Source organism: Cannabis sativa, chromosome 4, assembly GCF_029168945.1.
Source record: "Cannabis sativa cultivar Pink pepper isolate KNU-18-1 chromosome 4, ASM2916894v1, whole genome shotgun sequence".
In the NCBI taxonomy this organism is placed as follows: domain Eukaryota; kingdom Viridiplantae; phylum Streptophyta; class Magnoliopsida; order Rosales; family Cannabaceae; genus Cannabis; species Cannabis sativa.
Genome location: NC_083604.1, coordinates 70,734,271 through 70,804,724, shown reverse-complemented (window position 1 = coordinate 70,804,724; position 70,454 = coordinate 70,734,271). Strand labels below are relative to the sequence as shown.

The following is a 70,454-nucleotide window of genomic DNA, read 5'->3' as shown; positions in this document are numbered from 1 at the left end:
TCTTAGAAAGGAGACAACTAGGCTATAGTACAAATCAGCTAACAATTACTCTAGTACATCACAAAAAACAAAGTAAAAAAAGAATCTTTGAAACGATTATGCAGTTTGACTCCATGAGTATTTGTTTAATAAGTATGATATATTCCGGATAGTTTTTCAAATATTAAGATTATGAAAAGCTTCTCAAATTGTTATTAATTCTTACCAGAGGCTTCTGAGACCAAATTAGAAAATATAAGCACAGATACCTCTATGTACATTGCAATTGCAGCCCTGTCAGAACCCCTCAGCTCCCTCAAATTGGTAATAGCATCTAATATAAGCTTATCCAACCTGCAACCAACCAAAGAAAACCCAAACAAAGCTAGTCATTACGCTTCAAGCAAAATGAAACAGTACAGCCTCCAATATAAATTTCTGTCCATTAGAACCCTCAAATTTCCACCTCAACAAAGAAGAGTGCAATCTAGAATCTTCTAGGATTTAAGTAATTTTTAGAAGTTTATGCAAATTACCAAATTGGCCACACACACTAGTATAAGCAGACAAATTTTGGCCATAAACAAATGCAAATCACCACTTAAGCACTTCTAACAACTCAACAGGGATAAGCTAATCAAATGTCTATAGCTGAAAAATCCAAGCATCCAACCAAAAGCAAGGCTGTTTCTAGAATGATATCAAAGAATGAGAAGGACCAAGTAAGAATAGCTTTTCTTCAGAATGAGTTGTCTATACTAGGAAAAGAAAAGCTACAATCATTAGTGAAAAAAGCAAAATTGTTAAGTCAACTTAATCTACCTCGCATTTGGTTCTTTTGAATTGGTATTTCGCATTGTTCCACTAGCAATTGCAAGAGGCTTAGCATCAACAACTTCTTCAACATTCTGAACTACAGTAACCAAAGCCAAAGGGTTGTTATCAAGTTTAGGTGTTGGTAGGTTCTTTTTAAGCGCAAGCTTAGCTTTCTGCCTTGACCCCCATATTGCAGTCACATTAATATTTCTCCATTTATCCTGTCCGAACCAAATAAAATGTGATCTTGAAAGATGCAAAATGCATAATATAATTGGAAAAGAGTTAAAGGCCCAAGAAACATAAAACCATCCATCCAGACTGATGATATTCTGAAACTTACTTACTGTCACCGCAAGAAATTTACAGATGGATACCTTGAGATCAACATTTGAACGCAAATGCAATATAGAACTGAACTCTGGATCTGTGAGTATCGTGCGCCATTTTCCTGCCCCATGTTTGATTACCCCAGCTTTAAGGGCTGCTTCTTCTTCTGCTGTCCACTTCTGTTTAGGAGCACCCATCAACAGAAGTCCAAAAGCCTTCTAGTTCTAGGACAGTCAAACTCAGCACTACCACTGTCTATACATAGACCAAACATAACATAAATCTTCCATACAAAAGGAACTTAAAATAAACCAAAAAAGCACAAACAGAACCACAAGAGTTAGAATAGGTTGAGAAATGTACACCTTTAAGGGCCACAGTAGCGGAGAACATATGCAAAAGAAGGAATAAGAACAACTAAGAGAAAGACAATATACCAAAAAAGTCGAAAATGGTATAAATCACAACAAATACAAAATACTTTGTCCAATTCCAGACATTTGATCCTCTTACAAGAGACGTGTGGCTTGGACACGGGCCAACAAAATTAAAGCTACATGTAGCAAAACTAACATATGAACAGAATTATAGCAACCCTTTTAAGCTGAACTATCACGTTTAAGGTCTCCAATTTTATATAATTGACAAATAATAGTACGGGTCTTGACAATCTTTAAAGTTCAAACCATTATTACTAGTAAAAAATACACAGCGTAATTGGATTCCCTTGTTTTTACCATACCAAATTCAAAGAAGAAAAGAAATTGAAAAGACAGTAATGCAAGAGCAACAAACACCAACAGAATCGTTCATTTTTCGAAACAAGCGAGAATTGATATACAACAAATTCAAATCCAGCGATACAACATAGAGTGCGATCATCATTTATTGACCCCCCCCCCCCCCCCAAAAAAAATAAATAAATAAATAAATTGTAACAAAATTAGTAATGAAAATATAAATATGAATTATTTTTGCATAAAGAAACAAAAATGGGTGAGTGAAGAAGGGGGGATGGAAGTACCGGATCGAAGAACGGAGAAGAGAGTGGCTGAATCCTGATCGGGAATGCGGGAACAGACCCAATTTCACATTCTCATTTTTATTTTGGTTTTTGGGATTCGTCCCAATCCTTTTTAGTACAAATTAAACATTTAACACCAAAAATAAATAAGGAAGAAGAGGGAGACACAAAAAAAAAATGGATGTCTTTTTATTTTATTTTATTATTTATTTTTTGGGGGAATTATAATATTGCCCTAGTCAATAGACAATAATATTATCTATTTTATTCTTACATTTTTACAAATAATGCAATCTCCATTTACTAATAATTTAGTTGGAAAAAATGAGAGAATAATAAAGCATAATTTTTTTTCATTCAAAAAAAATTATATTAATGGGTTCATTAATATCGTGGTTTATAGATTGGTTAAGCATGCCCTTTCCATATTGTAACTTTATTTCAGTACAATTTTAACACTATCGTATTATTAACAAAAAATAAATAAAAAGTCATAATTTAGAAATTTATAGTGCGTTTGGAAGAGTTATCCATGATTTTGGATGAACGACACGTGGCGTATTAAGATTCGCGTGTTCAGTGGCCCAAGCCTTCCAACATGCGAATGCTAGTCCAAACTAAAGGCGGGCCCCAGCCCTTCACATTTCCATGAGCCTAGCCCCTGGAGGTAAGATCCCCCATCTCTTGGAAGGCTGAAAAGACTTCCGAGAGATGGAGTGAAGAATGCCTTCTGGAGAATTAAGGAGCCGCATCCAGACGGGAAAGTCCAAGGGATGCATCTAGAAGCCTTCATACGGTGACGTGGCTGCTCTCTAATGTCTGGGCCCACCCTGTCAGATGTTGCCCCCTCTACCAGAGCATGGTAGTGCACGTGCCGCAAGGAGATATGCCCTCTTTTTTGTCCAACGACGATCCACTGACATTCTGGTATACTATAGCAACGCCCATGCATGACACTTGTCCAGATCAAATGGGTCCCCTATTGTACGGATGCCTCTGCCTAAAAGGTAGTGCCTTGTGGTGGGCCTTAATGTCATTTATTTAATGTATTTACCCCAATAGTAGGTCCATTTTTGCACAAAAACCCTAGCGAGTCACGGGTATGCTCGTACCTAAGTCTAAGCGTACATAAACCCATTTAACCCTTCGTAAAAAGGGGGCAGTAAAAGAACACTTCGGTAAAATCCTCTCTAAGCTTCCTTCTTCACTACAGAGGAGAAAATACTATAGCAAGAACTAGGGTTCTTCAAGCTGTAAACAATCACTTGTAATACATTTAAAGCCTCCAAGGCCAATACATTGACTTGTGGATTAGGAATCATTAATGTCCGAACCACGTAAAAATTGTCTATGTTATTTACTTAATCACTATTTAATTTCTTAAGGCTCTTACTTATTTAGTTTTTGAAAAATCTCGATAAATATTTTGGAACTTTCATTGAGAATTGAAGAAAGAATTCAAGCTACCTAGCATCTGCAATGAAGGTGGCTATAAGGAAAATTGTTGTCGAAAAACCTCTTCCTGCTGGCCAGGACATCCTCATGGACGACATTAATCCACCCCATGTGAGGGATGGAGAAGCGTCTGAAATTGATGGATAGACGCCTAAAACGAACCAACGATGAGAGCAGTTCGTTGAGAAAAACCCTAAAGAAGAGGAAGGTGGAAAAGATTACGATTAAGAAGAAGATGATGGAGAAATCGAAGACGGCTAGTACAAAGATGGATACGACTACGAACAGGATCCAAACCTACTCCGAGTGTCCAATGAGCTACTTGAAGCTTAGCAAAAACTAGTTGAAAACTTTAGAAATATTTGAGATATGTTTGTTTTGTATTTTCTTGTCTTCATTACTTGATAAATGTTTACAAAATTTTAAATTGTGTATGAATTTATACTGAACCTATATTGTTTTCTGTTATTGATCATGTAGTTACAATTTTGAATTTCCATTGTTAGTATAACTTGATTTGTTATTTTTAATGGAACAATTCCTAATAGATTGTCATCTGTTAGACAACATAATAGTATTAGATTTCGACAAATAAGTATTTTGTAAATGCAAAATCTAGTTGACTCATTCTAACGATGACAACTTAGACTAGTATTTACAAAGCTGAAACAATAAAGAATTTATAAAATAAGAATAACCTTGACTCTCACCTACTGGGACATCATTATATTCTTATTTTAATAGATCTTTTTTTTAGTTTTTCTCTTAGCTTTTTCATTAAGAAATTGCTTAATATATATCATTGGACAAGAAGGTTTACAAATCATTTACTAATGATGTCACTCTACTTTCTTTTATAAAAATGAGTGGCGCAGATGACCAAATTCCAGATCTTCTATCTCGCAATGATATAAATCTTCGATCTTAGAAAAATATCATACTTATATATGCTTAGTAAAGGCAACTTTAACTTAGAGATGAACTAGTATTTTAATGGAGGTCCAAGCTAGAATAATTACTTATTAAATATTTGGTATAAATTTATGTCTCTGACTTTAAATTTTAGATTCTAAATAGAATTTAATTTCAGTTTCCATAATACATTGGACATTACAACTTTCACAAATTGTTAATATTCATTTTCTATCAATAGATCCAAACTGTATGTTAGATGTATGGATTATGAGTTTTATCTCTTGTGACCAGAATCTACTTGAACTATTCTAAGAATTCTTTGTTGTAACTAAACCTAGAAATCATCAAGAGATTATAACCACAATAATGCATCTATTACATTTGAATCTTGTTCATAGTGGTTTTAACAAGATCATTCTCTGCAAAGAAAAAATATGTCAATATCTACTTGAAAGTATGTTTATCTAAATTTAAACATATGGATGTACATTCAGGATTGGATATGAGTTATCATTAAGTTCTTAGATGACCTCTCTAGAATATACCTTATGCAAAGAAATTTGAAATGTTTGAGAAATTTCATGAATTTCTAGCAATGGTGAAAATCATTAAGGTAAGTGGTTAAAGATCTTGCAAACTGATAGCAGTGGAAAAATATTTGGTTATGCAGTTCAAAGATCATTAAGTTGGACTTCAAATTGTATCCAAGCTTACCTCCCCGGAACTTTAGAGTCGCATATTGATGAAAATGAAAGGTCTATAATTAGTTACTAGTAGTTGCCCGAGTCCTTCTAGGGAAATATCTTAGAGATAGCAAACGATATTCTACGTCATCCTATCTAAGTATGACCCCAAGAAAATCTCAGAATAATGGAATGGTCATATACTTAGTATACGCCATTACTAGATTTAGGGATGTCCTGATCATGAACTTAAGAAAAGCCAGAACGATTAACTAAAGTTTGTAAGTTTGATAGCTATTCTAAAGTGATTAGGGGTGGATCATCCTATGGTCATTAAGATAAGAAAGTGTTTGTTTCAACAAAAATTACTTTTTTAAGAACATGACTATATCTGAAAAACAAACTAGCAAAGTAGAGGAGATACTATTTGATTCAAACCCAAAATGTTCCATCATCTTATACTATATAAGATGGTCTCATTGCCTCTGTTGTATTGACACAACCGATGAGATCAATACCACTAATGTTCCTACACAGAAAGTCATGGTACCTCATCTTAGTGGGCGGGTTTAAAGGAACTCACCTTGTTATGACTTGGAAGACACCTATGATAAAAATTCATTATTAGTTTAAACAAGCAATGGATAGTCCTAATAAAGAACTAAGAATCAAAGCAAAGAGAACTATGGTTAAAACCATTCACATGGAGCAACCAAAAGTTTTCTATTACAAGGACAAGAAGGGAAATTTTTTATAATAAGTCTATTCATTGGACTTAACAAAACTTCTCGATCCTAGTATCATAGGTTTGAGATCATTTAAACCTATGGCTTGCGATATACTTGGTAATTTACTTACTCTGGTACAAGCAACTTATTTTAGTAAGATGCTGGAGCATTTTTCCAATAACTAACTCTAAAGGAAGTCTTTTGGCTCCTAGACATAGAGTTTATTTATTTAAGGAACACTTTTAACTATTCCAGAAAAGATAAAGGTCAAGAAAAAAATTCTTTAAGAATCAACAGTGACAGGTCTCATGTATGCTTTGACATGAATTAGACCACACAGCTACTGTTGAGTGAGAGTTATGAGTAGATATCATTTTAGTTTAGGAAAGGGACATTAGAAGACAATCAAATAAATCTTATGATTAAGGAGGACATGTATGTTAGTCTATAAGGGTGATGTTTATCGAAACCCTTTAGGCTACACTGACTCATATTTCTAGATTTGTGTTAATGCTAGAAAATATAAATTTGGGATGGTGATTACTCTGGGGATGGAGCAGTAATTTTAAAAAAGTGTTAAAACTTATCTAAAGTCTCTAACTCTACCAGTGAGACTGATGTTAAAGTGGCCCAAAAAGCTATTAGATAATTATTCAACCTATGGAAAGTTCTATACAGTTTTTGGCATTATTTTAGTCATGAATTAACTACTAGTGTTACTTCCTGATAACACAAATATAGTTACCAAACAGTAAAAAATTCAATACCCTAAGAGGAGTAAACATATAGAAAGGAATTTTACAATATTAAAGATTTTATGAATAAGGAGATGTAATGGTGGATAATGCTGAATTGAATACAACCTGTCAGATACTATTATAATGATAATACTACATACTACACTTGATTTGGACATCAAGATGATGAGATTAATTGAAATACACTTTTAGTTTTATGTTAGTGCAAGTGGGAGTTTGTTGAGATTTTATGTCGTAAATAAAACCCATTTTAATATACAGCTTTACTAATTAATATATAAATTCTACTAAATCCAGAGCATGTAGTTATTCACAATTACAGTGATGTCATCATGGTGGAAAGTAATTGTAATTGTATGCTTCAAATTCTTTAGATCTATAATTTATCAGTGTACTAGATTTACACTGAAATGATAATTAGCGATAAAGTTTACTTACACAATGACACGTCGAATATCTTTTTTAGGACATTAGCAAAGTCTACTAGTATGAGATGTATTGGGTATACATTGGACTGGACTGATATTGACAGTATAAAAGATATCATAAACTTACCGTTAGATCTTTTCTAAGTTAATATCACTTAGTTGATCTTAGGTCAATAGATCTTAATCTTAAGATGGTTAGATTCTAGCTTAAATGTATTATTTGTATTTTTTGACTTGTTTATTAACGCTGACCAATTGGATCGACCTAATACTTACATCTTAGGAACATGGTAGTATAATTGAGTGGGAGCGCTAATCATAGATATAGAATCTATAGCTTCTATAATTACATAGAACTGAAATGATGATTTCCTTTGAGCTTGGCTTAACAGACAAAAATGAAAGAGCTCTTATTTCAGTGATTATATTAGTTTACTAAAATATCATTGATAGGAAACTAAGTGTTTTAAGGATAAAATACATTGAGGGGTAGAACGATAAATTTATCCCTACTCGATATAAATCATCTATAGAGGATCTTTGATTATTTAGATTGAAACAATGGATAATTTATAGTGTATCTATATTTGGTATATATAGAGCATTCTATGTAATCAGAAGTGCAATTCCGAATCTAAAATAGAGTTAGGAAGAATTAATAAGTTACGAAATTTACTTGGTAAATTTCGGATCTACTTATTAGGAGCTTGGTTACATAGCCCCATGGTCTCCATATTGTCTGGGATAATATTGTCTTGTAGACTCAATTAATTCGTTTCAATTAATTAATTAGAATTCTAAATAAGACTATGTCTTGTATGTGAATTTTCACTAAGCAAGGGCTTATTTGAGAAAAAAATAAGATTTAGCGTTTGTTTATTAATTAAGAGATTTTGTATGGTTTAATCAAATGGAAATTTTATTTGATAATTAATTATAATTATTAAATAGATAGATTTGACATTTATAAAGTTAGAATTAAAATATGGTACTTGTGAAAAGAAAGATGAGTTTATATAAAATGGTAAAATTAAAATCCTGAAGGCCCATTAAGGATTCGACCAAGGAGATTAAATAAAGCCATGATTTTATTTTTTCAATTCTATTTTGATTCTAAACCAAACCCTAAAAGCTATCCTATAAATAAGATGACTTTTATTTTCAATTGATGATCAGACTCCTTTGTCAGACAAAAATAGAAAATAAAGAGAGCCACCATAATAGTTGAATCACTCTTCTTCTTCATCTATTATTTTTGAAGCCTATAGTAAATTGAAGAGTTGTCCACACAATTCAAGTCAATACTCAGGCCTTTGTGAAAGATTATATCGAATATTTAATAAGACTAATTTTAACAGTTAATTCAGATTGTGATGAACACAAAGATGAACACAAAGATGATGTAAAATTCAAATTGTTAATCTGATACTTGGAAGGCACCCAGATTGATAAATTGTCAACTTGGGCACTGGGTGCTCGGGCAACGAGTGCTCCAGGTGCTCAAAAATGAACTTGCTTCGAATTTGATTCTGATGCCTCAAATATGTCCTTGTTATGTCTAGTTGATGTCACAATGCAAAGTTTGATCCATTTGCACCAAGACGATCCCAGAAACTAAAACCTTAGTTCGGAATGTCAAACTGGGCATTGGGTGAAACCCTAGATGCCCAGGTTGGCTTTCGGGGTGTAGGTTCGTGTAATTTTAGCTCTCAGAGCTTGGATTTGATTGCTCTATGTCTTCATGGTACAAAATACTAAAAGTTAGTGAGTTGGAATCAAGTTATTGAAGTTTGAACTTCGATCCTGAAGCTCCCAAAGTCAACCTGGATGCAGGGCTAGGGACCCCTCCCAGGTCGACTACTAGAATTCAGGTCTACTTAACTCTGTGACGTGATCTTTCTTGTCACGTGTGAAACATTGATATCCACATCATCAAGAAAATTTTTTGAGTTAACAACTATAACGAACACCACCATAAAAAAATATTTCTGCAAATATGTACAAAGATTTATATTTTAAAAAATAAACAAAAAATAACCCGCCTTGTTTAGATTATCTCTAACATATCTTCCAAAAATATAATAATAATAATAATGTTATAAAATAATATAAAATAGATGAGAAGAAAGAAGAAGAAGATGAAGAGAGAAAGAGAAAGTGAATGAGAATTTCTGAGTTGTTTATTCCAATGGGGTGAACCCCTATTTATACAAATACAAGAGTGAGATATTAAGAAACTAAGAAAAAGGGAAACTAAGGAAAAGAGGAATGTTGATTACAATTCATGGTAATAAATAAAAGATTTGGACATCCACATAATTATTAATATTTATAACACTCCCCCTTGGATGTCCATAATAACTGCCTTATTAAAAATCTTGCTGAAAACTTGATCAAAGGAAAAAGAGTATATTGTAAACTAACTCCCCCTCATTTAGGCATTTGTGGAGATCTTCTAATCGACGAATTTCGATCTTGTCTGCCGTCTTCTCAAATGTTGATGTTGGTAATAACTTTGTGCATAAGTTTGTAAGATTGACACTTGATTGAATATGTTGAACACCAATATGCATTTTCTTGAAGCGTATAAAGAAGAATTTCGTGAAATGTGTTCTAACTCTATCTCCTTCAATGTACCTCCTTTTAGTTGAACGATGCAAGCAGTATTATCCATAGAGAATTGCTTGGGTTGATACTTCTTTATTGAGTGCAATCCATATGTTTCTCGAATATGCTATGTCAATGATCTCACTCACACACATTCTCTACTTGCTTCATAAAATGCAAGTATGTTAACATGATTTATAGTTGCCTCGTTAAAAACCTTGCCAGAAAAACCCAGTGGGACAAAATCTGAGCTAGGGAAAAGAGTACAATATATATTTCATATTCATAATTATTTGCAAGTTGCCTCGTTAAAAACCTTTCCAGGAAAACCCATTGGGACAAAACCTGAACTAAGGGAAAAAGAGTGCAACATGAATATGTCTCCCCCTCATGCACATATGATCCATAATTCTTTTGGTGATAATATATCTCATAAGATTATTGTTATCACTTTTAAAATATCACCATATATAATCTTTGATCATATATTTTCTATAACTCTTCCAGAGTATGTATGGACTTCTAAATTATAGATGAGGGGTTCGTGGAACATTAGTCTTTATCCAACTGATTGTATCATTCATGTGTGTACACAACTTTGTTCATACGAAAATTTAAAATTTCAAGTAGATATGAACATAACACATTAATGGTACTATAAATTTTCATTTGTGACAATGATGGTACTCCAAGACCATATATTTATTCCATCTTGTTTTATGATCTTAATTTCCATATCAAATGATCATATATCTATAATTCTTGATACATATGAAGTACTTCAGGACTTCAATACTAATGAACAAACTTTATACATTAATATTTCTCGAAATACAAAAGAAATAAAAGTTTGTTCTTCAATTAATCAAAAACTCTTCAAGAGTCTATCACAACGTATATTTTACGTATTTATATTGCATAGACTACCATAGGCATTTTTCAAATAATAATTTACTTACATGTCTTTATTTCATACAAAAATCTTTGTCATATAGTGCGCGCGACTTTGAATTTATATCACTTAAGACATGTATTAAATTCTTCTAGAATTTTTAGATAAGACTTATTTCAAATTCTCACTATATTAGGAGCTCCAAATAAATAACCTTTTGTTGCAACATTTATGTGACGCTTATAAATCCTCATAAAATATATTCCAGGCTATAATCAAATCATGATTATATTTTCTCAATATTTAAGCCTTACTTCAATCAATCTCATGTCTATGCAAACTTTGTACAACAATTCATTATGTACAAATACATATATGCAAATTTCTCATTAGAAATATTTATTTGCACACCCTACAGGTCTTACTTCACTTTATGTGAGTAAATTTGCCTGAATTGCGTCATAATATTTTGGCCAAAAATCAAAATGTAAGTCGATGATTCTCGACAAATCTAATACCATGATCCTTGCTATCTCATGTTAGTTTATTGCATATGCAAACATTCAATATTTATTGTCGACAAAAATTTCAATAAATGATAATTTCCTCCCATATTGACATAACTTATAGAGATCTCTTTAAATTACATATTTTTCAAATATGTTTATCATTTATAGGTACATATATAGAATCACTTCAGGGATTCAATTATGATCAAATGTGTTATGTCTAACTTCTCTTGGGAGTCTTTTCGAGTATCGTTTTCATCACGGTTATCATTTTAATACTTTATAACATTAAGGTATCTCCATGAGTACCTCTAGATTTAACAACTTCAGGGCAAATCAAATGAACATTTATTAATAATTTCTACATTGTTCATTTACGCTTCAGGCGTTTTCAACTCATTCTATCTCAACTTTGAATAATATTGATTTGCAGTTGGTATATATCATTTTGAACTATATTGTTCTTATATACTTTGTGCAAGGATCATTTTTCAAAAATTATCATCATCCCAACTGCTTCTCTCCCCCTGATCGAGAGAATTTTTAAAAATTGTGATATCTAATAATATTAATATACCTGTAGGGATTTCAGTATATCACAATGAATCAATATTTGTTTAAACTCATATATACTATATGACATTGAACTTTAGGTTCAATAAACTTCAGTTTCAAGTTCAATCCTTATGAACTTAATTCATTTCTAAGAATGAGTCATACGTGTATAATTAGAAATACATAAATTTACACATTTTGTAAATGCATGATTATATAATCTTATCACATTGATAAGAAACTATGCAATAAAAATCTAACAATAGCTCAAGATTGTTAAGGAAATATAATTTAAATATTTTCTATGTGCAAATATATGCACATTCTTCTTTTGAGCCTTATAAATTAACAATGAGAAGAATCTTCTGGCTCTTCAACAAAATTTAGTCAAATTCTTTGACAATTTATTGCATATGATTGATCATGTCAAAATAATTCAATTCATGAACTTCAGGTTCACTATAATTTGTATTTCAATGAAACTTTCAAAATGTAATGTAAATTCATTACAACATAATCATTACAAGTTTCATTTTTATATACACGAATAATATAATTATATTATTCTCCAAAACATATACACTCTTCAGGAATCACTATCATCAATTCAATGATGTGTATAATTTAAAAGATACATGACAACTTCATCATGTTATTGTAATGGTCAAATAGATATAACCATAACATATCATTCATTTTTCCTGATATCTTTTTAACAAGTCGTCTAATTTATTAATAGACTATTCATCAGTCTAATTATCATGACTTGATATATTATATATTTAAATGTACAACAAGTACATATAATAAGTTATTTATTATCACTTTCATAATTAGATAAAAGTTACACATCTAGGTACATACAAAGACATTTTACTGCTCAAAGTAGCAATTGTATGTAAGACTTCTTCAGGAAGCTTTTCAACTAATCATTTTGTGATTCTTTATCACTTTGATTATATTGGATCACTAACAAATATTAGTAAATTATATATCCACTTTTGGGAATATGCAAACTGAATTATATAGTAACTATATATTTACATAACAATAGTTTGAAACTATTGATTTCAAGAAATAATAAAATATGTATATATTAATTTGCTTCTAGCATTACCAATATATGTGAAATCTATATTCTTTGAAATAGAATTTCATGCCTATTCATTCTCTTTAGGTAATGATATTTAAATATTCTAAATGTACAATAAGTTTGTACAATTCACATTCTATTAAATAATCAAGTATACTTTTATCTTGATTATAAGTGTGTCTGTACTACAGGTACGCGACCACTATTATTTAATTCCACACATGATATATAGATTTCATGCACTTTGATTGTGTGTGGTATCTCATCTTTTGGTTGTTTCCACTTTTTTCTGGAAATATTTGAGTAGTAAATAATGTCATTGATTATTTAAAATCATTACATTCACTTCGGGGAATGACGTTGAACAAGTAGAACATTATTATAAATTTCTTAAAAATTTATTACTTGTTCATCCATAAAAATATAAGAAATTATTCAACAATTTCTTTTACGATATTTCAAAGAATATATGAATGCAATTTTTGCATAGTCTCCAAAATGTATGCAAAATTTAATCTTTAATATATGTCAGATTCAATAATTTCTAACATTGCAAGTAATAACAATGTATAATAACATGACTAATACGAGGAATCTTTAAAAGTAATTGACTTCAATTCGTATCATTCTCTGCAGGGAACGATGAACAATAAATACATGCCTCATGTATTTAAATAACATTAGTCATGCTCATTGTTATTCTTATACTTTGATGTTTCAATGCAATTTTCTTAACATTCTTTTTGGATATTCAAAACCCACTATAAAATTGCATCAATAAGAATCATTTTTAATGATTCTTTAGTTGTATTCACATAAATACAATCATTTTTTTGACAAATATAAAACATTTACTTCAGGATATGTTTGTCAAAATCTATATCGATATTAGATTACTTTTCATTGTCATCAAAGAATACAAGAACATATATATAAATATGTATCCATCTCTTTCATTATATATCCATCAACTATATAATGAATATTACGTTTGCATAATCTTCAGGATATATGCAAGATTTTATTGAGGACGCATAATCATCAGGATATATGCAATATTTTATCGAGGATGCATAATCTTCAGGATATATACAATTTTTTATCGATGATGCATAATCTTCAGGATATATGCAATATTTTATCGATGATGCATAATCTTTAGGATATATGCAATATTTTATCGATAATACATAATCTTTTGGATATATGTATAATTTATATAGATTTTCTCTATCATATCATATGCACACATATATTGTTAATATTATGAATGATAAGAACATAATATATATATGAAATTAATAATAAATATATAAAAAACATATACATACATATAATATATAGATATATAGATAAAAAGAAAAAAGAAACCAAATGATTCTTGAAATTGTTTCAATCAGATGAGTATATATATATAAATATATATTTAGTGTATCGTGACTTTGAAACAATTCAAGAACTTTAACAAAATACTTACATCGGGTCTTAGGCAGAGACTCATGCTTGAAGCTTGGGCAGAGACTCGTGCTGATAACGTGTTATAAAATAATATAAAATAGATGAGAAGAAAGAAGAAGATGAAGAGAGAAAGAGAAAGTGAATGAGAATTTCTGAGTTGTTTATTCCAATGGGTGAACCCCTATTTATACAAATACAAGAGTGAGATAAGAAACTAAAGAAAAGAGAAATGTTAATTACAATTCATGGTAATAAATAAAAGAGTTGGACATCCACATAATTATTAATATTTATAACAAATAATAATAATAATAATAATAATAATAATTTTACTTTTATTTGTCCACTCGTATTCTACAATCTATTAAGGATAGAAATAAGTTTGGGCGTTCTTATAATTTTCAAGAATAAAAGCATAATTTAAAATTTAAAGTAGGTTATATATTTTCTTAAAAGAAAATGACAAACTATATGAAACGACATGTCGTTTATAGTTGCTAGCGACCATTATTAGGCAGCGAGCTACAATCTCTCGTTAGAATTCATTGGTTACGCTTTCGGCAATGGCTTCCTCTCTGCGACGCATCTCGAGCCATGGTGGTGCTCTTCGAACCACATTCATCACTGCCTCAAGGCCTTTCTCTGCCGATGCTTTAGAGGTTTACAAGCCTGGTGAGATCGGTATGGTCTCTGGGGTCCCCGACGAACACCTTAGTAGGCGGGTACGACTCTCCATTTTCTTGTATTCTTCATTGAGCTTAGGGCGAAGACCTAATTTAGGGAATTTTACAGAATGAATTTTGGGTTTCCGGAATTATCTTTAGAAATATTATTATAGTTTAGTTTTTTTTCCCTTCCTTTTTTCTTGGGTAATTTCTGTGATTAACAGTAATTGGTCATGTATGGGTAGGTTGTGATTTACTCTCCTGCAAGAACAGCAACCCAACAAGGATCAGGAAAACTTGGGAGATGGAAAATCAACTTTGTGTCCACACAGAAGTATGAAGCTATTTACTTCATTAGTTTATTTATGCGTATGGGTTTTTCAATTTATGGTCTTTGTATACCAATTCACTTTTGGTCCATTAGATATATAGTCAAAGCTTTCAACTTGATTGTGCTTTATATGGAGAATTTGAATCCTCATTTAAATTATTATCATTTGCATAGAACTTTCCTCCCACCATTTACATTTGTCGAGTAATTACCATAACCGTTCTTGTTCCAGAATTTTATTGATTTTATAATTTTTCAGCAAATATCTGTGTTGGGAACGTTTTTCTTTGAATTCTGTTCAAAACAGTGCTAATGGTGTTTATGTTGTGCTAAGAAGACAACAAATTTCTTAATGCTCTATTAATTAACTATCATTTATCTTTACAAGATTGTAAATAGTTACTTTACATGATTGGTTTATAGGTGGGAGAATCCATTAATGGGCTGGACATCTACTGGGGATCCATATGCCAATGTTGGTGATTCTGCTCTCGGTTTTGATAGTGAAGAAGCTGCTAAGGCATTTGCAGAGAAACACGGTTGGGATTATGTGGTACGTTTTCATTATCATTCTTTTTTTTTTTAATTTGTGCTATTATTTTTATTGTTTCTTTCGCTTGAGATACCCTTGAAGCCACTTATGTACAAGTATATTCTTATATTTTTTAGTATGGATTCATACTAGTCTCGAGTGTGTAGGGGATAGGCTAGTAGCTATCAATATTTGTCCATTTTGAAATTTTCTTTGTTAGCTTGATAAATGTTTTCGTAAGCAGTGATTTCTTTTCATTTTTGTTTCACTTGTTGACTATGGATTTCAAACTTTGCAGGTTAAAAAACGCAATACTCCATTATTGAAGGTCTGATACTTTCTGCTCATAGACTTCCCTGATTTTTTTTATAACATGTTAGAATTATTTGGGTTGAGAATGCATTATTATGTTAATATTAAGCAGCTATAACTAATCATAACAGTGTGTACAGTATGGTTCATTTATACCCCAATTGTCTGCTAGTATAGGTGGTTATCTTTCTATGGTAATGAGCTCCTTTTATAACCTTTATCCAAATTCTTTTCTTTCCATTCCATAATATGATTCTATCTACGCAATAGGCATATTGAAAACTTTAGTGAACATTTATATTGAGAGCAATGGATGTGTACTTTCCAGGAACAGCTTGACTTTGTCACCAATTTCACAGTGTCATTTTGAGCTTGAATAGCTTTATCCAATTATAGGTACCGAATTGAATGCTAAATCGTGGGAGTGTATATTTAGCGATGGCCTGGGAACTGTGGGAAGAACTTTCACCTCACGAGTCTTTCTATTTTTTGAGCTTACCTGTGTCTTCTATAAAGTGGCTTAGGCCCTAGGGCATTCAATTTGTCATCCATGTTCTGCTTATCCATCCAAGTGTATATTCCATTCTGAGAAAAATGAGCTTTTGTTCATATTACATTCCTTTTGTTTTCTATTCCATAGCTGAAACACGTTTAAGAAGATATGTCCTTCCCATTTCCGAGTGACGATAATGATATTATTGATTGCCCTTGTTTCAGTTTTTTATCTGATAAATACTTAATCTTTCTTGTAGCTCTAACTACTTTTTACCATCTTTGCTGTCAGGTGAAGGCATATGCTGACAACTTCAAGTGGAAGGGTCCCCCTAAAACAGAGGAAAGCTAATTATACTTACTTGGCCATGTTTTTATTTCTTTTTTCTGTCCTAAGAGACACATTGCAATTTGCAACAAGGCTTGGGATCTTCGTTGTGGCACATTTTCTGATGAGAAATCAGTTATCCCAATTGAACTCCTTGAGTATAATAAATGGGTTTCGTGGCTTACATATTTTTTGTTCTTTCTTTCTTCGGTTCTTTAATAATTACAATACATTTGTAACGTGTTGTTCATTTATCATTTTTTTTTTCTTTCAGAAAAATGACAAATGCTCATTGAACAGAATGGGTTGATCATTTTATCTTTATCTTATATAAGAGTACTCACAATAACTCGTTGAATTCTTTAAAATTCTGAAGAGTAAAAGAGCAAATGCTTCTTCACATTCCTCTATATTATTTTTTCTTCAAATACTTTTCAAAGTACTATTCATTTTTTAAACATATTTTTATAATAGTTAAATTATATTTTTCACATAAAAATATTAATTGTTTTTCTTTAAACACATGTATAAATGTGTGGATTGGATTGGATTAGATCATATTGGATCAATTATTTTTACATGTCAATCAACATCTAATCTAGACGCACAAGTGTGTATTTTAGATTTTCCAATCAAATTCAATTTGCACTTTGCGAATTAGATTTGATTCGATCGTACGGATTGTATTGGATTAGATATTTTATAAACACCCATTATTAATTGCTTCTCGGCGCTTTTCACTCCCCATTATACCCTAAATCTAATTTAATTCGTTTGTTATGGTTGTTGTTAGGTTTTTTATCTCCAATCATTTCTCACCATCTTTTCTTGTTCCGAGATGCAAATTCTAGGTTTCTTGCTATCATTTAAGAGTAGGAGTGTCAATGGGTCAGGTCGGATCTGATCCGGCTATGATCCAACCTGATCCAGATCATGTAAGGATTTGTCCCGCCCCGCCTCGCTAGATCAGATATTCGGATCGGATCATATTCGATCTGAATAAGTCGGATCGGATCTGATTTGACCCGACTATTTTTTTTTAAGAATTTTAATATTAACTTATAATTATATATCCATTTTAATTTTGTATTATTATTAAATACAATACTATGTTTGGTATTGACATGTATTTATAGATTGTGTAAAGATCCGGGTCCCGGTCTGGGTCCGAGTGCGGGTTGGGTCCCGGTCCCGGTCTCGGTTCGGGTCTCGGTCCAAGTTCGGGTCTGAGTCCGGGTCCGCGTTCCGAGTCCGTGTCCGAATCCTGGTTTGGTTTCGAGTCCGGGTCCCAGGTTCGGGTCTGGTTAGGGTTAGGGTCCAGGTCCAGTTTCGGGTCCGGGTGTAACACCCAATTCATACCAAACCTTCCAGACCTGCTCTAAATACCCCAAAGAACATATCCAAGGCATCAAACCTACCCAGAAACCACAGATACAAAATTTGCCATTAAAGCTCAAGCTTTGAGTTCTAAACTCAAACTTGAGCAAATCCCACAAACATGCATTCAAACCTGGTTAATTCTACTTAAATATGCATGATTAAGCTTCTGAAAACAAACAAAAACAACGAAAACAACACAAGAATGATTACACAACATTTCTTCAAAATCACATATTTTACATAGAAAACTCAAAGCTTTGCACAACCTATCTAACATGCTTTCAAAACCACTTAAATAACCCTAATCTAACAAGCTTTAAACTACAGAAATCAAGACAAACTTACAGCAGCCACAGCAACTAACAATTAAGCATGCATCAACAATACTCATCATTTTTTTTCCAAGAAACAAAGAAATAAAGTTAGAGAGACCTACCACAACAAAGGATTACTTGAATATATGTTGAAACTAGCTGAAAATCAAAGCAAAAGTCCAGCTTCAAGCACCCATATGCCCAGCCGAAATAGAGAGAAAAAGAGAGAGAAGGCTTTTCCAATTTTTTCTTTACTTAGTATTTTTTTTTGTAAAAATGAAGGAAATTAAAACAAAGCCACTTATATCCTTTTACTTCAGCCAATAATTAACTAACATAAACAATTAAATCAAATAATCAAGTCACTAAAAGACAAAAGTCATTGGGGCAAAAAGACCATTTTGCCCCTCCACACTAAAATCACATAAATCATACTAAAGGGGTATTTTTGGGAAATTCTAAATTCCCGGCCATTCCCGACATTCCCAATGTCTAATAAACCGTCCCAAACTAATAACATGCTAAGTTGTGATTTCTACTGAGCCAAACGCCGAGTTCCAAAATACCGGGCACCGGAAATGCAAAATATGAAAACTACTGAATAACATAACCATGCATTTCTGAATTCCATAAATAACAGTATAATAAATTATTTAAATAGCTATAAATAATTTCATAATTAATCATAAACAACTGCTAATTTCCAAATTAACTAAGCGGGCTTTACAACTATCCCCCCCTTAAAAGGATTTTGTCCCCGAAATCTAACCTGAATAACTCTAGCTCTCAGGTGGCTTCCTCCACCTTGCTGTTTCTCCAGAGAACTTTGACCAAAGCTATAGTCTTATTCCGAAGGACTTTATCCTTTCTATCCAGGATCTGCACTGGCTGTTCCTCATAAGTCATGTCTGGCTGTATCTCAAGACTCTCATAACTGAGTATATGAGAGGGATCTGAAACGTATTTTCTCAACATCGAGACATGGAATACGTTGTGAAGCTGACGATAAAATTTGGAGGCAATGCTAACCGATATGCCACTTGACCTATCTTCTCGAGAATCTCGAAAGGTCCTGTAAATCTAGGGCATAACTTGCCTCTTTTCCCGAAACGTTTAATCCCCTTCATCGGAGATACCCGTAAAAACACATGGTCCCCTACTTGGAACTCAACATCTCTACGTTTCGGATCTGCGTAACTCTTCTGTCTGCTCTGTGAGGCAAGCATTCTAGCTTTTATCTTCTCTATTGCCTCATTCGTCCGCTGTACTGACTCTGGACCTAGGTATTTTCTCTCCCCTGTCTCATCCCAGTGGATAGGGGATCTACATTTCCTACCGTATAACAGTTCATAGGGAGCCATCCCTATCGTACTCTGATAACTGTTGTTGTAAGAAAATTCTATCAACGGTAGATATTTATTCCATGAGCCTTCAAAGTCCATAACACAGGCTCTCAGCATGTCCTCCAATATCTGAATTGTCCTTTCGGACTGACCATCTGTCTGAGGATGGAATGCTGTACTGAATTTCAGCTTTGTACCCATTGCCCGTTGCAAACTTTGCCAAAATTTGGAGGTGAATTTCGGATCCCTGTCCGAAACTATCGACTTCGGTACCCCGTGAAGTCTCACGATCTCTCTGACATACAACTCTGCCAACTGATCCACTGTAAATGTTGTTCTAACCGGCAAAAAATGAGCAGATTTCGTAAATCGGTCCACCACCACCCAGATGGAATCAAATAAACCCGTGGTCCTAGGCAACTCGACCACAAAATCCATCGTAATATCCGCCCATTTCCATTCTGGTAGGGTTAGAGGCTGCAACAACCCTGCTGGTCTCTGATGTTCAGCCTTAATCCTGGCCGACAAGTGAGGCATCTCGATACGAATTCTACCAAATTCTTCTTCATACCGTTCCACCAGAAGTACGGTTTCAAATCTTGGTACATCTTAGTGGTGCCGGGATGCAGAGAATACGAGGTAGAATGAGCCTCCTCAAAGATCTCATTACTAAGTTCCACACTATTCGGAACACAAACCCTGGCTTTATACAAAAGCATCCCACTATCTGACACTGAAAAGTCCTTGGCTTGACCAGCCAACACCTCATCTCGGATCTTCACTAACTCTGGATCCGTCATCTGAGCGACTTTTATTCTTTCCAACAGATCAGATTGCAGCGTTAAGTTGTGAACCTGACCTACCACAAACTCAATGTTGGATCTAACCATATCCTCTGCTAGCTGAGGTGAGATCTGAACCATACTAGCTATTTGCCCGGGACCCTTTCTGCTCAAGGCATCGGCCACTACATTGGCTTTTCCGGGATGATAGAGGATCTCACAATCGTAATCCTTCACTAATTCCAACCAACGCCTTTGTCTCATATTCAAATCCTTCTGAGTAAAGAAATACTTGAGACTTTTATGGTCGGTATAGATCTCACACTTTTCCCCGTAAAGGTAATGCCACCAAATCTTTAGTGCAAAAACCACTGCGGCCAACTCTAGATCATGAGTCGGGTATCGCTGTTCATAATCCTTTAACTGACGGGAGGCATAAGCGATGACCCGATCGGCTTGCATCAATACACACCCCAAACCCTGTTTGGATGCGTCGCAATATACTACGAACTTCTCCTTGTCCGAAGGCAAAGCTAGTACTGGAGCGGTAATCAACCTCTGCTTTAACTCCTGAAAACTAGCTTCGCACTTGTCTGACCAAATAAACCGCTGATTCTTCTTTGTAAGCTCGGTTAGGGGCATTGAAATTTTAGAGAACCCTTCCACGAACCTACGGTAGTACCCAGCTAAACCCAAGAAGCTTCTAATCTCTGTCACTGTCTTCGGTCTCGGCCAATCCCTGACAGATTCAATCTTCCCGGGATCCACCTTGATCCCATCTTTGCTCACAATGTGCCCTAAGAAGGACACCTGAGATAGCCAGAACTCACATTTCTTGAACTTGGTATAAAGCTTATGTTCTCGAAGCCGTTGCAGTACCATCTGAAGATGTAACTCATGCTCCTCTTCTGATTGAGAGTACACGAGGATGTCGTCGATAAACACAATCACACAGATATCGAGGAAATCCTTGAATACTCTATTCATCAGGTCCATGAATGCTGCAGGAGCATTGGTTAGTCTGAATGACATAACCAGAAACTCATAATGTCCATACCTAGTGCGGAAAGCCGTCTTTGGAATGTCCTCCTCTCGGATTCTCAACTGATGATAACCCGAACGGAGATCAATCTTAGAAAAGACCGTCTTCCCCTGAAGCTGATCGAACAAATCATCGATCCTAGGTAATGGATATTTATTCTTCACCGTCAGCTTGTTCAATTCCCTGTAGTCGATGCACATCCTCATAGATCCATCCTTCTTCTTGACGAATAAAACCGGGCTCCCCGTGGTGACACACGGGCCGAATGAACCCTATGTCAAGCAACCCTTGGAGCTGAATCTTTAATTCCTTAAGTTCAGCTGGAGCCATTCTGTACGGGGCTTTGGAAACCGGTTCCACCCCTGGTGCCAAGTCAATCACGAAATCAATCTCTCGCTGAGGTGGTAACCCTGGAAGTTCTTCGGGAAAAACGTCCAAAAATTCCCGAACCACCCTGATGTCTTTTGGCCGAATGGTATCTGGCCGTGTGGTGTCCACCACCACGGCCAGAAACCCTAAGCAACCGCCGTGCAACAATTCCCTAGCTGACATAGCCGAGATCACCGGGATCCGAGATCCCTGAACTGAACCAACAAATACAAATGGTTCCTCACTTTCCGGCTGGAAGACCACCATCTTCCTTTTACAATCAATGCTCGCCGAATATTTAGATAGGAAATCCATTCCTAAAATAATATCGAATTCGACTAAACTCATCTCTATCAGATCAGCACTTAACTCTCTACCATCTATCCTGATCGGCATAGACCTAATCCACCTATTGGAGATAACCAATTCTCCGCCAGGTAATAGGGTTCCAAACCCTGATTCATATCTATCATACAGTCTACCCAATTTACTAAAGACTCTAGCCGCCACATAAGAATGTGTAGCCCCAGAATCAAACAGCACTGAATATAGCGAGTCACTAATAGAAAGCTGACCTGTGACAACTGATGGGCTGGCATCTGCATCAGCCTGCGTGATAGCGAACACCCTGGCTGGAGTGGGTATCGCTGGAGCTCTCGGTGCCTCTGATCGGAGCTGGGGACAGTCCCTCTTAAAGTGTCCGGGCATGCCACAGTGAAAGCATCCCCGACCTTTGCACTCGCCCCGATGGTGCCTCTTTGCGGCTAGGGCACTCGGGATAGGAGAATCGGGTCTCGGTACCACCGGGACGACTCCTGCGTTCGGTTCCCCGGAACCTCTTGTTCTAACTCGAGCCACGGAAGCGATGGGTGCTCTCTTCCTCTGATCAATGGCCGAACCACTACTCCCCCTGCTAAAGCCTGATGCAGGAGGGGTAGGAGCCCCGCCACTCACCGGAGTACTGGCTGATTCTGACATACACCCAACTGCGCCCTCAGCTCGCAGTGCCTTCTCCACCATCTGAGCATAGGTGGTGCTGTCGTCCGTGGTAATCATCAGATCATGCCTAATCTTGGCATTCAACCCGTCCAGATACTTCTCCTTCTTGCTGAAGTCAGTCGGCACGATTCCCGAGGCTAACCTCGCCAACCGATCAAACTGAGTCGTATACTCAGTGACGCTCATGTTCTCACGCTGGGTCAGGTGAGCGAACTCTTTCCTCTTGGCGCTTCTAACCGCCTCATTGTAGTACTTTGCATTAAAGAGTTCCTGGAACCTTTCCCAGGTCATGGTGGTGACGTCATGGATCTGAGACACCATGTCCCACTGCACCGGGCGTCCTCCCAGGCCCGGAATGTGGCGCACACCACTCTGTCGTTACCGGTGACACCCATAAAGTTCAGAATCTTGGTGATCACCGTCAGCCACTGCTCGGCTTTCATCACGTCCGGACCTCCCAGGAAAACCGGAGGTGCTTGCTTCTGGAACCGTTCGTACAAGGGTTCCAATCTATGGGCCGCCACCACTATCTCGGCACAGGCGGCGAGGCGGTGCCACCGGAACTACGGGCCGGGCTGCGGGAGCACCCTGCCGTCTCGGCCTACGAATCTCGAGGTCTTGCTCTTCTATCCGGGCTTGCATTTCCGCAAACCGCAACTCCCAATTCTGGGCTCCCTGATCGGCTGGGGGAGCCTGGGCAGCCTGTGGTGGGTTCTCATCACCCCGACCACGAGCCCTGCCTCGGGGACCTCTACCTCGGCCCCTAACAGGTGGGGGAAACTGAGCTCCCTGTCCTTGGTTCGACCTTACGGAGTTGCCCTCACTCCTGGTAGTCCGCCTGACGTCCATCTGACTAGAACCGCCTGCGAAACCAAGAGTTGGCATATCAGGTCGTATTCAAGGAGAGCTTACTAATGCCGCTTAATTTGGAAATTAAAAACGAAACATGCGCCTATTCTACTATCAGGCTACTAACATGCTTCCTAACAGGCTTTTCTTTTTCATAACTGAATAAAATAAACTACTAAAGCAATAAAGGATTACTGAACCGTGAAACGAGCTAACTGCTGATGATGATTGTACATGTCGTGACGATATTCGGAAGACAACCTGGCGGCTCTGATACCAAATTGTAACACCCAATTCATACCAAACCTTCCAGACCTGCTCTAAATACCCCAAAGAACATATCCAAGGCATCAAACCTACCCAGAAACCACAGATACAAAATTTGCCATTAAAGCTCAAGCTTTGAGTTCTAAACTCAAACTTGAGCAAATCCCACAAACATGCATTCAAACCTGGTTAATTCTACTTAAATATGCATGATTAAGCTTCTGAAAACAAACAAAAACAACAGCAACAACACAGTAACAGATTACACAACATTTCTTCAAAATCACATATTTTACATAGAAAACTCAAAGCTTTGCACAACCTATCTAACATGCTTTCAAAACCACTTAAATAACCCTAATCTAACAAGCTTTAAACTACAGAAATCAAGACAAACTTACAGCAGCCACAGCAACTAACAATTAAGCATGCATCAACAATACTCATCATTTTTTTTTCCAAGAAACAAAGAAATAAAGTTAGAGAGACCTACCACAACAAAGGATTACTTGAATATATGTTGAAACTAGCTGAAAATCAAAGCAAAAGTCCAGCTTCAAGCACCCATATGCCCAGCCGAAATAGAGAGAAAAAGAGAGAGAAGGCTTTTCCAATTTTTTCTTTACTTAGTATTTTTTTTTGTAAAAATGAAGGAAATTAAAACAAAGCCACTTATATCCTTTTACTTCAGCCAATAATTAACTAACATAAACAATTAAATCAAATAATCAAGTCACTAAAAGACAAAAGTCATTGGGGCAAAAAGACCATTTTGCCCCTCCACACTAAAATCACATAAATCATACTAAATGGGTATTTTTGGGAAATTCTAAATTCCCGGCCATTCCCGACATTTCCAATGTCTAATAAACCGTCCCAAACTAATAACATGCTAAGTTGTGATTTCTACTGAGCCAAACGCCGAGTTCCAAAATACCGGGCACCGGAAATGCAAAATATGAAAACTACTGAATAACATAACCATGCATTTCTGAATTCCATAAATAACAGTATAATAAATTATTTAAATAGCTATACATAATTTCATAATTAATCATAAACAACTGCTAATTTCCAAATTAACTAAGCGGGCTTTACACCGGGTCCCACGTCAGGGTCAGGATCCGAGTCCGAGTCCGAGTCCAGGTCCGGGTCCGGGCCCGCGTCAAGGTCCATGTCCGAGTCTGGGACCGGGTCCGGGTCCGAGTCATGGTCAGGGTTAGGGTCCGGGTCTGGGTCCCGGGTCCCGATCTGGGTCCTGGTCCGGATCTAGGTCCGGTTCCGAGTCCAGGTCCGAAGGGATCCGAGTCTTGAATTAAGTTTTTTTTAAATAAATTGTAATCAGGTCGGATTAGATCCGATCCAGAAAAAAAATTTGGTGGGGCGGAGCAGATCTGATCCAATATCCAATAAGTATCCGAATGTTTCGAATTAGAGGTGATCTGTCGGGTCGGAGCTCCAACCCGCTCCAACTAAGTAGATCTTTTTGACATGCCTACCTAAGAGTCATAACTATTTTATTATTATTAAATTCAAATTTTAAGAAACATAATCAATCTTTAAAATAATCATGATTATATATTTATATATATATATACATGAAGGAGGTTTCAAATTTTCAATGATTATATTAAATATTTAACCATTATAGTTACATTTTTTTAGCCATTAGATTATCATTAAATGGTTGTGATTAATTTAGAAATTAAATAAAAATAAATAATAATTAATTTATAACCTAATAGTCACATAATAATTTATTTCCTTATAAAATTTAAATGAAAATTAATTATATTTTAAAATTAAATTAATTATAATTATTAATTAATTTTTTATAATTTATTATTAAATAAGGATCTTTTAGCAATTTTTTTGCCCTTAAATTGTTAAAAATTTTATAGCAAAATTATTTATAATTTAAAATTATACACATATAATTTCGTAATTAAAATTTTATTATACTTATAACTTTAATTTATAATTATTACACTTAATTATTTATTTTTTATTTAAATATTTAAAAAGTAAAAAGTGAAATATGTTGAATGTGTTTTTCAAAAAAAATGGCTAAACTTCTCCATATTTTTTTTTTGATAAAGAGTCATTTACTCAAAAAACTAAACTAGAGTCCAAAAACAAAGTCAAACTCTCCAAAAACATGAAGCAACCTCAAACTCGAATAGAAAAACTCATACTTAGTTCTTCTACTTATAAAAAAATAATTTAATATTATTTAAAAATAATTAATTATTTAAAAATTTATTATACAAGAAGAGAATTATAATTTGTGTAAAAAGAAGTCTATTTTTTGTAAAAATAAAAATAAATTTTTATTGTAAATATTATAATTAAATGACTTAACTGTTAAAATAATTATAGTAGGAATTTAAATAAAAAATTATTTATAATTATTAATTGCTAAAAGAAGTCTTATTAAATATTCAATTAATTATTTTAAGAAAATAATTAATTATAATTAATTGATTCTAAAAAAGGAAGTTTTACCTATTGATAACCTGCTATTATAAGTAAAAAAAAAATGTGACCATGATTGTTACAATAAAAATGTAAGCATTGAATAGTCTTTCATATGTGTGTATATATTTTATATCTCGTAAATTTAATTACTTGTTAGTTTTTTTTTTGTTTTTTATTGGAACATAATTACTTGTTAGTTTGGTTGAGAAAATACTTATTTTAAAGTTTGCCCAAACCCTAAAGCGATTTTAACTAGTGACATTTGTTACATATCTTATAATTCATCGATGCCAATAGTAAATTGTTGTGTCAAGAAATTAATTCTCTACATAAACCTAGATGCTATGAAATTGTCTAAGTGTAATAACACTTTGATGAAATTCATAATTAATGTTACTTAGAAATTTTACGGTATATCCCCTTGAGTGTATCAATGAGCTATTGTTTTATATTCACGTAGTTTTAATGTTAATTTTTTAATATAATATTGCACAATGTAATTATTTAAGATATTTTGTAAATTTTTAAAAAATTTAGAATAATTTAATGTGCTGAAAACAAGATTCAAACAGATCCTTGCATGCATATTTTTCATTTTATTTTATGAGCATATAAATTAGATTGATTAGATTCTATTTTCTATATTATAAATTATTTTAAATTTTTTAAAATTTTGTAACATGTATTTTTTTTTGGCTAATTAGTAATTTTTTTTCCTGAATTTTGACATGTACTAAATCGTGCCCCTGAACTTGTTTGGCCGTTAAAAATTCCTCTCGAACTATTGAGATTGTTAAATTTAAGGACTTTTATCTAATTTAATTCAATTTTACTGTTTCAGCGATTGTTTATGTACTAAACCATGCTCCCCAGACTTTGATATCTACCAAATCATGCCCCTCAAACTTTGATATATACTAAATCATGTCTCTTGAATTTTCATCTATGTTAGAATTTTTTACTAAAATTAGACAAAAGTCCTTAAATTTAACAATCTCAATAGTTTGGGGGGAATTTTTAACGGCCAAAAAAATTCAGTGGGCACGATTTAGTACATGTCAAAGTTCAGGGAGAAAAATTACTAATTAACCTTATAATATTCATCATTATATATGTGTATATCTCTCTATATATATATTTTTGAATGTCATCTTTTTTAGCTACTTATTTTACAGCTGCTTATTTTACAACAAGTCACGTGACCCACTAAGTTATCATTTTTTTACACTAAAAAAATAAAATTAACCTGTGCTCCATTCACTTGCTCTGATCTACTCTGAAGTGTCATGTACTTCTACAAAAAAGTGTCATGATACTAGTATATATATATATAAAAATAGAACATTCCACAGTCCTCGTGATGCAACTCACTATGTGCTCATTATATACAACTACCAAAAATGATTGAAACACACTCAAATTAGACAATTTTTTTTTTTTTTTGGGTTTCTGCAGCTCAGTTGATTAAACCTTATTGAATACACAAACACAAGTTTAAGTTGCATCATTTTGGGAAAATAAAATGAAAAGGGCATCCCATAGGATCGAGAATACAGTTATGTGTAGTTTTCTGGCCAAAATAAGCTATTTTATTGTGTAAAAAGTATATTACAACAAGAAACACAAATTAATGTTCTAATTATTCCCAACCTGTCAAGTACCTACAACAACACAAACTAAGATACGAAAAAACATGCTCTCTACAATGATGAGCAACCTAAGTAGAAGCAATAGATGGATTTTCCATAACTTGCAACTGCAAAAGAGTTGTATTTTCTAGTTCTACACATATGTATTCACCTCTTCTCCAAACCAAAGGGACTTACATACACCTTTTCATACTGTTTATCTCTTAACGAATGCTTTTTATTGTGATTCCACTGGTATCGGGTAATAGCTTCTTCATGTAATACTTTGACTTGCGGGAAAGATTGATCCTTTTCCTTCGTTGCTCTGGTATTGATTCAATCGAACATTCCGAGAACCCTCGTCTAACAAACCTGCAAGCATCACATAGAACAGACCTGAATTGTTATTTACCGAAAATTAACATGGAAAAGGAATGGAAAGAACAAAAAAAAAAGGCAAAAGAACTATTATGCCATGAAACGACTCTATTGAAGAACAGTATTTGCACCCTACTTTAGCAAGCTTTTACTTCAATCTGAGTGTGAGAATATCAGTGAAGACAACAATATCATTATGCAGAAAGAACACAAATTTCAAGTAGTGGAAGTTGACAAACAAACCAATCTGCAGTTCTGGTAGTAAGCAGGAAAAGATTCTCCAATCCGAGAGAAGATGCCTTCTTTTCAATGTAATCTGCACACAATTGATAGTTCCACAAAAGATTACTCATTGCAAAGTACCATTGAAAAAACACTAAAATTGGTAGGCATGCAAGATCAGTAACATAAGGAAAGCCGGAAAGAAGCTGTTATTAATTTTCTTGAGGCCCCTTTCTCTTATTACAATTGAAACATAAGTGATGAGAATAAAGGATAAGAACCAATGATATATTAGAAGTTTAATACTTAAAAGAAAATCTATTGTACCAAGTAATTTATCTCCTTGTCCTTCCCCACGGCATTTAGAGGAAACAGCAATAGAAGCAACCTCTCCACATTTCTCATCCATGAAAGGAAAAAGAGCAGCACAAGCAATAATCTGGCCTTCTCTTTCCACGACAACAAATGAATCCAATGTCGCAAGAAGCTGTTACCGACAAAAACAAAAAGACAGCAGAAATATTGAATCCAGTTGAATAACCAATTCACCGAAAGATTACTAGTTAAGAAAGTAGAATTATAAACCTCTTCATCAGTCCTGCGAACCAGCGTACCGGATGCTTCTAACGGTTCTATGATTTCTCTGATTCCAGAGAGATCTGTTACCCTAGCCATCCGGGTTCCTTCATAAAGGTCACTGAGAATGAAAAATATAATGCAATAGTCATTCCTCTAATGAACACCTTAAAATTTCCGAATAAGCATTAGTATTACATTATTGTAGCCACCTCAAAGAAGAGGTTCAAGCAGATTAACTAGAGAAAGCTTTAAAACAACCTAGCAGTCAACTGCATCACAAATTATGTTCTTACTATAATTATTTCGTTAATTCAATCTGATATAAAATTCATCCTAAACCTGTAAATTTTCAGCAGAAGAGCTTTACTTCGCTGAAAATTTATACTCTTAAGTCACAAAGGACAGTAATAGAAATATAGAGAAGATCTGTCGTTTTTTTTGGCCACAAAAGTTTTAGACAACATTTACAGCAAAAGACATACCTAGCAACCATCGTCCCCATTCCATCTCTTGTGAATAATTCCAGCAACAATACTCCACCTTTAGTACCATCTAACAAATGAACTCTTTGAACACCTCCCTGGCAATAAAAAAGAAAGTACCATTGGCAGGGTGCTTGACGCTGAACAAAAAAAGCAGCTGAAACTTGAAAGTATCTGAACACACATCAAGAGTAGTGATTTTCGCAGACCTGAGAATTCAATGAGAATGCCATGCCAAGGCACAAATATATTATCACAGAATTCATGTACCTTCTAATGTTACAGACAAAACATCTAAAATTTCATTAGCTGCAACAGAAAGAAATGACTGAGTGTATGATAAAACACCATCTCCTCGAAGTCCCAACTGCCGAGGCCTATGCCTAGCAATTTCTTGGGCATTTAGACTCTACCACGGATTACACTTCAAATATGTAGAAAGTAGTTATTCATGTCCATCATATTTTTAAACATTTAATCAAATGATTCAGAAGCTTTGCATACTGAATGGAAGCCTGGATAATTTCATTTTCTTAGATAACATATTAGCAAAAAACCATCCTATCATTCCAAATCAACACGTCCAAGTAGTAGCATATTATTCTGAGGAGACTTTCGTTCATTGACAAGACGAGTATATACAGGCAGAAACTCAGCCATTGTCACACTGCTATCAACTTTAGGACGAAATCATGAATTTGGTCCCCCTTTTCTTTTTCTTAGACTTGGAGTGTTAAACACTAACTGCAGAAGAAACTCTCCACCCCAAATATAAATTGAAGGAGAATTCTTACAAATAAAATAAGAATTGAAAAAATTATAAACTGGACAAACCTAAATAAAATAAGAGAAATAGATTTAAAAATAATCGGCAGTAAAATAGAAGCAATGTTGGGGTAAGCACAATGTCAAGTCAATTTTAGAGATAAACTCATATCCTGGATGAAGTATATTAAATGAGTAAGGGCTCACCCTACAAACAAAAGCTGCAGCAGCCAATTCAGAAAGGTAACCATTTAATCGACTTAGCCGCTCCTGACCTCCAATAGCAAACCCCTGCTCACCAGACCACAGTCCATTTCCATTGTCAAAACCAACACCATTGTGAAACATTGCACTATGTCTTCCTCTAAGAGCATTCCCATTAGTTGGAGAAGCAATATCTTCTTCATCACGTCCAATGCAAGAAATATCTTCTTCATCGACAGCCTTCACATAACTAGCTGCAATTTCGCTCTGCTTAGCCCGTTGACGGATCAACTTATCTGCTTCTTCAAGGGTAAGGAAGCGAAAAAGTCGTCCACTTTCATCCAAAATTGGGCCATCAATTATACAAATAAGCTTGTCTGCTTCAATAGCTAACGAAGCAGCTGTTGCAACTTCATACGTACTGCAATAAATAGAAGCGAATCACATCAGTGACCAGACATTCATCATTTCAAACATAAGGATTGGGATGCAATTTGTAGTAGCAAATGAGAAGCAAATAAAAAAAAATTATCATTTGCACTGTTATCACCTAAGTCCAGGTCCAGAGACAAAATTCTCTATACAGGTAGGCTAAAACAGAACCACCGAATTTTAAAGTTCAAAAGGCTAAAATCACTTAAATTGAAGTATTGTATTGCATTAAATAAATACTTAATTTTAACTAAATTATAGGTGATCGAGAGATAAATTCAGAGTGACAAACATACTTGCAGTTTAAAACTTCTCCAGAGCTGGAATAACCCAGGTTGTTCAATATAACGATACAACCACCATCCAGTCTCTCGCGCATGCGCGCCACGTCTACTTTTTTAACTTCACCAGTTGCCCCATAATCAACACCTTCAACAACCCCTCTTTTCTAAAGAAACAAGAAACCAGAAAGAAAATACTTAGTAACAGTCTAATGAGAAAACTTATAAGTAAAATCACCAAACTAAAATGGAACAATGAAAACAGAACTTCAAAATTCGTTTCCGATATCATTGAGACAGAAGGTGATAGTCTAGAAATGGAATGAAATGTGAATATTAGTCTTTAACCAGATAAAAGATTTTCTTGCCTTAGCTGCGAGAAAGTTGCCACTGGCAACACTGACACCTACGTCATGTAAACGACTACTGTCACCATGTCGTCGAATATTGCATATGGAAGGTCCTGGAGAAAGCTTAGCCTCTAACATCACACGAATCCCGCCAGCTGCTTCCATTGCAGCTGCTAGAGACTCGGGGTCTGTAATTCTATACCGACCAACATACTTGGGTTCATTTCCTGAAAGAAGAACACATTGGGTTAGTTTAATTAGCCAATTCACTTGAAAAGGACTACTTTTATCGGTTGATGAAAAGAGAATCATCGTATTCATCACATTAATGGCACTCCGCACAAACTTTATCGGGAATATGCAAAAAAGGAAACGAAGGAGAACAAGGCAAATCAATTTCCCATACCTCTCTCAGCCAAAAGGTTGTCAATTTGCACGTGGGTACCCGGAACAAGAACAAATCTGATCCCCAGATGGTGAAGAAAAGCAATATCCTGCATGCAAGTCCAGTTAAGACTCAAATGAGTCATACCAAAAAGAAAGAATTTTTACAAAAATATAATGTACTCTTGAGCTATACTCGTCACTTCCTTTCATCTTCTCAACAATAAATTAGTGAAAAAGAAGAGCACAAAGAAAAATGGGGGAATGAGGGGTGCCTTAAGAATGGGATCCAAATGAGGGCTAGCCACGATTTCTCCAGAAATAATCACAACAAAAGTGCTTCCCCTATGAGCCCAAAGATAAGGCCAAGCCTCTCGAAACCACTTCACGAACTGCTCGTCTTCGAAGGAATTATAGCTCTGCTCTACTTCAGCGCCATCTTGACCGTTGAATATAGTATAATTTGCCGAAACTCCCCTCCTTGTTCCAGGTCCACCATTCACGATACCTAGGGTTAACGATTCAGGACAATGAAAGCAGAATTTCTGAGCTCGGTTAGGTAGACAATGGCAGCTAAAGCGAAGATTGTTCGGAACGGAGAAAAGTAATGGGCGGCGGGTTCGTATAGGAATGTGAGAGCTTGAAATTGAGGTGGTAGCAGTAGCAGAAGCCATGGATGGAAACAAAAAAAAAATGGCAAAAGCCTAACCTAAACCCAAACTTTACCTAATTACACAGATAGGTAACTATAGTTACATTACAGGAAAAGAAAAAAATAGAAGCTTGGAGGAAGGAGACGAAATTAGGGTGGGGACTGGGGAGATTCCACCATGGCTGCGGTGGGTGGGACCCATACTGAAGCAAAATTCATGCTTCAACAACTCATATTGACGTAAGCAGATATTTATTTTAGTCCACATGTCTATTCTATTCTATTTATTTATTTATTAAACTTTGTATTTTCGCCGCATTTATATGGTCTATCTTTAACTCTGTAAATTTAATAGTTTCTCAGTGGAACAAGCTATAGACAAAAACGTGAAATTACAAACAAAAGATACCTTTCTTATAAGATTACTACTTTTATGCATTGAGCCAAAATTAAGAGCAAAGATGTTTAAGGGGCCTATGTTTCGATTAATTCTATCACTTAAATAATTCACTGTCATCCCAAATATAAAACTGAAATGTTAAGTTATGATTAATTAACAGAGCTAATTAGAGCTTAACGCGAGCTTCCTCATAGGATCTTCTCTGTCAGTCCAAAAGAGCATTTCAATTCGGTTATCATTTTTCATATTCTTTTAGCCTTTAGGTAAAAAGAAAAAAAAAAAAGGGTAATAAATATACTGGATCAGTGACGGACTCACTGATGAAGGTGTGGCCCCGAAAAAAATTGCATTAAAAAATATTTAATAATTTATACTAAAAAAAACATACAAAAGTATACCAAAATATTTTTTTTATGATAAATAAGTTCCAACATAGCAAAAAACCTGTATATTTCTTCTGGGAAAATGGTGAGGATATAAATGATCTTTTTTCTTCTTTTCTTTTTCGTCTTCCTAAATTTTTCTATAAATAAATAATAAGTTAATTATTACATAAATAAAAAACTAAACGTGATTAGCAAAACAAAACAAAATAAAAAGAGAGTAAAGGATGAGATTTGGGAAAGGAAAGGATGACCTTGAGTATGGAATCCAAGCATGGAGAGGCCACAACCTCCGCAGACAAGACTAGGACGAATGTGCGACCCATGTGCGCAAATATGTACGGCTGAGCTTCACGCAAAGCTTCCACAAACCTCTTATTACTATTATCATTGCCTTCTTCATGATCACCAACCTCATACCCATTATTACTATTATTATTATTACTAGATCCCACCACCACCCACCTCCGCCGCCCTCCTCCGATCACCGGAGACCCTTTTCTTTTCTTTCCCTTTTGCAGCTCATTAATCACCAAACTGATCATTACCATGAATCTTTGATCATTATTCCTTTTCACTTCCAAACTCCAACTGCTGACATGGCCAACTGTGGGCTTACTAAAGAAGCTGTAACTTTGGTTGAAAATGTTGAATAATTTTGATCTTAAACTTGCCATATATAGATAACAAAAGAGAGAGAGAGGGAGAGGGAGAGGGAGAGAGAGAGAGAGTATTTATTACTTAATTAATTAATAACATGTACTAGATGAACATATACTTGTGAAGAAGGAGAAGGACATTATTTCATTATTATAATTGGTCATGTCAATAATCCAAGTCAATGTGACTAAATATTTCTCAATCAACTTGCATAGCCCTGTTATTCAAGGGAAAAAGTAGAGACAAATGGTAGTAAAGCTGAGGTGATAGATATGATGTGTTAATAAATGAAAGAGATTTATGGTACTAAAATAATCTCGTGTGTTGAGGTACATCATAATTGAGTTTACTTAATTAATAATATGTAGATGTTATTGGATATTGGATATGGTCAAGTTTCAGGGAAAGTTCAACACAATATTTCAATTTACAGCATAAGGAAGAGGAGGATTAAATATGACAAATTAGGCCTCGACACATCACATGTTTTTCAACTGTAGTTTAGGTTTGTATGTATATGTAATGGTGTCTGGTAATGCTATTGCTTATTATGAAGAAGGGAGAATATAGGTAAAAGAGAGAGAACCAAAAAAATATGTGGTCCCCTTTAGCCAAAAAAAAAAAACTAAAAAGAAAAAACAAAAAAGTAAGAGGTTTTATCATTAAATTGTTGTTGGAACTAAAAGTGATTATTTAATGATAATTTTTGGTTTAAGAATTTGATTTTCATTTTTTGTTAAAATTAACAAGAAGTTAACTCTCACGTTAAATTAAATACTAAAGTTCAAACTCAATTAGAATATGAATCAATTTTATCACCGAACAAAAAAAGAAAATCGAAGACAAAGTCGTAAATGCCAATGGAAGAAGAAATAGGTGGCCTGCTCCTTGCTCTTCTCTTATTGTTGGTTCTCTTTTGAAGTTCCAATGTATGAATTGTGTATTTACTTTTGAAAAATCAAATTTTTGCAAATGTTAATATACTTTTTTAAAAATAGTAAATAAAATGTGATTATAATGACTTGTAGAAATATAAAAGCAATAAAAATAAATTGTGCCAAATTTAAAATTAGACACAAGAGAATTGTACGTGGTATCAGTATTCTTTTAATACTACTGGTCAATAGGATCATGCCCAGAAAATAAATTAATTAGTAAAGTATCGAAGATTACAGAAGTGAATGACTTAAACAAAGTTAGACTCACTCTAATGATTTATCGCAACCCTTTGTAATCTACCTTATTAATTTAATCTCTAAACCACGCCAAGTAGTGAATTCCCTTCAGCTATTGATGTATGCTTTTTTCCTTCCAAAGTAATATATGCTCACTTCCTCCCGAAAATGAGACTTTGAAAAGTCTTCTCCCGAAGATCCACATTTGTTCAAAGCAATTCTCTTCAACCTATTTTATGAATAGTACGAGATCATAACAAGAAAATTAAAACCTAGTTTAACACTAATTTTTTATAGATGAAACACTATTTTCACAAAGATAGATGTAAAAGTATAAGACTATAAGAGATGAAGAATGTTTGCCTGCTCTCTAGGTTTTATTTATAGAATATAGAAACACTAGAGACAAACAAATACGTTTACAAAGTTGTACAAGACTTTCCTAAAAAAATTCCTAATTTGTTTAGATTCAAATTCTACTGGTGCATATCGAGAAACTTTTCAAAAAGGATCAAGATCATGATTTGGTCTTCAATACCTGCAAATAAATATTATTTTATTTGTTATATACATAACAAAATCAAAATTAACATTTAGAGAAAGAAAAAGTTAATTTTTCCAAAAATAAGCAACTTTCCATAAAAGAGAATTCATTCTCTTGTAAACAAGTTTCCTAAACAAAAGATATCAACTGTAAAAAAAACTTTCCTTAAAAGAAAAGAGCAATCAAAGCCACAAAATTAACACAAGAAAATCAACATATAATTCACAATAAATTAAATAATATTTTGACAACTAAATTATATAAAAAAATGATCTAATAATCTCACCCTTTGACACTTTAAATAATCAAGCGATATTAGGATTCGGTGGGGGTGATTTTTGTGACGTTGTGTTTGATTTTTCAGGTCTGGTTTTATGCACAAGGGTATTAATGCTACTAATTTGGTGCTTATCCCAAAAATCACAAATTCTAAAAAGAAACAACCAGTTCAGGTCTATCTCTCTTTGTAATGTTATGTACAAGGTCATTTCTAAGATCATTGCTAATAAAATTAAACTGGTTCTTCCTAGATTGATTTGCCCAACTCAAGCTGCTTTTGTTCTAGGTAGAAATATTCAAGAGATAATCCACTCTTTCAAGAGGAAGAAAGGAAATGAAGGTTTTTTTGCCATTAAGATTGATCTTATTAAGGCTTATGACAAACTGAGCTGGAGTTTCATTGATGCTGTGTTAAAGAGTTTTGAGGCCCTTAGGATCTTTCACAACTGGGTCAATCAGTGTATCTTAAACTCTACCCTTAATGTGTGTCTCAATGGAGGTCAAGTTGGGAGAATTCTCCCTTCCTGTGGCATCGCCAAGGTGATCTTCTTTCCCCTTATCTCTTCATTTGGGTTGTAAAAATTCTTTCAAGACTTTTAGAAAGCTCTATTGAAAAGGGTAACATCAAAGGTATAAGACTGAGCAAGGGAAGCCTTGCCCTTTCTCAAATTTTCTTCGCTGACGATATTATTCTGGTCGAGCGTGCCAATAAGGTAGAGGCTAAAGGTTTTTGGCATTGTGTGGAGAACTTATGTTCCTGGTCAGGCCAACAAGTCAACAAGCTCAAAACTTTCATTTTTTTAGTAACAACACCTTGAATGTGATGAAAAGAGGCATTAGAGAGCTTCTGGGCATTAACACACTGGATGGTATTATTAAATACTTGGGTCTGCCTCTGTTCAAATCGAGATAAAAAAAGTCAATTTCAATTTTATTATGGATAATCTTTCTTCAAAACTCCAAGGGTGGAAGGTGAAAACTCAATCTAAGGATGGTCGTGCTACTCTTATCAAGTTCGTGAGTCTTTCCATGCCTATGTATACTATGCAAACCACCAAGCTTTTCAATCGGATGTTGGCTAAAATTGATGGCATGATTAAGGATTTCTAGTGGGGCTTTGAGAAAAAGAATCGTGGGCTCCACCTCAAGGCTTGGGACAAGCTATGCCTCCATAAATCTTGTGGTGGACTGGGCTTTTGCAAAATAAAAGAGATGAATCAAGCTTTTTCTGGCTAAATGGAGTTGGAATTTGTTAGCCGGGGGTGACTCTCTGTTGTAAGATTCTGTAAGCAAAGTACTTGCGGGGTAAATGTTTCTTTCACTGTAGCTACAAGGACTCTGAATCTTGGGTTTGGAAGAATGTGGTGAAGGCTAAATTTACGATTTGGAAAGCTGCCTGTAAGTTGGTTGTTGATGGGAATGATACTAAAATCTGGGAGGATCCTTGGGCTGCTCACGGTATCGATTTCTTCCCTAAATTAGTGGCAATCCTTCCTTTTGGCTATAAATGGGTTGCAAATCTCTTGACTCATAACGAGGATTATGACCTCCAAAAACTTCACTACTTGTTTGATCCTGATACCATTGCGACCATTTTGAAAGGAGGAAAGCCTTCTGGTAGGGGAAGAAACTCTTAGATTTGGATTACAGATCTCTTGACTGATAACGAGGATTAAGACCTTCAGAAACTTCACTACTTATTTGATCCTAATACCATTGCAGACATTTTGAAAGGGGGAAAGCCTTTTGATAGGGGAAGAGACTCTTAGATTTGGACTAAAGATAGCAGCGGAAAATTCTCTAGCAAGTCTGCTATTTAACCCAAGCCCTTGAGCAGGCACCTCACTGTTTGGTCTCACCCTCCCTCTGGAATAAACTCTAGAATATTTAAAATCTCGAGCATCATAAGATTTTGTGGTGGAGTATCCTCTCAAATGCGCTTCTTGTTCAATCAATTCTGAATGAAAGGTTTCATATTGATAATCCCCTTTGCCCTATTTGTGGGAATAAAAACGAAATTATGGTGCACCTTTTCTTTTGGTGCAATTTGGCTGTTCACTTATGGCGGTCTTCTCCTTGAGGTATTTTCCAGTTTTAAACTCTGGTATTCGTATTTGGGACTGGGTAAAGTTCATATGGAGTCTTAAAGATAGGGGCATTGATGTGAATGAGATGTTTCTGTGTGCTTTTATTGTGGTGAATACAATCTGGTGGGCGAGAAATGATAAGGTACATAATGATATTTTGGGAACATTAAATATTATATTGACTTGTTACACTGATTATAGAGTTGCTATCATTCCCACTCACTCCCCAACACAAATGGATGTTTAGCATCCCCCTCCGCTTGACAAATTGAATTGTGAGGTTAGAGTGGGGATGGAGTTTATGTATATTACTGTTGTTGCTAGAGATTACCATGGAACATTTTGTTAGGCAGTTACATCTAAACTCGACTTTATAGATGCTTTATATGGCAAGGCTGATGCTTGTTGTTTGGTTTGGAGAAGGCGACGAAAAAGGGGTGCGATTTCGTTATTGTTGAAAGTGACTCCCGGATGGTGATCAACTCTCTTAATGGACTAGAATCCATTTGGGAAATTAAAAATGACTCAAGTCATTGCCTAAACACTTCTTCTTTATTTGCGGGTTGGGTTTTTTCTAATGTAGTTATAATTTTTTGACCCATAATGTGGTGAAGTGGACTTTCACCCACAATCAGTATAGTTGTTTAGATATTAATGATATTTCTTCAAATCTATAATTGTAATGAATAATGACCCTGTAATTTAACTTTTTTTATTATATTAATGTTGACCGAGGTTTTCGGCAACTAATAAAATGTTATAAGATTATAGAGCTGTAAGAAAATTAGAGAAGGATTTTTACGTGGTTGGGGCGTTAATAAGCCTTAGTCCACGAGTCTTTATTATTTATGAATGTATTTAATACAAAGAATGTATTTGGTGAGTGTTTCACCCTTATAAATACAGAGAATGTTCTTGGTGAGTATTTACTCTTCTTGCTCTTATGCAGCCCAAGATTCTCGACCCCATTTAATGAGCTTTGAGGGGGTATTTATAGTGTTTTTGGTGGGGTGATCCCCAGAACTACTGTACAAATGTATCTGTAAGTATCCATAAAGTTGGGCATTCCCAATGAATATACCATGAGTAATGCATGGTCAAATCCCTAGGTGCCGTAGGGCTTTTATGTGGAATGTCCTTATTGTCTTTTGACTGATGTGACTCTTCACAGTGTAGCCGTCGTTAGACTTAAATGATCATTACTTTGTAGCTGCTGGTTGGAGGTTGTGCCGTCAGACTTTATTGCGTGTAGCAGTCCCAACACGCTTCCTCCCATGCAGCATTAAATGCGACTTGATTGCTCAGGAGAAACCTGACACCCCGCGGAGATGCCTTAGCGTTACTCGAGCTTCCGAGAGCATATGGGGTTCCATATGTCTTCTCCGGGAGCTATGTCCCGGACGCTGCCTTATGGCATAAAGACTTAGCAAATATTCTGAATTATAAGTTGCTTGATCCACGTGTCCTGTCTGGTTGGTCCACGTATATTGGGCAAAATCAGGGGCAACAATTAATATTAACGCCTTTTTCTTTTAAAAAAAACTTTTGAAATTTGGTTAACAAAATTATGATCTCTAAATTGTAAAATATTTCTCTTGAATTGTAACTATTAGTCAGATATGGGATTTCCATTAAACAAATAGTAATTTTATCCATTTAACTATAGCTATTAATATTATTATATATTTTTCGTAAAATTTTATCACTACCAAATCTTATCCGTTTAATAAAAGGGAGCTACTAACACTTTTTTCTTGAGGATATTTATATATGTTAAAAGAAGAAATTTAATGATTTTTTTTTTTTTTTTTGAAATTGATTAAATGATTTAGTTCAAAATTGCTAAACTTGCTCATACCATGGAACATGCTAAAACTTGGTGGCTTGAGTTGCCTATTTGTGAGTAGCATGTTCTTTTGTTGGCATTTACCCTTATCAATGTAGTTTATATAAATTGGGCTTTAAAAGGTAGTGAAGGCCGAAAAGCCCCACAATAGTATGGGCCACGGCAAACTCGTTCGTCGACTCAGTGACTCAATCACTCGCTCAAAACCCTAACTCTTAGCTCAATACCCCTAGTATATAATCTCTAATATCTCCAGTTGCCGATAAACGGAGAGAGTAGAAAGAGGACACAGAGAAGCGTATCAATGGTGTCCTTGAAGCTGCAGAAGCGGCTTTCCGCTAGCGTCCTCAAGTGTGGCAAGAAGAAGGTCTGGCTCGACCCTAATGAAGTCAGCGAAATCTCCATGGCCAACTCCAGTGAGTACCTCTCTTTCATTTCCATAACTGTTAGTCCTTTTGGTGGCTTGGGTTTTTGTTATATCTTCATTTGGATCCGGATTGTGTTGAATCCAGTTTTTATGGAGTACTTGTTTAGCTAATTTAGTTTCTTTTGTAGGAGAATCATTTAGGGAGTAATATTGAGCATTTTGGTGTATATTGCTTAATGTTCTGAGATGAGAGATTTATGTTTTCACTTGGTTCTTAGATTTGATTCACTGATGATTAATTTGAACCAGAGACTTTGCCCTTTTATTTTCATTTTGTGATGTTGTATCATGTTTCTGATATAATTCGACATTGGTAGTTTCATTAGGGTTAGTGATGGTCTAATGTGTTTTTAACATAATGATTTAAGTTTTAAATTTTAGGGTCTTTCCTTTGTTGATTGAAGATGCATGTAGCAATTTTGGTTTCTGTGGTTAAACCTTTTTGACTACCATTTTGACAGGGCAAAATGTTAGGAAGCTTGTTAAGGATGGTTTCATTCTTAGGAAGCCAACCAATATTCACTCTCGATCTCGCGCTCGCAGAATGAAGGAGGCCAAGAGGAAGGGTCGTCATTCTGGATATGGTATGGTTTATTCTGTCCTTTGTTTCCTGCATTAATTTAAGTTGAGCAACTTTTTGAGAAGTTTATAATTTGCTTATTGATTGTTTCTAGGTAAGCGTAAGGGTACCAGAGAGGCTAGGCTCCCCACTAAAATCCTATGGATGAGGAGAATGCGTGTACTTAGGCGTTTGCTTCGCAAGTACCGTGAGTCGAAGAAAATTGACAAGCACATGTACCATGACATGTACATGAAGGTTAAGGGTAATGTCTTTAAGAACAAGAGAGTGCTCATGGAGAGTATTCACAAATCTAAGGCTGAGAAGGCCAGAGAAAAGACTTTGTCTGACCAATTTGAGGCTAAGCGTGCTAAGAACAAGGCAAGCAGGGAGAGAAAGCTTGCCCGTCGTGAGGAGCGGTTTGCACAGGTACCCCAATTTTGAAAACCAATTACTAGTTATTGTTAATGTTTCATCAACTTGATTTTGATGCTCCTATTGGCTCTGTATACAGGAGTAGTAATTGCTGTATTGCTGCTTGTTAATGAAATTAACATTAGGACCTTATTGTTTGTGTTCTAACTCTTGACCTTATTGATTCAAAATTTGTGTTGGATTCGACAGGGACCTGGAGAAAAGGCACCTGCTGCACCCACACCTGCACCCCAACAAACAGAGTAAGTTTTCTTGGATATGAATTTGGTTATATTATCTATTTTGGTGCCAAGCTAACAATGGTCTTTTACTTTCGATTTTTGTAGGGTTTCCAAGAAAACCAAGAAGTGATTAGTGAAAGTCACCCAAAACGCCCTTGAATTTTGTCAGTAGAAGTTTTCTTTTTATTTACTAGTTTATTTTCATGTAAACCATTAAACTTAATGAGGTCTGGTAATTTTGTTTTTGTTCTCCCATTTGCTGGATTATGTGTTCTTGATATTTTAAGAATTATATGGATTCTTCATTTGTTTATTGAGACCTATATAGAATTAATAACCATTGTCTAATGAGGTAGGTAGAACTACTTTGGTTTTGGGATTTTATTTACTAGTAGTTGAATGATAACTTCCTCAGTTGTGACTTTGGGGGACGATTCTGTGAGTAGAGGGAACCTAGACTAACTCAATCATCCTATACTGACTAGCAAATGTTTTAGTTTTTAAGGGAAAGATTAACATGACAAGTTTCTTGTTTATGGTCGTAATTCAATTGTGATATTACACGTCAAGTCATTTTCTGTTTTGTTTCTGAGATATTGGTTTTTTTGTTTTTCTGAAACTAGTTTTAGTGTTGCCAAATTCGAATCCCTTTCCCTAATATAAGAAAACCGTCTAATGTGAAATGGATAAATTGGCCACTTAGTAATGTCATCTTTTAAACTATGGAGATTGTAGCGGTAGATTCAGGCGTACTTCTTCAACTTCTCACATTTTTTTAGGAATAACTGTAACTTTAATTGATATAATTATAACAATAAAATCTCATCAAAAAAAAAAAAAATAAATAAAATAAAAGTAAAACAATAAAGTACAGAGCTACTATTACATAAGACTAGAATGGAGAATTTGTACTCCAAACCAAATTCTTACCTAATGAACCACTTGTAAATTGTGTGCCAAAACATTTTCATTCCTTGGTACATGATAGAGAGAAACATTAGGAAATAAAAATAAGGACTCAACAACTTTGGACACTAGATAAGAGGAGCCATTTTCCCATTTATGTTTAATCTTCATAACCAATTGAAAATTGTCTACCTCTATCAGAGAAATCGACAATCTTGGTAGGAGAGAAACATTAAGAAATAAAAATAAGGACTCAACAACCTTGGACACTAGATTAGAGGAAAACACACAAAACCACACCACAACTTCAAATCGACCCCAAATCACACCAAACCTTCCAGACCTGCTAATTACACCACAATGAACATAATCCATGCATTAGAGCATCCAACACATCCAGAATAAAAAACCACCATTAAATAGCAAAGCTTGAGTTCTTAAACTCAAAACTTGCTCAAACAACACCACAACCCACAAATCTAGCTCAAATTATCCTAATTATCCATAATTTAACTTCAGAATATAAATACAAACACTACTTACAATCACATAACCCTAACTCTAGGAAAACATGCTTGAACTTAACTATAAACATAAGATAATCAAAGAGAAGAGCTAAGAGGGGTTATACCTTGAATTAGATCACTAAAACCTTGCTAATTACTCTGATTTGCAGCAAAAAAATCCCAATTGTTGTTGATTCCTTGGGGGTTCGAAAAAGAGAGAGAAACAAATGGTTTCTCTTGATTTTTCTTATTTCTTTCTATTTTCTAAAATTCATAAAAATAAATGATAAACCAAAGTCATTACTCACATAGTGGCCAAATGCCATACTAAAGATCAGCCACCTCACCCAAGACAAAAATGACAAAAATACTCTTCTCCAAAACGCTTAACTAGTAAAGTGATATAGGGGTAAAATAGTCATTTCAAAAACTTCGGGTATTCCCGACATTCTCAATGTCTAACTAGGTTGCCCCACTACTACTAAAAATACTAAATGTGATTCTAATAGCAAAACGTCGCGTTCCAATATTGTCAGACACAAAATATGCAAAAATATAAAATTCTATATATCGCATAAATAATACACCTTGAATTCAAATAAATCTTCATGAAATGATAAATTCTAATTAATATTCTAGTTTTATAATTAAACCCTAATTATCTACTAATTCTAAATAACAGTTAAGAGGTCTTTACACTAAAACATCAATTAAAGAAAAAGCACAAATAAAAAATCCAAAAAATCAGTAAAAGTACATAGTCGGAAAAGAAGACTTACTGGTTTTGGAATTTGAAGTCGACACTGAAGAGTATCTCGCAGGAAATTGACTGCACCAAAGGTCTAGTATATATCAGGCTCTTTTCCTTAAAAAATGGTGGTGATAACAAATAAATATTGGAAAAATAATGAAGGCGTAGACACAAAGAGAAGAAGTAGAGAGTTTTGGTGCTCTTTGGTCTTTATGCTAAAATGGTGAAAAGTGAGAGTAATGAGGAAGAAATGTTTTAACTTATATGAGAGATGGGAAAACTTGCAAGAACTATTTAATCGTACTAATTAAAGATCTACGGTTATTAACTTATGAGGGCAGTTGAAAGGACTGATACGACGACTATTTAAATTTTCTTGGTAATATGAAATTCCAAATAACGTGTATTTAGAGTAAAATTTTCAAGGAGAGACTTCAAAAAATTCCTCTGAGACTAGAAGTACTTTTGAGGGAGCAATTTTTATACCTATTTTTTGACCAATAAATGAAAAGATATAGTTACACAACACGTGTAAAAAATAATTAATGACTTATAAATAATAAGAGTCAGTTAGTCGGATAATGAAATGATAAAACGAAATTAAGCACAACAATGTTATCCCTAACATACGTTTCAAGAAACATTGGTAGAATTATGTCAAGACTTAATTTAACCGACTAGCTAGGAAGATGTTAGGCTATTTTTAGCCTATGTTTTGGATCCAATTTATGTGCATTTTTAGCTGTGTTGGGACGGAATTACGCTTGTTTTCTATGTTTTCAGGTTCTTTGGAGTAAAAGAGGTCTCGGGTGCAGAAATTCATTAAAAGACGTGCTGAGCCGAAGAAAAACTTAATTTTTGAGTTTTTGCATATCTGGCCGCGGCGATGAAGAGGCTCGCCGCGGCGAGTTTCGAGATACAGAGAGTGCCTAAATTTGGCACATTCTCGCCGCGGCGAGAGGAAGCTTGGCCGCGGCGAGATCCCGTACGGACCAGGGGCATTTTCGTCCATCGAACCCTAAATTTCAATTATAAATAGAAAACTGCGATTGGAAGTCAGGGAGAGCGATTTGGAACCCTAAAACACAGCTGAGAGCGGCAGGAAGAGCATAGAGATTCAAGTGAAGATCCAGAATTCATCCTCCAACAGTTCTTTTCTTTATTCCTCTTTAATTTATTTATGTTGAATATTGTCATAGGAATGGTTATGGATTTGTTTCTGAACTAAATTTCCCATTTAGGGAGGATGATGATTGTTGTTTAATGTTTTGCCTAGTTAATGTTTAATTACCATTCCTCAATCCTTGTGTGTGAAATTATCTTAGTTTGTGTTTAATTTCATGTTTAAGATTGATCACCTTGTGCATGTTCTATGATCTCAATTCAAAATCTGAAAAGTGAGAATTGAGAATGCTAAAATTAAGATAATCGATGTTCTATGTGAAACGAAAGTATTTACATGACTTATGTGACGAGTAGATTATTGCTTAATGCTGATTTCATGTTAGTTTAATTAAGGAATTAATTAGATAACATGTGATTTAGAATCTAGAAGATCTGAAAGGAGCTAGGTTGTTTCATAATCTGTCATTCACTCCAAGAATAGGATAGTAATTAATCATTAACAATTTGGGTAAACAACAACAGGATTCTCCTCCCTATTGTCTCATCTTGCTTAACTTTAAATTGTGTTATTAAGTTTTCTGAATTTCTTTCATATTTTACTGTTTTTAAATCATAATTGCTTTTGATTTACCGAATAGAATCATAAGTATAATTTAGTAGTACTTAATCCAATTCCCTGTGGGATCGACCTCACCTGTGTGAGATTTACTACTTGATTGCGTATACTTGCGTAGTGTTTAAAAATATAGCAACAGAAGACCAGGAAAAGAATTGCTCAGGATGATCTAATAAAGAAATTCTTCTCATCACCTCGAAGAAGGCATAAACATATATGTTCGCGAGATAACCTTTCATTTAGAAGATAGAACAACCTTAATTTGCTCGAGATACACAACTCCGAGAATATCGCAATTGTGCTTTGCTTGAGTACACTAAGTCATAGCTCGTTTATTTATTTGTATTTTGAATATAGGTGATTATTCATATTTTCCTCTCTCACATACATTTGAATATACCTAAAACATGGGATATAACCCCATGATATTTAACTTTCTACTAAGTAAGGTTGAGTAACTGCTATCCTACTGTTGGAATTAATTTTACCAGGATCTTAGATCTACTCACAAGTATGTTGATTTAACAACCTAAATATAAACTTCTAAAACGATAAACAAAAACACATAAAAAGTTAAGAAACCTTACAGTGATGGCAGCGGAAAAATATGTCTCCTTCCACTCAGATCTCTAACCCTTGATTCCTGTCTGTCGCAGAGTATAATCAAGATCTGAGCCCGAATGTCCTTCAGATGGATGTGATCCTTCACAGTCTTCCAATCTATGATTGAGGTACTGTTTACTGTGTGTGGGCACTTCTCTCTCACAATGGATTTCGAATTCTCTCTCTCTTTTCTCTCTTGATTTCGTGTGTGAATGATACATGCAAGAGGAAGAGAGGAGGGCTGCTATATATAGGGAAAAGGGAAGCTCAACTTTCTAAAATAAACAGTTTCCTCTTTTACAGAGTAATTGATTAACTGCCTTATTTGGTGTGATCCACCACTTTCCTATTATAAATAGCTGCTAGGTTTAGGTTAGTAATTATTTTGGCATTATAAAATGAAAATAATAATTGGGAAACACACAACATGTGGCCGGCCATGGTGTGAATGGGCCTCACATGGGTTTTGTAGTTTCCATAATTTTATTTCTATTTTCTCCAAAATGCCATTTTTTTCAATTCTAACCATTTAAATGCCAAAACTAATTATTTAATAACTAAAATAGATTATTATATAATATTGTCATTTAATATAATTATTAATTAGACATACAAAGTCTCTTAATTAATAAATAAACCTAGAAACCCTTTTCTTTACGATTTCATCCTTACTTAGTGAGAATTCTCAAATTAGACATAGTCTAACTTTTAGAATTATAATTGATTAATCATAAATCAATTATAGAGTCTTACAAACAGTATGGTCTCAACTAGAATGAGGACCATGGATCTATATTGCTGAGCTTCCAATAAGTTGAACCGAATTTACCAAGTAAATCCCTAACTTATTAATTCCTTGTTAAATCCACTCTTAGAACTTGGAATTGCACTCTCAGACTTATATACAGCATATTATATTTTCCACGATATAGATATGCTATCTCAATTAACCATTGTTATAATCTTAATGTGATTAAAGATCCTCTATATAGATGATTTACATCGAGATGGGATAAATTTACCGTTTCCACCCCTCAATGTATTTTGCCCCTTAAAACACTTAGTTACCTGTAAATGATGTTTTAGTGATCTAATATATAGTCACTGAAACAAGAGCTCATCCATTTACTTCTATTTAACTAAGCTCGAAGGGAATCATCACTTGACTTCTATACACCAGTAGAAGCTATAGATTCCATATTTATGTTCAGCGTTCCCACTCAATCATACTATCATGTTCCCAAAATATACGTATCACCCTGACCCAAAAGTAGACTTAACTAATAAATCAAAGAACATGAATAACACTCCAGAGATTGAGCCTAAGCATATCAGGATTTAGATTCTTTTAATCTAATATCAACTTCTGATATTGACTTGGAAAGATACAACGGTAAGTTTATAATATCTTTGACCAAGTTCAATATCGGTCCAGTCCAATGTATACTCCATACATTCGAATCTAGGGGTGTACGTTGGTCGGTTTAGTCGGGTTATAGCATATTTTTATCAACCCAATATAAATATCGGGTTGCAAATATTTAACCATAACCCGCCCAATCAAAAATTAGAGAAAGTTCAACCCGCCCAATGATTTCGTCGGTTTGGTCGGGTTAACCCGTCCAAACCGTTCTTCACTTTTTTTTTATAATTATTATTGTTAGTTTCTACTATTCAAATAATTAGATTTTTTAAAAAATAAAAATATATTATTTATATTTCAAGTTAAAAAATACTATAGTTTAAATTAATTTTAAAAACTTTAATATAAGATAAATATAATTGAGTAAACATAAAATAATTGAATAAAAAAAGTAATAAAATATGGTAGAGATTTTAAACTTTAACTTCAATATCCAAATACAATAAAAACTATTAACTATAAAGTCTAAGTTTTAAGTTAAACACTAAAATGTTTAAACTTTAAATACAAAATAGTTTAATTAATAAATGTAATTTATGTGATATATTTCTACACTTTTATAAAAAAAAAAATATATAAATCGGTTTAATTCGGTTTATTCGGGTTAATTGGGCGGTTTAGAATAATTTGTAAACCACCCAATATATTCATTGGGCGGTTTGGATTTTTATTGTATTATTTCGGGTTGTATTTTTTATCGGTTTATTCGGTTTGGTTTGGGTGGTTTATTCGGGTTGGGCGGTTTGTAAATTTTATTGAACACCCCTATTCGAATCTAATATACTTTACTAATGTCCTGGAAAGAACATAACACTTACTCCAAGTGTAAGTATATCGCTGATTATCACATCAGTGTAAATCCAAAACACTGATGAACAGGGACTTAGTCTTTTGAATCATATAATCACAATCACATTCCACTGTATTGACAATACTGTAATTGTGAATGAATATATGTTCTGGACTTAACTGATTTTGTGCATATATTAAATATGTATATTAAACCATAAACATGAAAAATACATGTTAACATAAATCACTTCAAAATTCTAAATTGATAACTAATCAGATTGTAATGGGTTTTATTTAGGGCACAAAACCCAACACCTACTTCTATAAATAGTAGTTCACTCAATGAAAAATGTACAACACATTTAACACCTAGAAACTCTATCAAAATTTGTACTCATAAAATACTTAGAAATAACACTGATTTGTGGACTAAGTTGATTTTAATTAGTGAACTACATAAAATCGTGTCTTATTTATTATTTCTTGCATACTTACTAAACTATTCAGAAAAAATTAAAATAATTTTATTTTGTTTACATAATTTAGAAAAGTAATCAAAATGGTAAAATTTGAATAAATTTTTATTGTTAAAAAGTATAAGTATTTTTATTTATAGCTTTTTGAAAAGTGTCTTTTTAATTTTTAATTGTAAAATAAAAATAAAAATAAATAAGGAAAAGAAAAATTATTCTTTGTAAAAATAGGAAGAGAATTTTTTCTTTTGTTTTCTTCTTAATTTAAGTGGGCCCACTAGTTTCTTTCTTTCATTATAATATATACAAATAAATAAGAAATATCGTATAATTAATTCACATCCCCTTACACAAACATTAAACTAACCAATTCCACTTGAAAAAGAAGAAAAAAAAAACTAACCTAACTCTAGTATCTTTTTTCCAATTATTGTAATGCTCTTTTAATATATTATTAGTATCCAAACTATATTTTTTGAAATTGGTGATGCTGCATTTATCATATCTACAATTATTTTTTAACTCTTTAATTACTTTTTCTTTTCTTTTTTTTTTTGTAAATAACGATTCAAATAAATTCTTTGATATATCCAAGATTTGAACATTGACAGTTATAAAGATAATGTATAATATAATTTAGGAAAATTTTACAACAAACACTCTTAAAATGGATATATTGATGCACCCCTATCTAATTTAGCATCCGAAATAATTTTTTAGTCAAATTTTTTCTCATGGTCATGTACGTTATAGTTATTTAAGACATCCTGCAAAATTTTAAGAAATTTGGAAAAGTTTAACATGCCGAAAATTATGTTCAAACAGTGTGTTGCACGCGTGACTATTTTATTTTATACGCGTGTAAAATAGACTGTTTGAACATTGTTTTCTATATTGTAAATTATTTCGAATTTTTTAAAATTTTGTAGGATATCTTAAATAACTATAACATACATGAATATGAAAAAAAATTAGACTAAAATTTTTTTCTGTATGCCGAAACAAGTTAAGGGTGCACCAATACATCCCTTTTAAGGGGGTGCATTGTAGAATCACCCTATAATTTAAATTTAAAATAAAATATTACATGGATGAAATTTTATATCACAATAAATCACTTTTTTATTTATTTTTTTATCACCTATTAATCTAAGTATAAAATACATTTTTTTTTTTGTATTAAAGCAAAATTATAAAATTTAAACCATTAATTCATTTTTTTAAGCTAAATTTATGAAAAATTGCAAAAATTGTCTAACGATATATTATTATAGGAAAATTTAGTTAAGTATGCTTAAATATAAAATATTTAGTTTTAATATACCACCCAATTAAAAATAGTATATAAATACTTTTAATATCTTTTCCTCTAAAAAATACCCTTACATTTCAAAAGAACTTCTCTCTCTCACTCTCCACCCCGACCCAAAACTCCTACCGTCGAACACACAGACCCAGAACCCCGGTCACAAGGCCTCGTCGTCGTCTTCTCTCATGACCTCTCTTGTTTTTTGCGTTTCTTTCTTATGGTTTACCAGTTTTTGCAATATTTTGCGATATATTTAAATGATAGAACAAATATGAGGTTAGGATAAAGTTTAGCGATGATTTGCGATATTTGGCGATATTTTGCGTATTTAGCGATGATATTAAAGATGTATTTGTGATATGAGACTAAACAATACACAACATATTAATAAACATCGCTAATCATCGTGAAAACTTGAGTATGATTTCGCGACATTTAGCGATATTTCATGATTTCACGATATTTAGCGATGTTTCATGATATCGTCAAAAACTAGAAAAAAATGCAGAAAACAAGCGAGTTGAGAACTCTAACGATGGGTAGGGATTTTAGGGGTTTCAGGGTGGTTAAGCTCATAGATTTTGGGGCTTTGGATTTCACAATTTCTCTTGTAGTTTCGTAATATCCTCCTCGGTTTTGTCCTACATTTTATCTTCAGAGTGGGTTTCGCCTTGTGGTTGTGGGTATCCATGGGTTTGGTGTGAGTTAGAGAGAGAGGGCGAGAGGGCCGAGAGAAAGAGGGAAGGTATAAAAAGGGTATTTTGAGATTTAATTAATTTTAGAGTATTAAATTCTTATGTATTTTAATGTGGCATACTAAAAAAACATGAACAATTTTTAAGCATGAATTGTTAAATTTCCCAAAAGATATTAGTAGTTGTTAAAGTTAATGCATGTGTTACAAATGTCAATTTACTAGATACTCAATTAAGGACTCGTTTGGAACGTCGTATTAGGTTGTATTATATTGAATTAGATTATATGTCATATTTTTATATAATACTATGTTAAACTTTAAATTATATTAAAATATTGTATATTTAGGTTTCCATAAAAGTTAATACCATATATAGTTTTACATAAAAATATTGTATAAAACACAATTCAATATAATACAATACGACTTAATATGACGTTCTAAACGAGCCCTAAGAGTATTGTTATTAGGTATTAGTAGTGTCTAATATTTTCTATAAGTAATGTTATACTATTGGTTAACGATATTCTCTAAAAGTTATTTTTTTAAGTTTTAAAGTACCCAATACTTAATTACACTAATAACAGCATAAAATAAAAGAGACTCTAAACAATAATACCTTTTAACAATACTTTAGAGGGGAAATACGAGTCTTTTCTTAATAGGTGGGGTTTTAGCCATCCTCTCTATCTGTGTTGTAAAGCATAGAAAAAAGGGAAACCGCGTCTCTCTCTCTTCCTCAACCGGGTGTTACACTGAATAGTCAGTCGGTGCATCGACTTATTTCGATCGTGTGAACTCCATTTACTTGCAGGTTACGTCTTACTTACATTCTAGCCGCCTTTACATATACATATACAATATATTTTCACTTCCTCTTCCTTTTACATTAAGATTCAGCAGAGAAACCACCTGAAACTCTCTCTAATATAACCCACTTATAAATTTGCGCTAAAGATTTGATTTTTGTAACTGGGATTTACAGGTAAAGCGTGATGAGTTATTACAATCAGCAGCAGCAACAACCACCGATCGGTGTTCCTCCTCCCCAAGGTAACAATGGGTTGTCCTCTGTTTTTCTCCTAATTCAAGATTTTTCATCTGGGTTTTCTTGGATTTAGGTGATGGGTTTTTTTTTTTTTTTTTCATTTTTATGGGTAGGTGTGAGAATTATAACATGGATTTGTTGCTTGTTTCTTTTACAGGATACCCTCCAAAGGATGCCTACCCTCCACCTGGTTACCCTGCAGAAGGGTACCCTCCTCAAGGGTATCCTCCACAGCAGGCTTATCCACAACAGGGTTATCCACCACAAGGGTATGCTCCACAATATGCCCAAGAACCTCCTAGGAAGGAAACCGGTTGCCTTGAAGGATGGTATGATTCTCTTTAAACCCCTTTGTTTTTTGTCCCTGAATGACTGAAATTTTCATGGTTTTGGTGGTCAAAGTTATCGTGTATGATGTACCTATTTGTTTTTGTTCCTTCCTACAAGGTAAAAAGCTTTGATTGGGATGCAGATTTTTGGGTTAAATTTGTTTCATTTTTTGCATGTGAAATCTTAGAATTTAATCTTTGATTCAAAACATCCCTTCTTCTCACCTTTCTTTTTAATTCTTCCGGAGTGGAATTTCATTTGGTGTTTTTGGTTTTATGTGGTTTTGCTTGCAAATTCAAAGATGTTAATATGGTTTTCTTGGATTCAATATTTAATTTTTTTCAGCTGTTTAAAGATTTAGCATTGTTTTTGGTGTCATTGTCATACCAAGGAGGGAGGTCATTGTCAGTTTCCTTCGTTTGATGTTTAGCTGTGTGTGCTTATTTTTAAAGCAAAGTTATTATTATGATGAGCTTATCATGCTTCACAAGTGTCCAAATATTAAGCTGCATGTTCCTTAGATGGATTAATTAATTAAGTTCTGTCATATGTGTTGCTAGACACTTAAAAACAGTGAAAACTAAAAACAAAGATTTATTTTTGGATGTGTTTTTTACTCACTAGATAACTAATGTGATTCTTTGCTTGCTTCTGCAGTTTAGCGGCACTCTGCTGTTGTTGCCTTTTGGAGGCTTGCTTTTGAAGAAAGTACTTGGGCCTCACTATAATTTAGACATGGTGATTCACTCCTTGATTGATGTCCTTTGTCAAATTATTCTTCTCAGAACTATATTCTTCTCTAATTAGCATCTTAATGAAGACTTTTATTTATGGCTAAGTGTAGTTTGATCTTCTTATACTAATAAGAAGATTGTTACATACATTCTACTTTTATATGAAGAAACATGTCTTCTTTAACTGAATAACTTTATTCCCATATTTAAATATCTTTTATTTTCCTTATTTTGGATCATGTACTTGTATACCTTGTTAATAATTGAATAAATTTGAATCTTTTATTGATCTGGTTGTTCAGAAAAGCTCAACATTGGGTGTGAGTAAGTATAAAGCAAAGTTTGGAGCTGTTGCAGATGGTAAATCATATCTTACCATTGAGTAAAAATCTAACTAAGGCAGATTCATGACTACGTGGCCCCTTGTGCTTAGTTAGTGGTGGGTTCTAGTAAGTTTAAGAAGATATTTTTTAGTTTTGGGTTCTCTTTGTTTCGAGATATTCCATCTTATGGTGCAAGCCAGCTATTTCTCATATGCATTTACTCGAGGATTGTCACTTTCCCAGAGGCAATGTTCTGTTGATGTCATTGAGAGTTGTATTTGGCCAAAATAATGATCATAATAATGCTTTGGAATATTCGTGAAGATAAAACAAATAGTGCATAAAATTATAAGAAGATTATTAGGTCTCTCTATAAAATGATGAAGCAAAGTCGTAAGATTAGAGGGTGACATAGTAACTTTGGATAATGTTGTATTCGTACGTTTCATTTTGTAAACCTCTGACATCTGACGACAACCATAACATTCTAGCATATTTTACTCTCAACTCATGATTACCTACAGTTTTTTAGTTTAATATTTCTTTTAGATGATTGTGTATGTCCTAATTATTTAATTATTTAGGATAAAAATAAATTTTTAAAATATTTTGAATGGTTTATAATGTTGAAATTTTTTAGAATATTTCAATTGTTTATGATGTTAAAAATAAAGTTTAAATGTTTTATTGTACATCTTTTTAATTTTTTTTTTATACTATAATTGTTTAAATTTTATTTTTGACATTATAAACTATTTAAAATTTTCTAAAAAAATTTAAACAACATACACTATTATTAAAAAAAAAATTAGATCAAAAAACTTATTTTTTTGGTTCCAAAGCATATAGGAAGGTCTATAATACCAACCCTTGAAGTACTACATATTTTCATGAACTTATTTTTTTATGCCAAAACATATAGGAAGGTCTATCATACCAACCCTTACAGTACTACATGTTTTCATATTACTTTGTTAAGGACACTCAAAGGTTTTTGTAAGTCAAGGCCATACCAGGTTTATGCATGTGAAAGAATTATGAAAAATTACTCTGCAAAAATAGTGCAGTACTAGTAGTTTACACTATCACTATTATCAAATAAATAATAAATTTTTTTAAAAAATCTAATAAAGTTTAAACAATCTTATTAAAATTTTAACATTATAACAATATACTCTAATTAAATTATTGTATTAAATTGTTTGGGTATATACTACTTTGAACTAGGTATTTTGCAAAAGTTATTAAATAGACTTTCTATTTTTGTTAAATGATAATGTAGACTTTATGTTTTTCAAATAGTACAAAATAGATTGGACTCAAATTTTAATCTATATATATATATATATATATTTTTAATATATCTAACTTGAAGCTAATTTCTAGTACGAATATATGCGAAAAATATAACCAATCTTGTCAAAATACCTCCAAGTTACATTATTATCAAGTTTAAATCTAATAAAAATTAAGTAAGGGTCTATTTTGTACAATTTTGAAAAATACAAGATATATATAAATTATCATTTAGCAAAACAGATAGTTCAGCCAATAACTTTTATTGAACACATGATTTAAAATAGTAATTATCTTTAAAAAATAACATAGGATAAATATCAAATGTTGAAAATTTAGGAATTTTGACTATGTTTTGTTGAAGAAATAATTTAATAATTTTTAGATGGCATAATTTAAGATATTGATGATGAGACAATATTCACCAAGTAACTAGCTATCATGATAGCTTCTCCACAAAATGTCTTTCCACACCATCTCCTTTATGCATACATCTAACTCTCTCTAAACAATTATATTCACCCTCTCAGCAAGTATATCATGCTGAGGTGTACCTATTTCAGTCAAGTGAGTGAAAACAGAGTAATCTTTGAGTAATGAAATCTCAGCTCATTTCAATATGAGTCAGAGTAGTAGTATTTATAGAAAAATTCTGGTGTAAAACCAGTACAATGCAATACAACCCCAAACGGCTATTCCTTACAGCTGTCAACAATACACAGGGAAAATTCTAACAGAATGATTTCCTAATCATTACAATGACAATGACTAATAACAGAAGGTGACAACACACCAAAATACAATATACGCACGAGTGATATTTTACCTAACATTTGGGCTGCAATCGTGTACAACAGAGTGTAGCAAGACTCAGCAGTAGTTAGTGCCACAACAACTGTCATTCCTTAACATCTCCCCTCAAATGAAAGGGTGAAATTCTCACATCGAGTTTGTCCACAAGGAATGAGAATCGAGAGTGTGACAGACTTTTAGTGAGGCAGTCAGCGACTCAGCAATAGTTAGTGCCACATCAACTGTCATTCCTTAACATCTCCCCTCAAACGAAAGGGTGAAATTCTCACACCGAGTTTGTCCACAAGGAATGAGAATCGAGAGTGTGACAGACTTTTAGTGAGGCAGTCAGCAACTTGGTCATGTGATGGAATGTACCGAACTTCAAGCTGTTTTTGCAGAATTTTGTCACGGACAAAATGTATGTCGATTTCAATGTGTTTCGATCTGGCGTGGAAGACGGGGTTTGAGGCAAGAGCACTTGCACTCATATTGTCACACCATGTGACAGAGTGTGATACAAGAGGAAAGCCAAGCTCTTTTAGTAATGATTCGATCCAGGAGATTTCTGCTGCGACATGTGCCAATGCACGATACTCAGATTCGGTGCTTGACCTTGAGACGACTGGTTTCTTTTTAGATGCCCATGAAACCAAAGTATCTCCGAAGTAGACACAGTGTCCTGCTACAGACCGCCTGTCATCCGAGCAACAAGCCCAATCGGCGTCAGAGAAACCATTGATAGTTAGTTTGTCACTGCAGCCTATGTGTAGACCTTTGTGTTTTGTTCCTTGGAGATATCTTAGAATTCTTTTGGCTTCACTCTAATGCACATTGGTAGGTGCTTGAAGAAATTGACTCAATTTATTTGTGGCATATGCAATGTCAGGTCGGGTATGACATAGATATTGCAATGCACCAATGATGCTTCGGTACAAGGTTGGGTTTTGCATTGGTTCTCCATCATCTTTTGACATTGGTTTTCCAACAGCCATTGGAGTGGGACAGGATTTCATGTTTCCCATGTTGACTCTCTTCAATATATCCTCAATGTATTTGGTTTGTCTTAGGTAGAAGCCTGAGACATCTCGAAAAACTTCTATGCCGAGAAAGTAGTGTAGTTGGCCCAAGCCTTTGAGAGTGAACTGTTTGTGTAGTTCGGCAGTGAAGGTCTTCATCTTGTCCCTATTGTTACCAGTGACAATTATGTCATCGACATAAATTAAGACAAGTATTATGATTTTCCCAGACCTGTAGAAAAATAGAGAGGTATCCGACTTTGAGTTTTTGAAACCCCATCGTTGTAGACTTGCTTTTAATTTTTCAAACCAAGCTCTTGGTGCTTGTCTCAATCCATAGAGGAATTTGTTGAGTTTGCACACAATATGTTCTTTTCCTTTTTCCTCAAAGCCTTGTGGTTGCACCATGTAGATGTCTTCTTCAAGAACACCATTTAGAAAGGCGTTGTTTATGTCTAATTGTCTCACTTCCAATCCTCTTGAAGCTGCCATAGTTAGCACAATTCGAATTGTAGCAGCTTTTATTACGGGGCTAAAGGTTTCACCGTAGTCTACTCCCGGCCTTTGGTGGAACCCTTTAGCCACGAGTCTCGCCTTGAACCGTTCGAGTGTACCATTAGCATTTAGTTTCTCTCGGAACACCCATTTATTGCCAACCAGATTGTAGTGCTTTGAGGGTGGTACAAGAACCCATGTATTGTTTCTCTTCAAGGCTTGAACTTCATTATCCATGGCATTAGACCAGCCAGGATGTTTAAGAGCATCTTCAACACTGCTTGGTTCACCAGTATAGCCAATATTCAAAGCATGACTGAGAAAAATACGTGGTTTAAATATACTTGCCTTTGCTCTTGTAACCATGGGATGAGTGACTTGGGGTTTCGATTGAGCAGCGAGTTGCGTCTGCTGGTGTGATGGAGATAAAGGAGTGTCTGGTGCAGGAGATAAAGTAGGTGCTGAAGTTTGTGTGGATTCAAGTGTGCCACCATTTAGATCAAAGTTATCAAGATCATAAAGCTGCTCTTCATCAAATATAGCACCAGAATTTTGGTGTCCCGAAGAGGAAAGCGAGGAGGGTACTGCTCTGTGTGCTGGTGTGCGTTGGTCAGCCTCATCTGCTGGTGTGGATTTGTGAGAATCTGCAGAAACATCAGTGTATGGCACATGCAAGGATGACCAAGTGGAACTATGGATAATGACGGGTGAAGGTGTTTGGTAATTAGGAGAAAACCTGATTTAAAGGAAAACTCTAATTCATTGAACACTACATTTCGAGAGATGTAGATTTTACCAGTGGGGGTGAGACACTTATAGCCTTTATGTGCATTGCTATACCCTAAATTGACGCATTTTATGGAGTGAAACTGGAACTTGTGCGATTGATAGGGACGGATGCAAGGGAAGCATGCTACACCAAAGACTTTCAACAGTTTGTAATCTGGTTTTCTGCCAAACAGTACTTCAAATGGTGAGATGTTTAAAAGGACAGGTGTTGGAAGGCGGTTAATGAGATATACAGCAGTAGCAAAGGCATCTGACCAATATTTCAAGGGCATGCTTGCTTGTGCAAGAAGAGTAAGTCCCATCTCGACAATATGTCGATGCTTTCTCTCAGCACGACCATTTTGTGCGGATGTGTGTGGACATGAGTGTTGAAACTCAATTCCATGAGTTTTGACCAAATTAGTGAAGGGTTGATATTCACCACCCCAATCAATTCTGATGCACTTGATTTTGGTGTCAAACTTATTTTCAACCAAGGTTTGAACTCAACAAAAGCACTTAGTGCATCGGCCTTGAACTTAAGTGGATATAGCCAGGTATACCTGCTATAATCGTCCACAAAGTGTATATAATACATGTGATTGGTGTTGGAATTAATGGGGGCTGGACCCCATAAATCCGTATGTATAAGTTCAAGTACAGTCTTAGCTTTGTTTTGAGACAAATTAAAAGGAAGTGCATGCGCTTTGCCGAATGACAAGCATCACAAAAGTGGTTCATTTCATTTATGAGAAGAGCTACATTACTAGACTCAAGGACTTGACTCAACACACGAAGAGAGGGATGACCCAATCTTCTATGCCACACATCGGCTTTGGACATAGTATTATTTTCACTTTGAGATTGAGCTACAGACGCATACTTGGGGACTGGTAACAGTCAACACAACAAAGGATTGAAAACTTGCAGACTTTGAAGAGGATGAACCTGATGGAATTAGAAAGAAATGAGGCTGACCAAGCTGGTATAGGCCGTCTATAAGCACTCCGTGGAGCAGCACCCTCCTTGTTATCTCATCCTTCACCAAACAATAATTAGAATGAAACTCAATTAGTACATCATTGTCCGCAGTCATTTTTGATACACTGATTAAATTTTTTGAGATTTTAGGCACAAGCAACATCTCCTTTAATTTCAAATAATCACCATTTTGAGCATTCAAAATACCATTACCAATGTGAGAGATTCGAAGCTTGTTACCATTGCCCACAACAACCATTTCCTTACCAGAGTATTCTTGTTTCTGGCTGAGATTAGATCCTTCAGAAGTGATGTGGTTGCTGGCTCCGCTATCGGCAAACCACACATCACTCTCAAAGATTTCAGGGGTAGCTATGAAAGCATTGTGGTTATTCTGTCCAGGTTTTCCTTTCTGTTGAGGATTGTTGGGGTCAGTTCCCATGAAACTCTCATCAAAGCGGTTGTAGCAGACAGCAGCGGAGTGTCCGTACTTCCCACAGACTTGGCAAGTGGGTTTCAGACCATTAGTTCGTCCTCTTCCTCTAGATCTTCCAGCGCCACCACGATTGTTGGTGAATTTGCCACCACCATTGTAGCTGTGACTTTGGTGTTGAGCCCCATGTCCACGACCACCAGAGTTAGATTTGGCTGCAACATTGGCTTGAGGAGCAGCACCTGAAGCTTTGTTTCCAGTTTTGAGAGTTTGAAGCCTCTCGATTTTTCTATCGAAGCTGAGGAGCATATCTTGAAGCTCCTACCAAGTGGTCTTGGGCCTAGCTTCAATCTGAACAACAATAGACAAATATTCAACATCAAGACCCGAGAGAACATTAGCAATTAAGTGTGCTTCAGGATACGGGTCACCAGCTAGGGCAAGTATGTCTGCCCAATTCTTCTTTTGTCGAAGATACTCTGTCATGGGTGTTGATCCTTTTCTCACGGTTTGAATCAAGGTGCGAGTGTCATCCATTTTCGATTTGGAGTAGGCTCCATAGAGGCTCTCCAACACACGCCACAAATCGCCAGCTGAGGCAGACCCCATTACCTCAGTTGCAATACTTTCGGTCATAAAACTGTAGAGCCATCCCATAAGGAGTTGGTCATTGATAATCCATTGTTCAAACTCAGGATTAACTTGAACTTCTTCTCTGATTTCTCCATCGACAGTGGTGATTTGGACAGGCAGAAATTCGACAGGACACGGTTGTGTATCAAGGAGATGGCCATGTAATCTATGACCACGGACGATTGTGGAAACCATGGTTTTCCATAAAGTGTAGTTGTTTCTGTCTAATTTTAGGCTAAAGGGTTGATTCAGCAGGGAAGTGAGTGGCTGATGGTAAGGACTGATATTTTGTGAGGGTAAGGGTTGAGTGCTATTTCTATTTGTTGTTGAATCGTGCACAACAGATCCTTCAGAGGCTGCTGTGGGAGCTGGAGTATTATTTCCAGGGTTTTGGGGGATCGACAGGACAGAGGCCTTTTCATGAAAACAGAGTAATCTTTGAGTAATGAAATCTCAGCTCATTTCAATATGAGCCAGAGTCATGGTATTTATATATAAATTCTGGTGTAAAACCAGTAAAATGAAATACAACCCCAAACAGCTATTCCTTACAGCTGTTAGCAATACATAGGTGAATATTCTAACAGAATGATTTCCTAATCATTACAAAGATAATGACTAATAACAGAAGGTGATAGCACACCAAATACAATATACGCACGAGTGATATTCTACCTAACATTTGGGCTGCAATCGTGTACAACAGAGTGTAGCAAGACTCAGCAGTAGTTAGTGCCACAACAACTGTCATTCCTTAACAAAGTGTACACTTGCTATTCCTTTTTGTCATGTTGAAGAAGGTAAAAACCAGAACAGAGAAAAGAGAGGCTAAGAGCAGAGAATGTAGGAACAGGGGCACAAAGTGAAATGCAAAAGCTTACCCAAAATAGGGTAGCCAACTCTTTATATATAGACCAATGTTTTACAATACAAAAGCAGTAAAATAGAGTTTGTTACACAGTAATAACAAACTTAACAACTAAACAGCCTAAACAACAATTAACAGAAAAAACTGTTAAGTAATTATTTTAACATCCCCCCTCAAACGAAAAGGAGTGTCACACATCTTGAGTTTGGACCGAAGATAGAGATATCGATCTGTGGACAGGGACTTTGTTAAGGCATCTGCAACTTGGTCTATAGCTGGAACATACTGAATGGATATTTGTTTTGAGAGTATGAGATCTCTAACAAAATGTAAATCTATCTCAATGTGCTTTGACTGTGCATGGAACACTGAATTTGCAGCAATAGCAACTGCACTTTGGTTGTCAACCCATAGTATTGGACATTGAGTAGAAGTAGTATGTAACTTAGAAAGAAGTGAGACTAACCATTTGATTTCAGCAGCAACATTTGCTAAAGCCCTGAACTCACTCTCACTACTTGACCGAGCAACCACCTGTTGTTTCTTAGCAGACCATGACACAAGATTATCCCAAAAAAACATCGCATAACCCCCTGTACTTCGTCTATCATCAACACACGATGCCCAATCTGCATCAGAATACCCTTCTAAAGTTAAGGAAGGAGCTGGTGTGATATGAAGACCATGATGTATGGTGCCTTTGAGATATCTCATAAGCCGCTTGCAAGCTTCCCAGTGTAGACTTGTGGGAGCATGAATAAACTGACTTAGTTTATTAATAATGAATGCTACATCCGATCTTGTAAGAGTAAGGTATTGTAAAGCACCCAATGTGCTTCTTAAAGAGTATGATCACCAAAGGGTTCTCCTTCAGTAAGGGAGAGTTTAATGGACGAATTTGTTGGGTTAGAACTTTGGCTCCTTCCATGTTGAGACGAACAAGTAAATCTGTAATGTACTTTGTTTGTGACAAATACATGCCTGAATGATCACAATAAATCTCTACACCAAGGAAATAATGAACCGGACCTAGGTCTTTTAAAGAGAAGGACTTGTTGAGATCAGAAATCAGCTTTGAAATGAGAGGAATATTAGGACCAATTACTAAAAAGTCATCAACATAGACAAGGAGGATTATGATGTTGTTACCCGAGCCATAAGTGAACAAGGAGGTGTCCGATTTTGATGCACTACAACCCCATTCCAGTAGCTTGTCTCTAAGTGTTTGATTCCATGCACGAGGGGCCTGCTTTAATCCATAGAGCGCCTTATGAAGTTGACACACATGTGTAGGTTTGGTGGGATCAACAAATCCTTCAGGTTGACTCATGTAGACAGTCTCATGTAGCTCACCATTTAGAAAAGCATTGGAGACATCTAATTGCTTGACTTGCCAGTTAAGAGAGACAGCTAATGTGAGAATAATTCTCACTATGGCTGGTTTAACAACAGGAGAAAATGTTCTTAGTTTTTTTATTTTGCACCCAGTTTGATGCTCATGAGGTACGTAGTCGCTCCTCCTAAAGTTTAAACTTTTGATGCCCCAAAATGTTAGAATGTATGTATGCTAATTTATCCTTAATTGTGTGTAAACCAATAATGAACTTTCACTCTACGCTTTTTCCATTTACACATTTGTTGTGAAAATTATATTGCTTTATAATTGCGCAAGTGTACACAATCACAAACAAGTAATACAATGATAAGTAATCAAAGTTCGTCTCCACAGGGACTTTTTCCTAAATAATGCTAAATCAACTAAGAGCGATTCCAAGAATTTCAAATAAAAATAAAACAAAGTAACACATTAATTCATGAGAAAAATTTATAACATTGATTCTAAACTTGAGAACTAATTTTTTAAACTAAATAAACTAAAAATAAGAAGCTAAAAGTGATTAAAGTGGTGGTAATTTCAGATTTGGAAAATAGACTTGGGTGATTAATTTCTACTTGTATGTCTCAGTTGATACAGCAACGACACAGCAATCCTGGCAGAGTTAACAAATTTCAAAAAAATCAGCAAGCTTTTTCCAAAACTTGCAATAAACCATTCATAATCTCACAATGCATTCCTACATCAGTTTAGATCACAAATAGCCTAATAAAGCATCAAATCTTTAGTTATGCATGGTAGCTAAATATTCCTATTTCACTACTAATTAATACCTAAAAGAAAAGGTAAAAATCATGCATCAATTAGAGGGGTTCAACTAGGTCTTGCTTTTCCAAGTAAGATCTAGCTTGATAAATGTTAAAAATGGCCAAAGATTAACATTCAATCAACATTTTATCACAACTAATTGAACAAAGACAAGATTACTTAGTCATTGCAAAATCAAAATACTAGTCCATACAAGGGTTCATAACCACCCAAATCTTAAAGAGTTTAGTTCATAGCTGAAAGTAAAAACTCAAAACCAGAAAATAAAATGTTCATGGAGTTAAAGAGAAAACTAGAGAGTAGAAATTGATACAAAATGAAGAGGAGAGCAAGAGAAATGAGTTTGAAGCTCAAATCCTTTCTTTGTAGGTTGCCTTATTCTCCTTCTTCTTAGTCTTCTTCTTCTCTTCTTTGTACTCTCTTCTTTTCCTTTCTTTTCTCTGTACTTTTCTATTTTCTGCTGTGATTTTTCGTACTCTTCATTCAAAGTGCAGCCACCATATTCTTCTAATGTCCTCCCTTTTCTTTTTTTGCTCCCCAATTAGGGTACTAAAGTTTACCCTAATTGGAAATCCAAGTCACGCCTTCATTTTCCACATGTTTGTTGAGTCATTAGCCGAATTTCGCCACCTCAGCTCCTTTCTTTCTGCATTAAAGCCAGCTGAACTTTCAGCCAAAATATACTTACTGGGCTGGCAATTGCTACGCGATGATTGCTATAGCAATGCCAGTCAACATTAAGCATTTTTCTGCTCCTTTTCCTCCTTGTCCCAAATATTTTCAAATATCTATTCTTGCATTTTTTTCTGCTTAATGCACATAAAAACAACAACATAAGTCTATTTAACACTTACTAACACACACACACACTTCCATTTATTACAAAAACACAACAAACTAAACACAATTACATAATATAGACACTAAGTACTCCACAATTCAACTTAAAATTCAAGCTTAAAGATATAAAAATAACTCTAAATCTTAGAGTTATCAACATTCTTCATAAAAACTTATTCTACTACTCAATCCATCTTAAAATAGATTAGCATAGAGTTCTAGACTTAGAGAGCAATTACGAGTTGTTGACCGGAAAATAACATTCCCTCAACATACTCAACCTTATCCAAATTAGTCTTCACAAAAGTTAAGGTATCGTTTGCATATATCAAATGGAAAATAACAAGAACATTAAGATTAAGAGACATAGGAATACCTTCAATCAGACCTTGATTCTCATATAAAAAAATAGGAGGACAAAGTAAGTACGAATCACCCTGCCTCAATCCACTTAGGAAAAAACTTTTTTTAACAAATTGTTTGTAAATTTTAGTATTATGTTTCACACTTAAATGGAGGCAAACCATTTTTCTTTTAATAGCTAATGGCCATTATAATATTAATAATATTGTTTGGTGGTAGATAAAATAAATGTTTAATATGGAATTTCAAACTAATTAATTGCTAATTCCTTTCTCCTTCTCATTGCAAGAAAGAAATCTATCATATATTATTCCTCCTCATGTGGAACACGGGTACAAATTTTAAATGCAGCATGTGCTAGAATTATCAATGGCAGAGGATGGACCCAGCAAAATTCAAATTAGTTTTGGAAAAAAGGTTACAGTACAGTCTCACTTGCAATTCAATGTCAGAAATGTGATATATATATCTTTATATATTAAAAGTGCCTATCTAACGGCAATTCTTGGTTTAACGATTCTATTTTTTTTTTTTAACGACAAAGACTATTCTTCTTATTTTTTAAACGGATCTTTTCTAACGCCGTTAAGCTATTAACAAATTTAAAAAACCAATCGATCCTTCCATTTCAAACCAATCGACTTCACTCTCCCAATCCCAATCTACGACTCTAAGGTGAGTTCGGAGGTCATAAGATTTTTTCCCTTTTTTCCCTCGGTTGGAGTCGACTTTATGGTGAGAGCTTGGTCAGAGGCCCAATCCCAATCGGAGGTCAATCGGAAAAAAGGTTATAAGAAAACTCCTCCATTTTAAATCGCTATACTGAACGACTCTTCCAAATCACCGACTCCTCCATTTCACTCTCCCAATCCCAATCGGAGGTCATTCGATTTTAATCCCTCGGTTGGAGTCGACGATTGAAGGCATAAAGAACGTTTTGGGTTCTTAATCGCTACTTTCCAATCGAAAATTGGGAGTTCAGTCGGACGCCGCCACTACTAGCTCCAAGGGTCGTAGATCTGACTCCAGATTTCTTCATTGGTATATTCGACATGAGAATCGGTTAGTATCTCCACGCCCAAAATATGGATTTCAGACACAACCCAGTTCACCGTGTTAACCTGTGATATTATGCACCTATTCATTGAATTTCCAATTTCCAATTTCAACTGAACCAGACAAGTAGTAAATCTCCCTCTCATTTTTAAGACTTCTATGATTCCATCTGTCAATGTTTTCAATATTGCCAAATATTACTTTTTTTTTATTTATTCTCTTATCTATTTTTTATTTTAGGCAGCTGTTATAAAACAAAGATCTTGGATGGTTTTGATGTGCAGAGAACCTTTGGCTTGAGTGACACACTGAAGAAGTCCACCATTCATATTTCTTGTGCAGTGGTAATGTAAGTGAATATTATTTTTTTTATTTGATGTTAAGTGATTATTACTTGTATTGCACTTTTTCTGAACCTGGTTCAACCTACAATTCCAACAGCTGGAGAGACCAACTGCATATGATTATTTATTGAATCAATTTCAATTTCAAGTTTTTCTTTAAGAGATATACAAACATACAGGCAACTCCCAATGGTTTATTTGGGCTTGGAATGGAGAAGATATCAGTACCTAGAATTTTATCGAGGGAAGACTTTATAGCAAATTCTTTTTCCTGCATCTCTTTTATATTATTTATAATGTGTGGCTTAATGCTCTAGGCTTGTGCCCGATAAGAATTTAAATTCTGCTTGGTGATTGGACTAATGGGATACTGTGTAGCTTTAGAATGTCTTTAATAATATATAGATATATATATATAAATATTACATACTTACATTAGTTGTTGATTGTTGAATGTCCTTGTCTGAATTGTCTTGTTTATGGAGTGTTGATAGTCAGAATATGAACAATTTGAATAGGTGATATAGTTTGTATTGTTATTTTTATTTAATACACAATTCAAATATATGGTTATGGTTTTGGTTCCTTAACATTTAATTCTTACAGCAAAATGATTAGCGGTTTTGATATGGCACCTCCTGCATCTGCAATGTTAATTACTGCAGTAGCTTGTTTGGGATGATTATTATTATGTCAAGAATCCAAACATAAACATGTGACTCACCATGACACATGTAAATCCATTTAATAAATGCTTAAGTGTGCTTTTTAATTGCTATTTAAAATGTTTAAAGTGAGTTATGCTTGTATCGTGCTGACATGACACTACCTTTTTACTTAAATGTATCATGTGTCACTTTCGAGTTAAATGTATGTCTCATCATTACTTATGTTCATGTTGCATATGTCGAATGTTGGTTTGTCATTTGAATGTGTTCTATCTAAAAAAATTGTGTGACATAATTTCAAATAGTGAAAGTGTTTGGTAAAGATCAAACATAGAATGTGTAAATGGATGCTTATTCCTGTGGTTGAGAAACTAACAAATTATTATCCATAAATATGACACAATTATGATGATGACTTTAGAATCAGAACCGGATGTTGTCATTTTTTATGAAGATGGGAAACCTGAAGAGAGAGTTTCGTTAACCTTGGAATGCCTTCCACAGTATGATCCTGCTAAATATTGGAATGGGGATACAAATCAGACTTTCCGCTATTGGAAGATACGTGACTATGCTCATGCTTATCGCTCAAGGATTAGAACACCATCTACAGTGAGTTGGTGTTACTTCGCTAAAAGAATGTATCATTATTTATATTGCTACTGAATTCCAATATCACATGCTTTTAGGTTACAGGCATGTAATCTCAGTTCTTGAGGAGTTTAGCAGCAAGAAACCTGTAATTCCTATGTTGATTTCATTTGATGTAGAGGAAGTCAGGAAGCAAGCTGCAGCATTGACAAAAAGATTTGAGGAAGGTATTTTGGATCATATTATTTTTGCTTGAAAAATTTCTGTCTCTGCTTCAGTTGCATCTCCCGAAGAACATTTTGAGTCATATTTGATTTGATTGAGGCCAAAGATTTTTACCAACAGAGGTGTATAGACAAATCTTAAAAGGGAAACAAAATCCAATTATAGTAACCTATGCCTAAAGCAATTAGTAAAAACTTTTGTCATGGCTCAATTTTATTTTTCTTTTTTCAATGTCTCGCCAAAGATTTGGTTGGCTAAATTCATTAATAAGTTAAGAGACACCTTTTGATTTTTGTTGTGCAGGCAATCCATTATCTATCTAGGATGGAATTTTTATGGCAGTTAAGGATGATATAGACTGTTATCCTCATCCATCAAATTGTATTACTCTCTCCCATTTGGCTTTCTGATGATTTTACTTCTTTCACTCTTTAATAACAGACAGGTGGATCAACATGGATGCATGAGGGTCGCCCTGTCAAGAAGGATGCAGTTAGTGTTTCAAAACTATGTAGATGCGGTGTAAGATTAATCTTCTGCTCCAATTCAAATAAATCTTCTTATGACGCCTTACAAAATGGGAAAGTTCAATCTTTCTCATAGGTGACCATCTTTCTTCTTTGATTAGTAGGAATCTCATATGGGTCTTGTTCAATGTTTTTATTTTCTGTCTCCTGATTAATTTTGTATTGATTGTTTCTTTTTTTTTTTTAAAAAAAAAGTTAATTTGTGTAAATTGAAATAATAATAATAGTAGTAATAATAAACAGTTATATTACAATTTTTTTAAGTAAAGAATACCACTGAGTAACCATTGATTTTTATAATATATACTCATTAAAATATAACATTATACAGCTAAGAAGTACAACATCTCAAAAACTAAACTCAAAGTAGACATGCCAATTCATCAGTCCAAATGTATACATTAGCAAAGAAAACTAATAAAAGACAGTATCACTACACAAAACCATGGTTTAAAATGTTATGCCTTTTCCATTATAGATAGTCTCTTTAAAGAAGGAGAAATCCACAGTAGAGCATCTCTCAAGTCTGATTCCCTCTCTACTTTACATGTAGTGAAAACTCTAAGATGCTCCCAATTAACTAAAGGAGAACGACATATTTTCTTCTTTTTTTCTGGGAATATGCTCCCAATTAACAGTTATATTACAATTCAATTTCTAAAGTCAGATTAGATGTCGTGATGGCATCTGATCTTTGACTCTGGTAGGGAGTAAAGGAGATATACGTTGGTACATTTTCTGCTGTTAATAGTCAATATGACTTTTCTTCAATTTTTTTTATTTGTTTCAATTACTTTTTCCTTACTGTACATAATTTTTACCTGTATAACCTTTGATAGAGCTTTGGCTTCTTTTTCTATTTGGGAATCCAAAGCTTATTTGTACAATAATCATGGATTTGGGTTTTCTTTAATAATCTCTATTTATATAATACTAATTCGAAACTCTTAATGGGGTTATAGTGATTCAAATCTCATCTTCTCAAAATTAGTTCTCTTACAAAAAGTTAGATTTGCACGGGAATTAGGTAGAAACATAAGGTTTTGTTTACTTGTGAATTGTTTATGTTTTCTAGGTACAATGGAAAGTAATGGGTCGAAATTCCAAAAGGCAAAGATCCCTTGATCTGTTCGTCGATTGGTTGTAGTTTGCCAGAACCCAGAATATTGATAATTGAATAATTTGAATTACTTGGGCATTTATAACCGTGATTAAGAGCTGTGCTCAAAATTATACATAAATTCATCACAGAACTGTGCTATGAATTGTGTAGGGAGATGTATTGGCCACTTATTTATTACAGAATAATTGATTTGCTTGATTGTGATATCATACGATGTAATATGCCCCAAATTATAGGACTATGTTAGTTTATGTACTCATTTCAAAAAAATATAGTAAATAACCCTAAATCATAAGACTATGTTAATAAATGTTCTCATTTCAAAATTATTAATTTTTTTTTTTTATTTTTAAAGCAAATTATTTAAACATTATGGTATATCTATATTAATTTTGTTAATTTTTTTTTATTTAAAAGTTAATTTTTTATTTTAAAAAATAATAAATATGTAAAATTTATACATTTTCATAAATAGAAATATATTAAAACTTATTACTAATTATTTTTACAGAAACATAAGTTGTTTGTCCAAAAAACTACGGAGCGATTATCAGCCAAAAAATGGAGAATTCAGTTGTATGTAGATGCAACACGAACAAAGAGTTCAAAGTACAACCAGTTCACCATTCAAGCAGCTGAACCAATGGAAGATTAGTCAGAAGTTTCACTATACTCGTTTTAGTTTTTCTAATAATATTCCATATATTAAGACTTTTTTTAATACTTTTTCCTTCTATTTTAAGATCGCACATTCATTTTAATTTTTATTACATAATGTTTGCTTTAAAATCTGCAAAACTTATGACTTGTTTCTCCAAATTTTCTATAAGTAAATAATAAGTATTATATAGTTATGACATATATATACCTAAATTTATTTGAATAACCAATTATAATAGCTCAAATATTACTTTAATAAAACAAATCATTCGTATGATCATACCTTCATACACAATCTAAATAAAAAAAAAAAAAAAAAAAACTAAAACTTCACCTAAAACTAATATTTACGTGCCTCGGCACGTAATTCATACCTAGTATATATATATGCCTTTTGTGTTTGGCCTATTTTTTTTTTTTATCGAAAAAAATAACTGTTTTTATGGGTCTTAAGGAAAAAAAAATTATAATTTACACTATTTAGAATTAATTAATATATTTTTTTTTTACAATTGCTTATATGTTAATATTATATATAGTTATAAACTTGTAAACTTTAATTATTTCTTTGTATATTTTTTTTATAAATTTGTAAAATTTTGTTATCAGAATATTTTACTTTTCTATATATTTTGTACTTTTTTTTACTAAAAATATGGGATTTTTTCTATTTTAAGTTAATATTACTTTAAATAAACATTTATACTACTAAAAATAAAAATAAACATTTATATTATTTATTAATTTCAAATATACTATTTTTAAAGTTTGTTATTTACAAAAATACGGTAGAAAAACTCCCCCAAATGCGCAAGGAGAAGTGTGACACACATGTGGCTATGTGGCGCGAGTGAGACTCACACGCGAGTGAGGGACAAAGCCTTCA

The 70,454-nt window shown here is 34.1% G+C and overlaps 5 protein-coding genes and 2 long non-coding RNA genes across 12 annotated transcripts in view; 5 read left to right on the top strand and 2 right to left on the bottom strand.

The window, feature by feature from the left end:
- LOC115714046 (telomere repeat-binding factor 2) overlaps nucleotides 1–2,313 on the bottom strand; it is a 4,210-nt gene extending 1,897 nt beyond the window's left edge. For 2 of the 3 annotated variants that reach the window (XM_030642567.2, XM_030642569.2), the window contains exons 1-4: nucleotides 2,150–2,310; nucleotides 1,173–1,380; nucleotides 802–1,016; nucleotides 249–333 (exon numbers count right to left, since the gene is read on the bottom strand). In XM_030642567.2, coding sequence (XP_030498427.1) covers nucleotides 249–333; nucleotides 802–1,016; nucleotides 1,173–1,322 — 450 coding nt within the window. In that variant the 5' untranslated portion in view covers nucleotides 1,323–1,380; nucleotides 2,150–2,310. Of the gene's footprint in view, nucleotides 1–248; nucleotides 334–801; nucleotides 1,017–1,172; nucleotides 1,381–2,149 lie in introns of all 3 variants that reach the window. The other variant, XM_030642568.2, reaches the window with a different exon arrangement.
- A 12,395-nt stretch (nucleotides 2,314–14,708) lies between these two features.
- LOC115714752 (NADH dehydrogenase [ubiquinone] iron-sulfur protein 4, mitochondrial) lies at nucleotides 14,709–17,290 on the top strand. The gene is made up of 5 exons (XM_030643509.2): nucleotides 14,709–14,952; nucleotides 15,141–15,229; nucleotides 15,650–15,779; nucleotides 16,057–16,086; nucleotides 16,855–17,290. Exons 1-5 carry the CDS (start codon nucleotides 14,794–14,796, stop codon nucleotides 16,912–16,914), a joined length of 468 nt encoding a protein of 155 aa, XP_030499369.1. The 5' UTR covers nucleotides 14,709–14,793; the 3' UTR covers nucleotides 16,915–17,290.
- A 10,989-nt stretch (nucleotides 17,291–28,279) lies between these two features.
- LOC115713575 (probable amino-acid acetyltransferase NAGS2, chloroplastic) lies at nucleotides 28,280–34,712 on the bottom strand. Of its 4 annotated transcripts, none has more exons than XM_030642062.2 (10): nucleotides 34,108–34,712; nucleotides 32,441–32,528; nucleotides 32,053–32,261; nucleotides 31,700–31,851; nucleotides 30,975–31,392; nucleotides 30,003–30,100; nucleotides 29,527–29,638; nucleotides 29,269–29,428; nucleotides 28,963–29,035; nucleotides 28,280–28,713 (listed from the first exon to the last, which is right to left on the bottom strand). In XM_030642062.2, exons 1-10 carry the CDS (start codon nucleotides 34,528–34,530, stop codon nucleotides 28,566–28,568), a joined length of 1,881 nt encoding a protein of 626 aa, XP_030497922.2. In that variant the 5' UTR covers nucleotides 34,531–34,712; the 3' UTR covers nucleotides 28,280–28,565. The 4 variants fall into 4 exon arrangements, 2 of the variants coding, with proteins under 2 accessions (XP_030497922.2, XP_030497923.2); XM_030642063.2 differs by lacking the exon at nucleotides 34,108–34,712 and adding an exon at nucleotides 32,694–33,386; XR_004010996.2 differs by having other exon boundaries at nucleotides 28,574–28,713; nucleotides 28,856–29,035; nucleotides 34,108–34,624.
- Nucleotides 34,713–40,531: 5,819 nt separating this feature from the next.
- On the top strand, nucleotides 40,532–42,403 carry LOC115714065 (large ribosomal subunit protein eL19y). The gene is made up of 5 exons (XM_030642598.2): nucleotides 40,532–40,860; nucleotides 41,333–41,455; nucleotides 41,546–41,859; nucleotides 42,055–42,107; nucleotides 42,192–42,403. Exons 1-5 carry the CDS (start codon nucleotides 40,749–40,751, stop codon nucleotides 42,214–42,216), a joined length of 627 nt encoding a protein of 208 aa, XP_030498458.1. The 5' UTR covers nucleotides 40,532–40,748; the 3' UTR covers nucleotides 42,217–42,403.
- A 9,525-nt stretch (nucleotides 42,404–51,928) lies between these two features.
- LOC115714665 (protein CYSTEINE-RICH TRANSMEMBRANE MODULE 13) lies at nucleotides 51,929–53,688 on the top strand. The gene is made up of 4 exons (XM_030643417.2): nucleotides 51,929–52,101; nucleotides 52,273–52,340; nucleotides 52,493–52,664; nucleotides 53,323–53,688. The coding sequence occupies exons 2-4, from the start codon at nucleotides 52,283–52,285 to the stop codon at nucleotides 53,366–53,368; spliced, it is 276 nt and encodes a 91-aa protein (XP_030499277.1). The 5' UTR covers nucleotides 51,929–52,101; nucleotides 52,273–52,282; the 3' UTR covers nucleotides 53,369–53,688.
- An 11,409-nt stretch (nucleotides 53,689–65,097) lies between these two features.
- LOC115722990 (uncharacterized) lies at nucleotides 65,098–66,156 on the top strand. Its single transcript, XR_009687157.1, has 3 exons — nucleotides 65,098–65,436; nucleotides 65,715–65,779; nucleotides 65,872–66,156. It is a non-coding gene; the product is annotated as an uncharacterized LOC115722990 (long non-coding RNA).
- A 209-nt stretch (nucleotides 66,157–66,365) lies between these two features.
- Nucleotides 66,366–67,929, top strand: LOC115722922 (uncharacterized). The gene is made up of 3 exons (XR_009687156.1): nucleotides 66,366–67,054; nucleotides 67,132–67,260; nucleotides 67,562–67,929. It is a non-coding gene; the product is annotated as an uncharacterized LOC115722922 (long non-coding RNA).
- The last annotated feature ends 2,525 nt before the right edge of the window (nucleotides 67,930–70,454 follow it).

Excerpts from the sequence above, each read along its gene's own strand:
- LOC115714752 (XM_030643509.2), top strand. The coding sequence starts at position 14,794 with ATGGCTTCCTCTCTGCGACGCATCTCGAGCCATGGTGGTGCTCTTCGA. Across the intron at positions 14,953-15,140 it reads ACGAACACCTTAGTAGGCGG|GTTGTGATTTACTCTCCTGC; the intron begins GTACGACTCTCC and ends ATGTATGGGTAG. Across the intron at positions 15,230-15,649 it reads AACTTTGTGTCCACACAGAA|GTGGGAGAATCCATTAATGG; the intron begins GTATGAAGCTAT and ends ATTGGTTTATAG.
- LOC115713575 (XM_030642062.2), bottom strand. The coding sequence starts at position 34,530 with ATGGCAAGTTTAAGATCAAAATTATTCAACATTTTCAACCAAAGTTAC. Across the intron at positions 32,529-34,107 it reads GCTTGGATTCCATACTCAAG|GATATTGCTTTTCTTCACCA; the intron begins GTCATCCTTTCC and ends ACTTGCATGCAG. Across the intron at positions 29,639-30,002 it reads ATGGGGACGATGGTTGCTAG|TGACCTTTATGAAGGAACCC; the intron begins GTATGTCTTTTG and ends TTTCATTCTCAG.
- LOC115714665 (XM_030643417.2), top strand. The coding sequence starts at position 52,283 with ATGAGTTATTACAATCAGCAGCAGCAACAACCACCGATCGGTGTTCCT. Across the intron at positions 52,341-52,492 it reads CGGTGTTCCTCCTCCCCAAG|GATACCCTCCAAAGGATGCC; the intron begins GTAACAATGGGT and ends TTTCTTTTACAG. Across the intron at positions 52,665-53,322 it reads ACCGGTTGCCTTGAAGGATG|TTTAGCGGCACTCTGCTGTT; the intron begins GTATGATTCTCT and ends TTGCTTCTGCAG.
- LOC115714065 (XM_030642598.2), top strand. The coding sequence starts at position 40,749 with ATGGTGTCCTTGAAGCTGCAGAAGCGGCTTTCCGCTAGCGTCCTCAAG. Across the intron at positions 41,456-41,545 it reads GGGTCGTCATTCTGGATATG|GTAAGCGTAAGGGTACCAGA; the intron begins GTATGGTTTATT and ends GATTGTTTCTAG. Across the intron at positions 41,860-42,054 it reads GTGAGGAGCGGTTTGCACAG|GGACCTGGAGAAAAGGCACC; the intron begins GTACCCCAATTT and ends TGGATTCGACAG.